This window comes from Chenopodium album, chromosome 19, assembly GCF_948465745.1.
Source record: "Chenopodium album chromosome 19, dcCheAlbu1.1, whole genome shotgun sequence".
NCBI lineage: Eukaryota > Viridiplantae > Streptophyta > Magnoliopsida > Caryophyllales > Amaranthaceae > Chenopodium > Chenopodium album.
Genome location: NC_137852.1, coordinates 12,219,068 through 12,291,156, shown reverse-complemented (window position 1 = coordinate 12,291,156; position 72,089 = coordinate 12,219,068). Strand labels below are relative to the sequence as shown.

Genomic DNA, 72,089 nt, shown 5'->3' with positions numbered 1-72,089 from the left:
AGAGTTTTCCTTTTCCCTTGTTTTAATCAAAGAAATGGGTATTGTACCTGTCAAAAAAAAAAAAAAAAAAATAAATAAATAAATAAATAAATAAGGGTATTGTACTCTAAATTCTAAACAAACATGGGATGTTGTCAAGTTGGGAATTATACTCAAACTCTATTCTCACGTAACAACCAATATACAAGCTGTTAAGTTCTACGATTTATATATTTTAATCTTGTATCTAGTTGTCCACTGTTTGCATTTTGGTGCTCTTCAATAACTTTACAATTCAATCTGGCTGTATGAAGAGAAAAAAAAAAAAGTGCTCAAGATTACTTAAACAAAAATGTACAATAACAAAATTTATTTAGCCAAAAGTTTGTTATGCAACATGTATTGTACTTCGTTTGTCCAACATAAATTGCACATCAATAGTGTAGCTTAAACTATATGTGACAACTAACTCCGGACAAAGAAATACAAATCACACAATTAATCAATCACATAATGACATAACTAGTCAATTAACAATTGTAGAAGAATGTGTCTTATTTGAATCGATACTTTGATTTTATAGCTCCTTTTATAAGTTGGCAAGGACGCAAGGCGTGGCTTTAATAGCTATATACAGACTAACATACACAATGTACCATTTACATGTACAAAAAACAGAATGATACAAGTCTCCTAAAGGCAAAAATCCGTAGACCAGCAAGATCCTTCTCTTCAAACTCGAGTATCTGATCAAAAGTTTGAAACGCTGTGCAGAACCAGTTGGGTGCAGATGATGGATTGATGGAATTCAATATGGCTGATCTTAGGCACTGACAAAAAATCGTGTTTGGAGTAAAAATAGAACTGACTATTGAAATAACCTCACTTCTTCCGAATGATCAGCAGACTGATGAAAGCTATCACACGGCTTACCAAACCAAACGCAATGAGAATTAAGATGCATTCTTTCCAAGCATGGAGATTATAACCCAATTTCACAAGAATGCCGCAACGATTTATAAGCCATACTCCATAATACCTGTAAAGAAAGGGAGCTTTCAGTTCATAAACCTCAAGTATTACGCAAATTTTAGACCACAATTTAACCAGATCCACAAGCTTAGAATAAAATTGCATGGCCTAAAATAAGGGATGAACCAAGAAATAGATTTGTAGACTAATATGCACTTTTTTTTTTCCTTCACAAATTAGCTGTATAAACTTGCAAAAACCACATATTTTACATACCTCCTCGCGTTTGCAATCACTAGTGCTTCCAGAGTCCACTTAGGGTAACATAAGTAGGCAATGCCTTTTAATGCCTCATTTTTCAGTGACTGACTTGCAATCAGGGTTAAGCAAACAGGGAAAAGCACTGAAAACTGCAAAAGGAAATCCAAATTTAGCAGGAAGGCAAAGAATAAGCATGAATGATGAATATCACAAATAATCAGTAAACGAAAAAGTTATCCAAATGACCGAGTAACTTACCAGTTGGGCAGGACCAGGGTTTAGGAAGATAGCAAAAGCATAACCCATTCCCGTCACACAATAGACAAGACAGATCAGAACAGTATAATTGTCGATGAAGGTAGACCTTGGATTCGTGAAAAAGTAAAACATAGAGAGAAACACAACAGGCTTGATCACTGTATTAAAATGGTCCACAGTATCCTTTGCAAGGAAATGTGCTAAGCTGCTGATGCCAGAAGCACTCTCTCTCAAGTATTGTAACTTGTCCTGAGAAAAGGTTCTTAGTGCAGCAATTTGACATAAGAGAGCTGAAGTAAGAAAAAAGTAATTAGATCGTAATAAGACATGGATGATTGAATGCAACTATGAGGGTAAAACTCAATGCTAGGTGCTGACAAAGAAGAAAAACCAAGGAAAAAAGGCAGATTAAACACCGCTCTTATAATTTTTTTTCTTTACCAAACACTTCATATGATGTTCAATGGGTGACAAGTCATGGAAGTCAAGATGATTAACCAATAATCAATCTAATGGTAGGCTTTGAAATTTTGGATTGTCGATGATAATGAATTGCTTCAATTATCATCAAAGCCTCAACCTACGAGAAAGGTGCAATGTGGAATTCAAAAAAATGTTAACAGTTGCTTTAATTTCAAACTTACACATAGCAATGATAGTATATGTATATCCAGTTGCCCCAAAGTCCGTGTCACTAATTTTGGTAATAGCACCTAGGCAAGCTCCGGCAAGTAATAGTATAAGATAATCTGTTGCCTGTAACCTGGCTTCTCGTAGTCGCTGCTTGGTTATCCTGGAAAAAATAAAAATAAAAAAACTAAAAACCTAAATTTCTTAATAAATCATATACAATCACCAACGAAATAAAAAATAAGAGAATCATATACAAAGTGTAAGTCAAAATTTAAGCTGATCATGAATTTAAAGTAGGCAGGCAATGGAGTTTACTGCTAGTCTGCTAATAACACGTCTCCCTAAATTATCGAATTAAACAATATACGCATGACTGCTACAAAGTACAAACTGCTAAAATAAACCAAAGCAAACTGGGACATAAGAATAACTGGGATCACTTTGATATCTGAAAATTCTTCAATACAAAACAGATAAAGAATGCAGAGCAAGAATTAATCTGAAGTCCAAACATAGACAATTCTTAGGGCATTTAGTCCTATGGGAACAAAGAATTAGAGGTACTTCAGTGGATTATGAAGGACATATCAGGATTATAAGCATTTGAATTATAATAGATGGACGTCTATCCATTGATATTCAAAATATCGAGTGCACACCAATATTGACCTTTTCTAGGGCATACAGGCACCAAATTAAAAGATTTCTTCTGGGCTGCTGGCAGCAACAGCCAAGTCTGGCAGAAGACTTACATTAATGCATATAAAAGTATCAAAACAATCTCCTATAAAGCTCTTACTCCTGGAAATCTAGCCAAAAGCCTACTGAACTTGCAGCTATAGTGCACAATGTCAGACAACAAAATGGTGCTCATTTCACTGATAATAAACTATACATGCTAAAGATCAGGTTATGAAAGTGTAGTTAGGATGATTTACAGAAGATCATCACCTGCCAAGGAAGTACTTGTATTGCCGGATTATTCCAGGGGTACTACGATCAGCCAAGTCCTTTTGCTTGAGAAAGTAGTGGTGGATGTGGTCGCGTCGTTGCTCAACATTGGACCTTACGTCCTGCCAAATTTCTGTGGTAAAAGATTGAAGCTCACTACCAGAACCACCAGATTCACTTCCACTTCTCAGAGGATTTCCCAATTCAGCAGCTCTGGATTGCATATCCTCCGGCACCGTATACCCGTTGTGAAGCAACCATCTTAAAGGAAGGTCTTTATAGTTAATACTGGAGCTAGGGCTTGGCTCCACCATGCCCTCCAGAATATCAATATAGTGATCCGGAGGGTTCACTCGCTCTGGAACATTTATTCCAAGCCCTCCAAAGTACTCCTCTACATGTCTTACTGATCCATGATAAACCATGAGACCACCCTTTGCAAGAAGTATCAAATCATCAAACATCTTGAACAGTGCATAGCTGAAAAAGAAAAGTAAAGAATGCAAGGTCATATCAACAAAGCTCAGCTTCTATGACAATCAGGTAAAGGCTTAAAGCAGTTCCAATAATAACATGCAGATTATCACACTCACATGTTACAAGAGTACAGCATATTGGAATTTCTTAACACAGTAATTCACATCAGTTTTGAACTAATGAAACTTGGATTCTCATATTGAATGCCTCCACTATTACATGTATGCCTGCATGCCAAATTGCTAAATTTAGCAGTGCTCGGCCTCATATTAGACAAATAAACAAAACATAAATGGAGATTCTTTGATTCTTTTTCTTTTTTGGAATTTCTTAACACTGTAATTCACATCAGGTTTGAACTAAAGAAACTTGGATTCTTTTCAAAAAGTTTCTTTCCATCAGGATAGCATACCTGGGCTGATGAACTACCATGCAAATGTTCACTCCTGCAAGGGCTTCATGTTTAAGTGCTTTTAGGAGTAGTCTTGATGATGAACTGTCCAAACCAGAGGTTGGTTCGTCCAAAAACAGAAGGGAAGGTTCAATAACCATCTCCAGTCCAACATTTACTCGCTTTCTCTGGCCTCCAGAGATTCCTCGTTTCTCCACAGTTCCAACCAAGGAATCCCGCACCTCCTGTAGCCCCAAGTTCATCAGAACTCTTTCAACAATTAGAACTTTTTCTGCTCTTGGCAATTTAGTGGACAGTCTTCAATCAGGGGAAAAAAAATCATCAGTGCAGAGAATATTACCAACAAGAATAACTAATAAGAAGTAGAATAAATCAGAAAACAAACTGGGAACCTGAGGTTTGTGCAATTGTGAGTTATAGGAACAGATAATAAATTGATTATATTTGTACACACAAGAAAAGAACATATCCATAACAAGACAGAAACATATAAGACCTTGATGATAATATATTCTCCATCAATTTTATAAGATGACTAAGTAATAAAGTGAGATTTCTGACACAATAATATGACAATCTTAAAAAGATAAAATCACAAGCAAAGCCTAGAAAACTGCTTTTTATTGTCTCATCTCCGATCCTATTTGGAATGCTAAGTTCTCTATAAATGTTAAAGGGATACTCGTTCAGACAGTTTCTCTGGTATGAACAACAGTTCAATACCATGATAATTCGCAAATCTGGAGGTCTTATAAGGCTATCATTACTGCCATCCACATCACATGCTTATTTATTTTTCTAACATGAAGTTGGATACAGGAGAGATTGAATGTTGGTGTTTTTTGTTAAAAAACTGTTTTACAACAATGCCAATGCTGCATTAACTTTGAAGTGTTAATCAACATAAATTCAGTCTCAGCTTTTGGAAGATAAGGTACTTGTATTATCAGACGAACCAGTTCTTCCTATTCAGCTTGAGGCGATAGGGTTTAGAATTTAGATTCTGTTAAGACATGCATTCATATAATTGATTAGAGTGGATTGATATATCATTCGTATCATTCCATTGTACTTTTAGTTTTGAGGAATGAAATCCAACATACCTGCACCATGCACTGAATCGAAGGTTCTCCTCTACAGTCAAGTTCCCGTGTACAATATCATCTTGGGGCACAAAACCAACTATTTTCTTGTAAGAATGAATTGACTCCGGTTTTCCATTTATAAGAACTAAGCCACTCTTCTTGCAACCAGTTTCTTTTCCTGCTAATGCAGACATTAATGTTGTTTTCCCTGCACCTGATGGACCCATGACGGCAGTTATACGGCCAGGCATAATTTTTCCAGTTAGACACTTTAAAAGACATCTTTGCTTCCCTTTCAATGTCAGAGTTAGATCTTTAAAACCAACCTCGATTAAAGGCCTTTTCTTTTGTTCATCTCCAGTAGCTAATGAAACCACTCCAGAAAAAGTTATATTTTCATACCGCCTCTCTTGAGATTTTTCTTTCTCAATTTGACCATATGCATACTTGAAAATCTGACTGTCTGTACGAATGCCTTTTTCTTTGAGAATTTTTTCCTTTGAATTTTTACCTTTAATCTCAAGACTTAATCTAGCAGGATTACGAGGCCCACCTTCAGGTATATGTAAGCCTGATCGATTTATTGGTCCTTCTAAACCTGTGGATGGCTGCAATGCGCTTGAGTTACCAGCATTATTAGTTGGCAGTGGAAAAGTATCTTCTTGGACGTCAAGATCATGCAGAATCTCAAAATTTTCTGGATGATTTCTGTTTGAAAATCTTCGTGATAGATTAGCTTGTAACTTGCCTGCATGCTTTGTAGCAGCATCTTTTGCAACTTTCCACCTTGCTCGCACAAGTTCCTTCTGTTGCACACTTCTAGCAGCTCGTTCTCTGTTTCTGGCACGTCTTCGCTCTCGAATGGACAGAATTTGGTCCGAGAAGTTGTAGATGATGAGAAGAAGAGCAACTAAAGCAATCTGCATCAGTAAGTGGAAGATTACAATTCCCATTAGAAGAAAAAATATTAACATAAAGATTGTAGAGAGGTACATAATATTTATAGATTGATGCAAACAACATACAGGACTTGCTTTAAAAATGAAAAATAAATTGCTTACTATTAGCATAATTCCATAAGTGTGGATATTCTGTTCCTTTGAATTTTCCTTGCATGAGATCAACTTGGAGCATCCTGCATAAAAATAAGTCAGCCTTTTCTAAAACCAGGTGTAAAGTATAATTTACAAAGTGGAATAACCAGAATTATTTCAAAGCATGCATTTTTCAAAATCACTAAAACTGTAATTTAAGTTTGATGAGAAACTTACGTAATTCTGATGTAGAGCCTGTCAAGCAGTAATGTCTGAAATTAGATGAAAGAAAATTAACATACCATAGTGAAATATATGTCTATTATTAGGGAAGCCAGATATTTTGTGACTTGAAGCATTTAAATTACTAGCCAGGAGATGCCTTTCGAGCATTGGGTATAGGAGGATACCCGCTGTCACATGGTCTTTTTTCAGTGGTTGTGGGACAATATGATCCTGCAGGGCAAAAAACCTCTCTACTTCTACCGACATCAGCCCATATGTTTGCTCCACCACATGTATGGTTCCTTCCTGCGGGAAGTTGATAATTATATCTGGGAAAACCCGTCAAATATACTGTTAATAAAGGCCTGCAAACTAGGATAAGGAAAGAAAAATTTAAGACGAGAATAAACAAAACAAGAACTTGTACTTACGGTTCACAAAAGCCAGTTGTTCGATTAAAGGTTGCCAACGGACAATATGAACCCAAAGGGCAAGCTTCAAGATCGAAAAGCATAAATTAGGAGGAGAGGTGAATGAAAACAACTAAATTATAATAAATCAATACATTCCCAAAAGGAGTAAATCTGAAGGTAACTTTCATTCGCAACTGATCTATTAATTTCTCAATACATAAGGTGGTGTCATGACTGATGTAAAGTGAAGGCAGATAATAGTAAGATAGATAAGTTTGAGCAAAGTGAACCACATTTATGTGAAGAGATAAAAATAAAGAAAAACAGCATATCATGATTGCAAATATTTCAATGATTCTGTTATTCTGTAGTTAGGCATTTTATTGTTAATGAAGCATAGAAAGTCAAGAATAGGTTGACCATGATAAGCACAATCTCAGCCTAATTACAAAATATGGTTAATCTTATATAATTTTATATAAGCAAAACAACATCTAGAAAATATGGTTAATCTTATATAATTTTATATTAAGACTTGGAAGTGCAAAAGGCCTCAAGCAAGTTTGATGAGGGACAAAATCAGGCCCTAAAAAGGCATGAATATTTAACAATCTAAGATTCTAAGACTTCCCAGTAGCATAATTAGGTATTTGCATGTTATAATGCGGTTTCCCATTGGAGCTATATTGTATTAATAGAAAATTTAAATGAAGGAATAAACCATATAATCAGATAATAGCTAAAATTAGGTTTAGCATCAGCAACTCAGGAGAAAGTGATAAAGTTGAGACACCTACGCATCATGCAAGTAAGACCTTGTGGGCAAAAGAAACCCTCACAGCAACTTTTACATTCAGAAGTTCGTGCAGGTATCTCCTTGTCAGTAGTCTCCAAATCAATTTTTTGAACAGAACCAGTGCTGCAAGCCCATCCGGGCTCACATCCAGCAACCCAGGAACTTAGATTACAGTTCTTGTTAGCTTGAAGGCCACCACCATCAAAGAAGCTACCCAAGTAGACCCTTATCTCTGCTTCTGTGCACAATCGGGATGCAGCATCTGTATGCCAATGTAAAAATTCTAGATTACAACACTGTAAGAAAATTGGCAGTGATTAAGATGAATTATACATAGGCAACAAATTAACATAAAGTACGCTACCCAGTATCCATTACAAATCACTTCCATCACTAGCACAGCATTCTACAAGCCTATTCGAAATTTAGCACAGTTACATGAAAAAAGGACTGCTGTTATATGCCAAAGCAACTAGTCTTGTATGAGATTATATACAATTATATGCCCCCTTTTCTTTACCAAACAGTATTCTCACCTCTCAAAATCAAGGGGAGATTCCTCTTTAAATACATTATGCAATACCTTGGTATCAACAAGGAGTAAACGATATTGACCATGATGCCATATTAGCTAATTTCACAAGTAATCGACATGAACAGGGGCCAGGGGGGTGTACATACAATGGACTAGACAAACCATGAACTGTGTTAGAAGGTCTGAAGCTTAAGTACACTTCTAGTCTTCCAATATGATCCGTTCTTATTTTAAACAAAAGAATGAGCAACTGATAACCAACACATTTCCCATTAAGCACCTATAAACTTCAGGAAATTTAAAAAAAAAAAAAAAAAAAAAAAAAAAATCTGTGATTGTCACATTTTCAATTCATGCCGTCCAAGGATAGTTTCTGTTGTGATTCCGCCAAGTCCTTTATGTATTATATCAGTCAACTTTGTGCTTAATGTCTCATCTTCTTCGCTGACTGAGATAGATGGGACGAAAGATTCACAGATATTGTAGAAAAAAGGTTTGATCATACCTTCAGTTTTTGCCATGCATGTAGTCAAAAAGTCCAAATTTGAGTAATTAAAAGCTCTATTCCAATCCAATTTCCTGTAACATGATAGTATACAAAATTACTAAGTTTGTAAAAAATCAATAAAATGGGGGGAGTTTTCCTTGTCCCAAAAAAAATCGTTGTTTTTTAGTTACATATAAAAACAAATTTTATCATGAAATATGTTATTAGGTACCGTAGGTCTTAAGATAAAGTTTCATAATATCAAATTTTTTATTTTTTTTTACGCTGTACTAAATTAAAATTATATACGAAGTATATTTGAGGTCAAACTAGTGCAAATGGAGGGAGTAACAACATTGTCAAATACTCTGTAATTTGTTTACCCACATACCAACCAAGTAGTGCAAATCATCAAAGCTGTCGAATATCCAAATCAATGTACTATATGTCAATATGCAAGTAGAGTTTAGTTATCATTGCAATTAATAGAACAACATCACATTTATGTACTACTAGTAGTATAAAACTTTTCCTGTTGTGAATTGAAAGGAATATTAATTGCTAACCCCTCCTTCCCCCCGGCCCCATCCACAAAAATTGACAAAATGGGGTTAAAAAAAATCGGTTTTAATACGCCATATTAATTTAGGAATGCACGACAAAATCACACGCCAATAAATCGGTATATAAAAAAGGATTAACTCTTACTCATCAAGAATGCAGAAATCAGCACGGCGTCGCATCTCCAACGCAATCCTATCCGTAACATTCGCAACTCCGCTCCTCAACTGCAATCGCAGCTCATCTTCATTTACATTATTCTCAACTTGAGCTTGAGCTACAACTTGTATCGCCACCATTGATATCACCACCACTATCAACACCGCCATCTTCGGAACTAACCAACATTTTCCAGCTCCGACACTCATAATAATAACTTCAATTAAGCTCAAACTTCAATTAATTCAACAAATTAAGCTCAAACTTCAACTAACGTAATAAGTAGTTAAGCTCAGACTTGAAAATATTTTCCAGAAAATTGGGATTGAAGGTGAATCTGAAATGGAGAAAAATGAAGAAATTAGGAGAGAGAAAATGGTGTTCTGTGAATCAATGGAATCAACAAAAACATAATGTTGAATTTGGATTAAAATAATAGAGTGAAAATTGAAAGGGTTGAACAGTTGACCAGGTTAATGGTCCCTTTAAATATATAAACAAAATCAAGTTGCACGTTTATTAGCACGAGTCAAGACTCAAGAAAGATACGGGAGCATTAACGTAGGTGTAATTGGCTGCTGAAAAAATAAATTCTTCGTAAGTGTTTCGTCTATTACACGGTATTTTATTGTTGAAGTGGTAAACACCGTAGGTTGAAAGAACAACATTATTGTTCTTACAGTATTTGAACGACCTTTTTTTTTTTTTTTTTTTTTTTTTATTTTTATTCTCGTACAACTTTTTTATTTTTTAATCGAAATAAAATCATATTAATTCGGTTTTGAGATTTTTAAACCACATCGCACTGCAATTTTTTAAGCTTAGTGATTTGGGCCTTAATTTGCAACTTTTTATGGGCCAAATTACTCATAATTTAACTTTTGGGTTTGATTAATCAAAATTAAAGCCAACGGATGTCAAATAGCAATAGATGCACCATGCCTATATTTTTGAACATTTAGTAGAAAAATATGAACAATTTCAAATTTTGAACATGTTGTAAAAACGAGTAAATACAAGTTGATATCAGATATCAACAAAACTTGTTAATATCAAGGCTAATTTTGTAAATTTACTACCACACCAAGGGTAATATTGTAATTGTACCAACCACACCCCCTTTCTCTCCCCTCTATCACCACCGTGCAACCTCTACTACCACCCGACCACAACACCACCTTTACCTTCACGAATCGACCCCTGTCGACCATCAATTGACCGTTGCACCGACATTCGACTGCCACAACACCACTAGCTACCACCCATAGCACCATCTTAGCTTCACTAGCCTTTACGAATCGATCCCAGCCGACCACCACAGGCCATTGCACCAACATTCGACCGCCGCAACACCACTAGTAGGAGCAAATTCCTTTCCGTAAAGGGTTTGTATGGCCCCAATTTTCATAAATTGCTACGTACTAGGGTGTCGTTCTTTTGGCCGGCCGGCCACTGTAGATCCGCGTACGTTGGCGACCTTGGGCATGGGAATGGAGGATAGAGTAAGAAGTAGTGGCCATGGGAATGGAGAAGAGAGAAAGAAAAATTAGTCATGTGAGGGGATGGAGGAGAGAGAAAAATTGGTGATATTAACAAAAGTTTGTTGATATCTGTTATCAACTGGGTCTGGCTCAGTAAAAACATCTAAACATTGCAGATTTTGAACATTTGGTTAAAAAATCTGAACAATCGCAATGCATCGCGCCTATACTTTTGAACATTTAGTATTAAATCTGAACAATCGCGAATTTTGAACATTTAGTAAAAAAAAATCTGAACAATCGCAATGCACCACGCCAATACTTTTGAACATTTAGTAAACAATAATTATGAATAATAACAAATTTTGAACATTTAGTAAAAAAAATCTGAACAATTGCAAATTTTAAATTATTACGAGTCACTAGTCTTGTCTGACTCGTAATAATTCAATAGATTTTTAATATAAACTTAACATTTACTGTATACAAAATGAAAATTTCTTTATAAAATATGAACATAAAAATTGCTAAGGTAATTTCTTTACCGCAATTTTTATTTTTTATTTTTTAAATCAAATCAAATTGAACCAACTTTGAGAGAGTTAATTAGCATAAGTGACCTTATAATGAATTCCCGTCACTAATGATTAATAACTTTGAACCTTTTAAAGATCCATTGGTGCCTTTATCCCTTGTCTAAATATTGCCTTCTTTAGGTCTCAGAGAGGGATTGGGGTGTGGCGAACATATTTTAGTGGCGGAGCCAGGAATTTCATCATGGGGGGGCGGATTAAGAACGTTATTTAATTGGACAAAAATCCTTCGTCAATTTAATTTATGCTGAGATATATAATAAAATCAATTACCTTTGCCTAAAATCCTTATTACAACCAGTTATTTGGGGTTGCAATTTGAGCAATTATTCAAAAAAAAAAATGTAAATTGCTAAGGTAATTTAAAAGTTAGAACATGATTTTATTAAATAATCCTACTACTTCAATCAATGGGGCTGGGAAAGGAACAATCACTTTTGCGTATTGTATAAGAGAAATAAAATTACATAGTGAAGAAAGGGGAAAAGAAAATACAGATAGTAATAATCATATGTATGAGCTGCAGGGAAATGAGTAGTAATGGGGAAACTTTTTAGATGGAAATAAAAAAAAAATAAAAAACAGACAACTAACTAATAATAAATTCAATGGCATTGTTGCATTGAATTTGTGTGGGATTTAAATTTTTATTAGTCTATTAACAATTATTTACATACTCTAGTTAATGGGCAGCCTTCAAAATCTTTTGTGCCTAGCCGGGGTTTGAGACAAGGTGATCCTCTTTCACCTTTTCTCTTCATTATGTGTGCGGAAGGTTTGTCTGCTCTTATTGGAGATGCTGAAAATAGAAGACTCATTCAAGGTGTTAAAATTGGTCGGCATGATACTCCGATATCTCATCTTTTCTTTGCGGATGATAGTCTTCTGTTCATTCGGGCTAATGAAGAGGAAGTAGAGAATGTGCTCGGGATTCTGTCAACCTATGAAATTGCTTCTGGTCGGAAACTGAATATGGATAAATCTGAGGTATCCTTTAGCCGAAACATTGAGCAAGATCGGAAAAACATTCTTCAGATGAAGTTATCTTTTAAGGCTGTCGAGGGTCATGACAAATATTTGGGTTTACCAACTTATATTGGTAGCTCTAAAAAAACAGGTTTTCCAAAATATTCAGGATCGAATCTGGAAAAAATTGAAGGGTTGGAAAGAGAAGTATTTATCTCAAGTAGGGAGGGAGGTATTGATCAAGTCCATAGCCCAAGCAATTCCTACTTATGCAATGCAGTGTTTCTCCATTCTGATGAGCATTTTAAATGAGGTTGAAAAATTGTGCTAGATTTTCTTTTGGGGACAAAAAGGGGATGAAAGAAAAATGAATTGGGTGGCTTGAGAGAAACTCTACATCCCAAAGAAGCAAGGAGAACTTGGTTTCCGGAACATGAAAAATTTTAATCGAGCTCTCCTTGCTAAGCAAGCATGGCGCATTCTTATTTTGGGGGATTCTTTAATGGCTAAAGTTCTCAAAGGCAAATACTTCCCGAATATGTAACACCCTAGAAATTCCTTTCCTTTAAAAATACCTATTTTACTCTTTAAAATACGATTTAGGAATATCTAAGACATTACCGCCACCGTGAGAACAGCTAAGGCAATTATCAAAGACACAGCGGAAGACTTGAATCAAAACCATTCAAAACGAGTCAACTTAAAAGTCAACCAAACGAAAGTAAAGTTAAAACCAAAGTCAAATAAAATCAACCTACAACTTGGAACCATTGTAGGCCCTTATCAAAACCAATCAAAATACGAAAATCTTTGCGTTAGTCTCATAAGCATAACATAATACGGAGTATAATATTTGAAAGCAATAAATCACATCTCAACTAATAGAAACTAGCATGATTCGCTCTTCACTCATGCCCCGTCATGAATATGTTTCAACACCTGAAAAGATTATCTCCACTTGTCCCCACTACTCTCCATTGAAAATGGGTCATCATAGGGCCAAGATAAAGACATGGTCAAACACACAAACACACACAATCAGCAAAGCTGAGTACATAAGCGTAATTAAACACACTAACATGCTTTCTCCTATCAACACACACTTACCTCAATGCACCTGTTTACAAGCACACACAACAATCAACAAGACACTTTAACTAGACACTAAATAATTCATTTAGCGTTGATTACGCATCGAACAGGTTTCCAACTATACGTCTATACCTCCCCCAAATAAATTGAGGTTAACTGACACGGGAGCTAACCGTGCCAGCGACAAAACCACACATAGGTGGCGGAATTCCAGCGCATAATAATAATAAAAAGGAATGTATAGCGTCCTGTACTCCGTTTATGATCAAATATAAAGTCACATAACTCCCCCCATATGTTCATACTCAAGGTATATACGTTCCAAGAGTTTTGGTGTGTAATCTCTTTCACTTTACGTTATTTACATATTATTAGACTTGGTGATGACTCTCAAAGCATAACAATTCAATCATCAATAATTATTCAATCAACAAACATACCAATTTAATTCTTGAATATTTAGTGACCACATAATGTTTAATGTTGAACCCTTTTTAATTCTACCTCAGTGTCAAAGACACCTTAAACGCATAAAGCGCCAAAAATCCTATCCCTCGGTGTTAAAAACACCTTAAGTGCACAAAGGCACCAACATACAATTTATTCCTCGTGTACATAGACACTTATATAGCTCCTTCCTCATGCTTAAAGCATCAATAAAAATTATATGAACCATAATAAAATTCCTTTCCAATATTCCAAGCCAAATTAAACATGCACTCTAACATGCCATAATTAAAAGTGTAGTCCATATAATCATGCCAAAATATAATTTTCCAATCCATAAATCATCACAAATAATTCATGCTTCACAATTCAATCACCAACATCAATAATTCACAATTCCATACATAAACCTTAGCATGATACTACTTGTAATTGATTGAAATCAAGCCTAACATGATTCTACATCATCAAAATATGCTAAGTACGCGAACGTACCTCAATAAAGCCCTTAAAGTGGCCGAAAACACTACAACAATTCCCGAATCAAGTCTCCTACAGAAAGGGACAATAATACTAAATTAATTACCCTTGCATACACAATTTCCAGCAACTTAAACTCACTTTAAACTATTTAAAATAATCTGAAAGTTATTTAAAAACCCCTAATTAAACTCCTTTTTAATAGGTAATCACACCCTTTTATTAAAATCACAATTATACTACTTTAAATAAAATTCCAGCATTTTAAACTAATCAAAAATCCCTTTAAAACTTCATCAATGTACATCTTTATACTTAAATTATCCATAGAAATATTAAATTATCTCTTACCCTTTAAACTCAATGATAAAATTTAAAGAAATAAAAAAAACTTCGTTAAAATCCAAAAACTGCCCGAAATTCATATTTAGAGGCTGAATTTGGCCACGAGAAGGTGGTGCTCACTACTAAAGGTAGTGAGTATTTCTTAAAACGTTGTTTCCACATGGAAAACACTACTTTTTTTTTTTTTTTATCAAAATCGGATGAATTTAGAACCTGGTCGGGATTAAAACGGGATTAATATTAACGAACGGAAATCTAAAAATTAAAACACGAATTTACGTGTTCAAAATAATCTGGAATTAAGCTAAACTAATCAGTAGTTATAATCACCAAAATTTCAAAACATCATTACTATAAAAGCCCTAAATCAATTGTTCATAAAAACCCTAAAATCATGATTTTCAATAATTAAAAACCCTAGGTTATAAAATTTACAAAATCTGAAAATAATAATGTTTAATCATTAAAAATACAATTTGATACTAATTAAATTAATTTCAAACAATAAAATCAAAACCCATAAATCAATAGTTATAATTACACAAATTAATAAAACAAAGGAGATAGAAAATAAGACTAACCTTTTTGTGTGGGAAATTTTGGGGATTCATGGGGTATTTATAGAGTACAGAGTGTAGGGTTCAATTTGGGCTTATAAAAATGTGGGCTTAAGTTATGGGTTTTGGAATGGGTTAATCCAATAAGAGTATGTAGGAATAATTTACATTGTCCGATAATTAATAAACGTGTGGCCCAAAATATATTTTACTTTTTTAAAACCTTATATTTAAAATATTTTAACCCTTCAAAATATTTAATGAAAATACTTGAGCCCTTAACAATACATTTTATTAATACTTAAATACTTTATATAAATACATAAAAATACGGGGTATTACAGAATACATCTTTCATGGAGGCAAAGATTGTCTCTAATTCGAGCTTCACTTGGAGATCAATATTAGGAGCTCGTGATGTGCTATCTAAGGGCATTAGAAAAACTGTTGGGAATGGTGTTTCGATTGATATATGGAAGGACCCGTGGGTTCCTACTCTCACTTATTTTTGTGTGTTGACCAGCCGTGCCTCACTTGATAACAGCCCTGCAAGTGTTTGTGATCTGATTGAAAACAAACAGTGGAATGTGCAGCTTCTGAACTCGACTTTTTCTCCCTTGGAAGCACAGGAAATCGGCAACATCCCCATTTCCCTCTTTAATACTCATGATTCGTGGACTTGGGATTGGTCTAGGGATGGCAGGTACACTGTAAGGAGTGCTTATAACTTGCTGACTATGGAAAGTGTCCGTGAGAAAGCTACAACCTCTGGGAATACGATTGATTTTGATTGGCAATGCATCTGGAACGCTGACATTCCTCCTAAGATGAAGAATTTCTGTTGGCGTGCTGTGAGGGGGGCTATTGCTGCGAGCGTTACACTTGCTAGCAGGGGTATGGAGTTAGATTCTACATGTCCTATGTGTGGTGTTGCGCAAGAATCAATCTTGCACATGCTGGTGTTTTGCAGGGAAGCAAGTTTGATGTGGTATCTCTCTCCTCTAAGGTTGAATGTTGAGAATTATGAGGGAAGTAATTTTGCTGAGTGGTGTGGGAAGTTGCGAGTGATTTATAAAGACACTTCTTGGTGGAATTTATTCTGGAGCTTTGTGTGGGGTATTTGGTTGCGTAGGAATGCTTGGATTTATGAAGGAAAAAAGAAAGACTTACCTGAGGTAATCTACAAAGCTGCTAGCATCGTGGGTGAATACGAGAATGCAAAATATCAGGAAGGCAAACACACTACAGCAGAAACTCTTGAATGTCAGTGGAAAGCTCCCCCTTTTGGCATTATAAAGGTAAATTCTGATGCTTCTATCTTTGCTGACAATATGGTGGGCTTTGGTGGAGTAATGAGGGACGAAGTTGGGGATGTCGTTGTTGCCACATGTCTTCAGACTGCTGGCAGATTTGCTGTGGATATGGCAGAGGCAATGGCTTTGCGTCATGCCTTGGTGATTACTTTGGAGTCCGGATTTGTGAAGGTATGCTTGGAGACGGATAATCTCAAGTTGTATTATTGCTTGCAAAGAGGGAGGGTGGATCAAAATGCCTTTGGGATGATTATCAAGGACATTTTATTCCTTGCTAGTTCCTGCCAAGTCTGTAAGTTTGCTTTTGTGAAAAGAGAAGGAAACAAAGTAGCTCATAGTTTGGCAAAACTTAGTTGCAAATTGTAGGAGTTTATAGGTACTACGCAGCGGAAATAACATGAATCATATTCAATAAAGTACCTAATCCCAAGAATCACATGCATAACACACAAGACACATAATCATACCTTTGAAGCGTGAATTCCACGTAGTTATTTGACAGGCAAATCAGGGAGAGAATAGAGCCCCAAGTGTTGCTCCTCTACTTAGTCCACGAGATTCGAACGAGCCGTCCACCAATACTAGATTGGTCGAGTGATTGAGGAAAACCGCGATCACCACCTTTTCGGACAACCGACCACCGCACGAACCACCACCACCACGAGACACCACCGGCGCCTAGGAGGAGGAGAGAACCGTGAGAGAGGGGAGTATGAGAGGGGTTGGGTTTCGTGTTTGCTAATTCGGGTTTGATCTAAAATGATCAGTGAACTTCCTCCTTACAAACCTAGGCACCTAGTCTATTTATAATCTCATTATAATTAGACTAGGGCACGAAGCCCAATAGCCTCTCAAAGCCCCTATATGGCCGGCCACCTAGAGTGATGAGGCCCATGATGGGCCTCGTCCTCTAATGCTCGATCTAGCCCCTTTGTGTGACCTTATAGGATCCGTCCAATTGGGCTTTGGCCTATTTTACTAGTCCAAAGATCGTAAGTACCTCTAGCTATGGCAAAACGACGACCCAAATGTCCGGACTTAATTATCTCCTTAATTTGATCCAATTATATATCTAGTAATTGCACACGACGAAGACATAACTCCTTCACAAATTTGGTTCTGTTAGAGTTTTGCTTGAAGAGTATCCTAGTGAGATACATGATATTAAAATGGCTGATTTAAGCTATCTTCTAATTGATAAACGAGCTCGTTTCCCGTCAAAAAAAAAAAAATACATACTCTATAAGAATAATGGATATAATTCGGGAACAAAGGGATCAGAGTATATTAGTACTACGTATATGTTATTCCTAATAACAATTAATTTGTGTAAGATTAAGGGCCTGTTCACATTTACTGAACTGAACTGAACTGAACTGATTGAAGCTGAACTGAACTGAATTGAGCTGAAATGAATATTTTATGAGAGAGGGAAATTAAGAGCTGAACTGAACTGATTGGAGCTGAACTGAACTGAATTGAACTGATTGGAGCTGAACTGAAATTAAGTAAATGTGAACAGACCCTAATTTAAGTCATCATACTATGTGATATAGGACATGTCTAATTGAAGGGAAGATTATAATATAATTATAATTAGGAAAAATTGTCAAAAATAAAATGACCTTTCAGCGGTCTTCCAAAAATAAAGCGACCTTTTTATTATCCTAGAATAATATGATCTTTGACATGCATCTTTTATAAATATGATAAATAACCGGTAACCTGTTTCACAGATTAACTTCGACACGTGTCGCATGTTGATGGCTTAGGATCTAATTATCTTGGAAACGTGAGATTGTATTATATAGTTTGTGTGCATAATTTGTGTGCCTTTACTGCTAAATCAATGCAAGATTAATCATTCATCACTTCTACATGGTCATATCTCTAGAATGTCCGGTTGGACAACCATCAATATGCTCATATTATGTATATCGAATACAATTGATCCCGAAATACAATCCATATCACTTAAACAAATTGTCACTTATAGTGGTACTTAGAGTACTAATTAATTCAATGATATCACTTAAACTAATTATCACTATTCTTGCATGCTCTACTCCAATTACGAAAACTAAACATGCTAGACTTTATCAACCGACAAAAAAAAAAAAATTACAATACGTATAAAAACAGAAACAAAACAAATCAAACTCAAACAAAAAAAAAAATTTAAAAAATGCATTTAATTACAAGAAATTTCATAAACCATAGTCATTCAATTTCAAACTAAATTGTTTTGGGAAAAAAAAATTCAAACTTATTAATTGAATTACAATTTAACAGAATTAGTTAATCATACTCCTTCAATCAATCACCCTTACGAGAAATTCAATTATCCATGCATAATCCTTCATTTTCATACTAACTGAAATTAACGGATTTACCAAAAAAAAAAACAAAAAAAAAAGCTGCTCTATTTCATACTAACTGAAATTAACGGATTTACCAAAAAAAAAATAAAAATAAAAAATAAAATAAATAAATAGAGAAAAATACTTGATTTTCAAATTACTGTACTATATTTTTTTTTCGAACTACAGAGGTTACTTAAGTGGGGTTACTTAAGGGGTAATTTGTGAATAATCTATTAATGATCTATGTATATACATACTAGTATATATACATATTCACGTAATTTGTTAATTATATATTCACGTAATTTGTTAATTATAAAAAAAACAGCTGTTCAATTTCTTTAACCAGTCTAATCAAACTTTGTTCAAAACATTACCACCATCCTTTATAGCAGGAACCAAAATTTCGTTAAAAGGAATACAACCGAACCATATAACTTTGTTGTAACCTTGTAACCGGTCACCAAAACGGCCTAAAACTTCATTAGCTTCTCTATAGCGTGCTTCAAGCACCATTGGTAGTTAACTCACCTCAAACATATTTTGCAAACTTTGTACGCATATTTGAGAAGTTTCTTGGACGCAAATGGGTAAATTGACATAAGATTGTAATGAAAACCCTTACACGTTCTTGCTCCGATCATCATTTCGGAGAGAGAGGACCATCCGGTGACCTGGAGGGTAAGTTCTAGTTCGGACAACTTCGGCACCAAGAGAGGGTTCTCCATCATCGTCGTCATTGTCATCGAAATCCGACTCAAAAGACTCAGAGGTCTGTGAAACGGTGGGGTCTGTTAAACGAAAAGAGTCCGAGAAACGGAGGAGGTTGATATAGTCAAGGAGGTCGATATAGTCAATGCTACTAATAGATATTCGTTGTCGGTTTCATCGTTCGTGGTGAAAAAGTTTAAATGAAATGAGAGAAGGTTGTATGGTAAGAAATGGTGAAAATGAGTGAGAAATCCGTACAAAACGTATGGTATATATAATAAAGATAGGTGATTCTAGATATTTCTTTGTAACACATGGCATTGTATTAAGATGGGTACATCCTAACTGTTGATTGGAGTTTCTAGAGATTTATGATATTTTCTTTTTAACACATGGCATTGTATTAAGATGGGTACATCCTAACCGTTTATTGAAGTTTCTATAGATTTCTTGATATTTTCTTTGACACATGACATTCTATTAAGATAGATACATTCTCACCGTTGATTGGAGATTCCAGAGAATTCTTGTAAACACATGGCATTCTCGATTTGTTTGCTTGTGTGTTTATCTTATCAGGGTTTTTTTCGGTTTTTTCTCCAAATGCCCTTGAATTTTTCAAAAATTCACCAAATACCCTCAAGTTTTTCAAAATTCACCAAATACCACTGACGTTTGTTAATATTCACACCGTGACCTCTTGACGTTAAAGTTCCGTTAGCAATAAAATTTAATTCACCAAATGCCCTAACTTTGTTAAATAATTAAACAAAATACCCTTATTTTTAGAAGTACAACGTCTAGTTTGAAATTTAAGGAAACTAGCCGTTAGTTTTGATTCTCAACCTTTTTTTGCATAAATACTCGATACAAAGCATCCCTCTTATTTGCTTAACCACAAATTTTTAACACCATGAGTTATCAATATAAATCCCCCTCCTTAATGTATGAGTAATTTTGTGAAAGAGTTGCAAACAAATCTTGTTGAGAATCAAGATTGATAACTCATACATTGAGGAGGATGTTTGCAACTCTTACATAAAAGTACTCATACATTGAGGAGGATGATTTAGATTGATAACTCATGGTGTTAAAAATTTGTGGTTAAGCAAATAAGAGGGATGTTTTGTATCGAGTATTTATGTAAAAAAAGGTTGAGAATCAAAACTAACTGCTAATTTCCTTAAATTTCAAACTAGACGTTGTACTTCTAAAAATAAGGGTATTTTGTGTAATTATTAAACAAAGTTAGGGTATTTGGTAAATTAAATTTTATTGCTAACGGAACTTTAATGACAGGAGGTCATGGTGTGAATATTAACAAACGTCAGTGGTATTTGGTGAACTTTGAAAAACTTGAGGGTATTTGGTAAATTTTTGAAAAGTTCAAGGGCATTTGGTGAAAAAACCGTTTTTTTTATTTTTATTTTTTAAGGTTCATCTTATCAGCTTGTACCATCACTCAGTACACCATTTATCCTTTTTTTTTCCTTCTAAACAATTTATTTTAGGATTTTTTTTTTTGTAAATACCACCCAAAATGTACCATGTGTTGACATAACCATCATTTTTGTTGAAATTAAAAATAACCACCCATATTTTACAAAATCGTAGATTTTACCACCCCGACCTATACTTCGGCTAGTTCTCTAAGCAGGGCCCCACAATTTAATTATGAACATTAATTTCCAATTCATGTCAAATTGGATGAATCAAACAACGATTACATCATTAAGTTCCTAATAAAACACATTTCAAACAACAAATAGCGTATAACTTGAATTCTACTTCATAAAACATTGCAAGATAACAAAAAAAATAAAAATCAAGTGCGTTCTTCGATTACCTTGCTGTACAAATTGGTGTAAAAAAGTTATGTGCGTTCTTCAAAGGATTCACTTGTCAATTTGCAAAACTTGGTGTAAAAATTGGTAGAATTTATGAAAAAAATGCAGAATTTTAAGTGTGGGAGTAGTTTGTGAAACAAGGGAGGAAATAAGTCAAGAAACAACTTTTATAAAAACCAAAAAATAGCCGTTATGTGGGGCCCATGCTCGGAAAATTGGTCGGAGTATAGGTCGGGGTGGTAAAACCTACATGTTTTCTAAAATATGGCCGGTTATTTCCCTACCTTATAAAAAGTGGGAAAATACTCTTATGAATAGTGTCAAGACTATTATACCCTTAAAAAAGTTAATTGACATATTTACCCCCAATTAAAATTAATTTTGATGCATTTAAGTATTTAACCTTTCGTATTTTTGTCCTCTATTTCTTTTGTTTATCTTCCTTCTTATCATTCTCAGAAAAGGCCAAAACTCCTCATTTCTCAATTTCCTCTTTTCTCACGAACTCCTTTTCTGGTTGCTAGGAAATACTATTAACATGTCAGTTTCCATTCCGGTACCCCCGGTCACCACCCACCGCCGCGATAATTCTATAAGGATGATGACCCTACTGGTTGTTTTTTTATACTAAAGGAAATGTAAAGTTTGTGCAATCTATTTTTTTTTTTGACAAAGGGCAACTCAAAACAAACAGAACCTAATACAAATAACTAACTGACGTCTTCTAGCTGAAGTAGCCAGCTGGTGAGTAGGGAGTACATCATCTATTTATTTATGTTATACGAAGAGGTGAATAAACATACTATTCGGAGACGCCCGTACCTGGTTAGAGTTGGGACAACTCAAGATTGGTGGAGTTGACGGATGAATGCAATAATGGTACCTTCGTAGTGGTGGAGTGTAATTGCTTGGATACCATTAAAATGATAAACCAAAAAAAAAAAAAAACATAAGAGTAATACTTTTGATTAGTTGTGTTTATAGGGGAATCAAACAAAGCAACTCATTTGATGAGTCTTTTACGGAATGTAGCAGTTATGTCTTACATATGAGGTACTATAGTCTTATGCTTTTGATTAAGAGGTTGTTTGAAGATGTATTTTGCTTTAGTTACTGTGTCATTGGCTCGATTTTTATCCTAGGAAAAGCTTATAGTTTATGATTATAGGAAAGAGTTAAGATGTACTCATACATCATCAGTTAAATACTCAGCTCGTAGCTCATAAATGTTATCTCCTCCATTATATGGTCCAAAGACTATCTAGTTGCAGGGAAATATACTACGTAGCCTTTGTGCCAGGGTGTTCAATGAGGGTTTTGTCCTCTCCATAACACTCCTATTGTAGTTATAGAATGATGCAATAGCTTTGATTGCCTTTTTTTATATAGTAATGCGTACAATGGCGAGTTATAATATATATGATCATTTTTAAAATAAATAATCATATCACAAATCATTTTTCAACAATTAAATAAATTAAGATAAAATCTTTTATTGATCGTCCTAAGACAAATAATTCAACAACAACTCAAAGTACGCAAACTTTGAGGTTCGAATTTATAACTCCCCTACGATGGCTAGCTGTATCCCTAGTTTAATTCAAAACTAGTTGTGCCATCGCGCGCGATGCGCGCGATAGCCCAATAAACTAATATTAAGCATCGGTAATATAGTAGCGTAAGTGAATATGTAATAATACTTATTGTTGTATTTATCGTTAAGGAGTAGAAACGATTGTTATTGTTTTGTTAAATAATTATAATTTGATGTTTGTCAAATATGTAAGAATAATTAAGCATTTTGTAATTAAGTATAGAAATATTATTCATATTGTCTATAAGTATATTAATATTGTATAAAATTACCTCACGTTTTTAAAAATTACTCACCCCTAAAGTATTTACTTATCCTTATAGAATTTATTAAACCCTAGAAATCATACACACACCTTTAAGTAGTTTTCTCACTCCCTAAATGTCATAATAGTTTGCCTATATACAAATTACCCTTAAATAATTTGTTCACCCCCAAAGAATTTTCTCACTCTAAAAATCATATTCAAATTACATTACCCTAAAATAGTTTGCTCACCTCCGTATAGTTTGCTCATGCCTAAATAATTTACTCACCCTTTAAAAATTGTATACATCATCGAAGGCTGCATCTTGTACAACATATTCTTTGTGGAAATAAAAGTTACCTTTGATTAATTATAAAAAGCACTATCCTCTGTTACACCCATCACAACTCATCTTGCTTAATTGGTTCTGATTTCACATCTAAGATCGAGCAACATTCGAATGGTCGGTATCCTTCACTGGCTTTAAATCCTCGGCCAACATGATTATTAACCTGCAGCATCAAATAAAATAAGTAAATAAACACCACCGCTTTCCTGCCAAACATATTGAAAAATTTGAATTCAATGAAAATAAACACATTACCATGTATGTATAAGCTAATAAGAAAACCAAAATACAGGAAAACTCCAATGCAATACTTACCTGCAAATCCTAGACAATCCAAACTCAAACAGGAGAATAAGAAATAAATACGCAAAATACAACAACATATCATTTACAAGCAAATCCTACAAAGAACATGTGATATATACAATAACCACAATTGATTTTACAACTGAAATCCATCATACATACTAATCACTCCAAAATGTATGAAAACATTCAACAATAATAAGATTAATAAGCAAGCAATTCAACAAAAATAGAAAGGGGGAAAACATTTAACAATGTCTAAGTAATCTAAAAAAAGGAAAATTAATTAAATTGTCTTAGATAATAATTATATCAAATTTTAGGGTATGGTATCGACTGTATTGAGTAGCAAAAAGTGTTATAGAGCTCAAGTAAAAGAATAGTGTACTAATAAGAGTAAAATTACACTAAACAATTTTTCATCCTTGTTCCTTCCTTCAAACCCATTGCAATTTTATCTTCTTTATTTCATATATCATTTTTTTTTCTCTCTATTTCCTTCCTCCATAGCATCTAAGTCTCTTCAACAATTAAACGCTTAGAATGGTCTCTTAAATTGTTTCTCACCTCTCTCTCCATCTCTCTCTCCCACTATTTTTTAATGCCTTTGAAAATTATAGGTCAAACTTGTTCCCATATCACTCGGTCATTATTTCATTCCTTTAAAAGCCCATGGCCCATACTCTTTTTCTTAGTCTTTTTCTTTCTTTAATCCATTGTCCCTATTCTATCCTATAAAAGACATTGAAAATTATAGGTTATACTTGCTTCCTTTTCCCTCAAGCCCTCTTCCCCCCCTTCTCCCTAACCCCCTTTATTTTTCTCAACTTCTCTAACTTCTCCTGTAACACCCCCAAAAGTCGAGTCTTTAAAAACAATAAGAGTAACCTTTAACTTTAAAAAAAAACCAACCATCGAGCTCTGGGAGTGTTACTGCTACACTTATTTTCCGTAGAAAATAAATGCAAAGCAAAAATAACATAATATTTAAATAAACTAAGTGGTCTAAGTTGTTGCAAAATAAAATATAGTCATTACATCAAAACTGCAATTATTTTGAAAACACTAGTTAAAAGGAAATAATTAAACTCGGAAATAACTAAATTGTCTTAGCTATGTGATTATTCTAACGTCTCCTCACACGTAACCGAGTACCCTCTTACCAACCTACAAAATAAATCAGAAACAAGGAAAAGAGAGAAAACTCCCAAAAATCAGATAAACTGAGTAATTCCAACTCCATCCCGTAAAATAAATAATTTTAGTTCAAAACATATTACACATAATATAACTTCATAGACATCATAATACTCAACCAAGTTCAAATTATCTCATAACATATTATTACTTTATTTAAGAAAGGGAAAGAGAACGCCAGTAAGCCGGGACTAGTCCCTGTCACCACCTACTTTACAGAGGGTCGCGCGTAACCCCAAATGGCCATAAAATAAAACAGAATGTCCCTAGTGTGCACACCCCTCACTAATACCCAGTGATTAGGAGGAAGACTAACAGCAATATTCAATAATTTAAACCAACTAGTAGCAACCATAACTACTAGTGGGCAACCTGTTCTTCACCCTTTCGGGTTTCATTTCCCTTCTTAAGTTAAATTTCACTGTACATTTTATTAGATTAAATCATCCAGTCACAAGCATTGCACAAATCAAATTAATCCCAAGTAACAATATTTCAATTCCAGTATTATTAGCACATAGTCGTTCCACATGACATTCTAATTATAACTCGATTCTCAATAGGCCTTAGAGACCATCAATTATATATAATCAATCATCTAATTCCCAAGATTATATTTATATAAAATAACTCATACGATAACAAATAATCATATTTTTTTTTGAAATTACATATACTAGTTCACAAAATAGAAAAACTCATATATAATATATATGATTCCATATTATCATACGATAGCACACTCATCACATATAATTACATAAGCACGTATTTGACACATATTATTTCAAAACAATTTCCTAACGGGATTCTAAAGATGATGGACATTGAAAATTACCTTGATCGTGCGTAAAATCTCAAGGCAATTAACCTCTGGAATGATCACCTAGTAGCCTCCATCTACAAATAAACAAATAAATAGCCTAAATTAGATAATTATACGACTAACGGAAAAAAATTGAGCGTAAATTTGATTTATCACCACCCATAGTCTAATCACCCCAAAAATAGACAACTAGATGAACTAATTGATGAGTTAAACGTGAGATATTATATCATCATCATCATCATAATTACCTACCAAACTTTCGAACCCAAGAGCCAGAATCATCAAACACAAAGTCTAATTAAGCGGACCAAGGAGAAGATCGGTAAGTAATTAAATAAAGTAGATAGTAATGATCAATTATTAAACCCAACAATGAGGAAAGTGACGAGTTGCTTTCCAAAGTCGGTATTTCGGCTTCGAAACTTTTTTTTTTTTTTTTTGAAATCGTAATGACAGTATTAGAAAGATGAAACATATATTTATAAATCAATCTTGAGAGTCTAGAAAGTTCATGGGATAGGATCAAAATTTTAACTGATTTTGTTATCAGCCTTTATCCACCTTTGCCAATTTTTTTTCCAGTATGCAAAATCAGTTTTTGTAAATTATCCAAAGTCAATTTTTTTTTTTAAATACTAAACCGAAAATATTAAATAATTAATATATATATTTTAAAATAATAAATTTAAAAGATTATACTAGCAAAGGAAATTTTGGGGTATTACATCTCCTCTCTATCCGCCTCTTTATTCCAGCCTCTCTATCCCTTTCTCTCTTCCCCAACCTATCTCTCTCTCCTAGCCCCACTTTCCCTTATTGTTCTAATTCTATCTCTTTTGACCCCTAGTGCTCTCTCGTAGCCTTGCTTCTCATTCTCCCTTTATTTCACTCGCTCTTTCTCTCAACTCCTCTTTCTTGCTATCTGTAACACCCCAATAATTCTCTCTTAAAAACCTGTGAGAAACCTGTATATAACCTGAACAAATCCAAGAGAATTACTGGTGTGCTACCGCCACGTGTTCAAACGTTAAGGCTATCTCAGAAATTAGCAGCGGAAAACCAAAACAGTTATAAATAAACCTCAAAATAAAGGATTTAAATCAAAATAAGTATTACAAGTTGGAACCATTAAGGCCCTTATTCAAAACCCAAAAGAAATAGTAAGTGATTAAATTCAGTGTTTAAACAAACTTAAACCAAAAGAAATATTGTCAAATAAAATCGAGTTAAAATAAAATCAAACTTGCAAAGGAAATGAAATGCAAGCAACCAACTCTCTACTCAAGATCCCACAACCCTGATGAATGCTGCATGTGTAAGAACTTGCGGTTATTCTGCTCCCCAATATTAGAAGTGTAAAAATTGGATCGTCACAGGGTCATTGAAAGGCGAAGGCCATGACCAAAGAAGGACACACACAAAAGCACGCAATCAGCAAAGCTGAGTACATACAAGTTGCGAAATAAATTAAGAAATACTTAACATGCTACTAATAATCAACCATACGCATCATTAAATAACAAACTCAACACACGACTCAACTATCCAATTTATTAATACTTCACTAGTTAATAGTAGCTAACTCATTTCAATTTATTCATTGGATTTAGCAATAGACAAGGTTGTCCAACCCATGTCCCATTTGGAACATCAATAAAGAAAAACCCCATGCCTCCTTTCGGAAACATCAATAAACATCCAACGACCACGGGCGCGACTCCGTGACCGTAGTTAGTATGAGATCTCACCTAACTCCTAGTTTTAAGAAATATATTTGAAATAAGAGACTCGTAGATCAGACGGCCTCGAGAAAAGTACACGGCTAATACCCCATATACCCCAACCCCTGATTGTCATTACTCCAGATGTGCACAAATCCAGAGTTTTATTGCTCATCCATCTTGCACTTTACGTGATTTACATGTTTAAACTTGGTGATGACTCATATGCATAACAAACAAACATTCCAAACACAATTAAATCAAGCAAGGCAAGTTTTCGATTTCAATTCTTGATTTATTAGTGACAAAACAAGATTTATTATTTATTCCTTTACTACCTCGGTGTATGAACACCTTGAGTGCATAAGGCACCCCAAACTCTTAACCTTGTCTTATAAGACATGAATCCTTCCTTTACTCATCCTATTTCATTAAACATGAATGAGTAATAATTAAGTCATTTCACCAATCACATACCTTTGCCTCTAAGCACACTTTGCATAATCAGAACATAACCAATAATTGCAACAAGGAATAGTGCACGTCAAATGAAATTCACAATGTATAACCAAACAATTTAACCCAGTCATCCCTAGACATGATACTAAGTTCTCGATCCGTCCTTAAACATGCACCTAAAAGCAAGGTTTTGTAACTTGTACGTACCTTGAGTAAACAATTCGATTGGCCACTTTAGAAACTAGAAATCGCCTTCTACAAAGTCCTCTCCTAAACCAACCAATAAGAAATAAATCAATACCAAAGCAATTAAAATTACAGCAATACTAAAGCATTTTAAAACCTCTCAAACCATTAAAATAAAGCCTTTAAATTACTCCAATTAGCCAAAACTAGTAGTACAACATCCCAACTACAAGTTTATGTGTTAAAATCATGAAAATATAGTGTTTTATATCAAATTACAGCAACTTTAAAGTGGTTAAATAAATCTGAAAATTTGTTTTAAGCATATAAAATAACCCCATAAGCATAATTATTTGAAATAGTCATTATATAGCAAGTTAGTGAGTTAAAAACCCAAGAATATATCAATTCAATGCAATTAGAGGCTTCAAAATAAAAGGTATGAAATCTGAAAATTATTTTTAAAGTTAGAATATAAAGTTCAAAGCTTTTTCAATCACAAAATACCCACAATAATTATTTTATAGGTTTAGAAGCATAAAAACATGAAATTAACACTACTTGTCCATAAAAATTGAAACTTTAATAAATCTGAAAATTTATATACAACCAAAATAATCATACTTTGACATACTTTGAACATAGAATAATTAAGTAACTTGTTTAGTACGTTATTAAGCCTTAAAACATGAAAAATCAACACTTTAAACCCTAAATTCATACATACCCAAATCTGAAAATTAATATAATAATTTAAACATACAAGACCCATAAATTTATAATCTTTTGTAAATTATACATACTATCAAAGCCTAATAACAATAATTTTATAATTGAAAACAAATAAAAAAATTGAAGCTTTAATCAAAATAACAAGAAATAAGAGGAAGAGAAATAAGAGGAAGAGAAATAAGGGGAAGGAGAAGGGAGGGAGACAAACTGCAGGGTGGTTGTGCTGGGCGGCGCGGCGGTGGCAGCAGGTGGTGGGCGGCAGCAGTGGTGGGCGGCAGCAGCAGTTTCGTTTTTTTTTTTTTGTGCTCGTGAAATCAGAAGGAAAGAGGAGAAAGAAAAATGAAAGCTTTCTCCATTTTTTTTTTTTTTTTTTTTTTTTTTTTTTTACGTGAGAAGGAGGAGAAGAGTAAGGGTTTTGAGGGTTTTATTTGGGCTTTGGGTTTCCTAATTAGATTAGGAGTAATATTTGGGTATTGGGCTTAGTGCTGTCAAATTTCAAACCGAAACCGTTTAACTGCCCGAAACCGACCGACCCAAATGAGAACCGAACCGATTAAAAATCGATTTTTTTGAAACCGAAAACCGACCCGAACCGTATTTTAGTAAACCCGAAACCGAATCGACCCGAATAATGTTAAACCGTATAAGAACCGAACCCGTCAACAAACCGAACCAAATATAAACCGAACCGAAAGAAAACCGAACCGAAAAAGAACCGAACCGTATCTAACCCGAAACCGGTTCCAACCCGAAACCGTTTAAACTGGAAAAAAAACCGCTTACACCGAACCGTTAGCAAACTGCTACCCGTTTGCACCGAACCATTTAAAAACCGAACTGATTGTAAACCGAACTGGTTATAAACCGAACCGTTTATGAACCAAACCGCTTCTAAATCGAACCGTTTACAATCTTTTTTATATAATTAAATGGATTTTTTATTATTTTTTTAACGGGAATATAATTAAATAGATTAAATGATTAAATAAGAAGCATATAATAACCTAATTGTAAAACAATAATACATTAATACACTAACTCTTATAATCTACTTCGTAATAAACTAGTAAGATCAGTATGACTAAACTTGAAACATAACATAATATGTTTTATAAAATCAATGAGAATTTGTTTATAATATGATGCCTAAATATGAAATGATTTGCGACTTGCCGACTTTATATAAAACTTGTGAACGCAAAAGGTTAGCAAGTACTATCAAATTTCAAACCAAAACCATTTAACTGCCCGAATCCAAACAACTCGATAAACAATTTACTTTTTGAAACCGAAACCGACCCTAACCGTAATTTAGTAAACTTGAAATGGAACCGATATGAATAACGTTAAAGTGGTTAAACCATCGAAGAACCGAACCAGTTATAAACTAAACCGAAAAAGAACCGAACCAGTTAAAAACTGAACCGAAAAAGAACCGAACCAGTTATAAACTGAACCAAAAAAGAACTGAACTGTTTCTAACCCGAAACCGTTTCCAACCTGAAACTGTTTGAACCGGGATAAAAACCGTTTACACCGCACCGTCTACAAACCGCAACCCGTCTGCACCGAACCGTTTACTACCCGGACTGTTTACAACCCGAACCGAATTAAAATCGCTTAAGAATAAACCGAAACCGAATCGAACCGATAACTATTTAAACCGAACCAAAACCGACCCGTGAGACAATTAAACCGATTCCAAACCGACCCGATTAAATACTGAACCGATTTCAAACCGAACCGAAACCGAACTGTCAAACCGTTTTGACCGTGCTAATTGGGCTACAATGTTAAAATTGGTTGTAAATTAGTAAAATCACATTAGTTTACTTAAATCTTTTCATAAAAATAATTTATTTAATGAAATTGCCATAAATATAATTGTAAGAATAATATATAAATAAATTATGATTAAGTTAAAAATATGGGGGATTACACTATCTCTCTCTCTTCTTCCGGCTCCTCACTCCTAACCCCTTTTTCTCACCCTCTATCTCTCTCCCTACCCCTTTTTCTTTCTCTCTCTCCTGACCCCTTTCTTCTCACGGTGTGCCCATACTCTTCTCTCCTAGCCTGCCCTATATTCCCTTTTTTTCCTCCCTCTCTCTCCTTTTTTCCACCTCTCCCTCTCCCTCTCCACACTTGCTTCCTTTTCCCCCAAGCCCTCTTCCTCCCCTTTTCTCCCTAACCCCCTTTATTTTTCTCAACTTCTCTAACTTCTCTTCTCTCTATCTGCGTCTTTATTCCGACCTCTCTATCCTTTTCTCTCTCGGGCTTTCCCTCTCACTCTTCCCCGACCTATCTCTCTCTCCTAGACCCACTTTCCCTTATTGTTCTATTTCTATCTCTTTTGACCCTTATTGCTCTCTCGTGGCCTTGTTTCTCACTCTCTCTTTCGCCCTATCTCTCTCTCCTAGCCCCACTCTCATTCTCGCTACCTTTCTATACAAATGTTCAAAAGTGTTGCAACAAATTTATCCCAAAATTTGTCACTAAAGATAATTCTTCATGTTCTTTTTTTTTTTATTTATGAGATGAGTAGATGACTCTAGTCTATAAGCACACATTCTCCACTTATCTGCCAATATTTTATCAAGGCAAAACAACTTTGGAAGTTGATTCAGTATAAATATAAAATTATTTACCTAAAAAATTGAATTTGTATCTTCTCGAGATCATCTCAAAGTTCTTCATTTCCAGTGAGCTTCTCTCAGATTTAGCCTTAACAATCCCCTGACCTACAGATGTTGGATCTGTTGACAAATTACTTGACCTTCCTCTGTAAAAGCAATAAGATGTTTAGTAACCAACAACCCTAACTTCTACCACAACATTATTCATGAGAAGAGGACCATAATTTAATATTAATATTTTTAACTTCTGTTTATAACTTGCGTTTCTTAATTACACTCAAAACTTGTTATACAAGTTCCAAATTTAAGATACACTCCAAATCCAAAACCCTAGATTTGTATAGTTCATGACTTTCCTAAATCTGCTATCTATGCCTCTAATGTATACCAAATTGTAGGGAAAGAAAAAACAAAAAAATTGTACCTTAATTGAGTGAACAGAAGGCTACGATTCTCCATAGCTTTTCCAATCCACCCCTCTGATTTGAACACATTTATCTGACCTAACAAAAGATCGCAAAGCGATATACCCAACATCAAAAACAAACATATGAATAACCAACATGAGCGTAAAAAGAATTAAATAGCATTATTTTATGTAGAAAGATACAAGGATATAATTTTCTACCTTTAATTAAATGCGTAAGGATTATCTCCATCAGCATATGGATTCAGAGACCCTTCGGAAAATATTTCACCGATATTGATAGGCTGAGAGTAACCCACTGCCCTAACTCTCTGCATTAAGAGACTATGTCATCAAGTATTTTGTCCTCTAATTTATTGGGGACTTACAAAAGCAGCAACCAAGCATATTAAAACAACAGTCCAAACCACGAGTAGAAAAAGCAATCAACGGTGTAGGACAATTTATGAACCTAAGAGAGATAAAAGAACTCATCTCTAACTACTCCGATAAAATACGCAGCATATATGGCATAGCCTAAAGAAACAACCAGAACAAGTGCAAATGATAGCTTTCATTACAGGATAAAACTAAACAGATTTATCAAAACTATCAGTGGTAATCAAAGCATGGGATGCCATCATTTGTGTTTCAACTTGTACAATCCAGAACTGTTTACTTAGCTTCTATGTTAAGTGATGGATTACCAGAGAGGGGAAAACCCCACATGGTGAGAACCGAGATTTTTTTTAATGCCTCTAAATTCTATCAATTTGGTATTGAAATCCGGATTGCAATTTTTAGTACTAAGCAACAGCAGATATATTTCCTTCAAAATTCTTAGGTTTATAGATAACACACAGTTACACATAAATTACCTATATTACAGAATGGTGACACTCTACAGCTGGTTCATATCTCACTCTCTCCCTACTAAACAGCAATGTCAAAAACAGTATGACCAACACATTAACAACTCTTTCTAAATAATCCCATCATCATCAACTAAAACCCCCTTTGAGCCAAGCCAAAAACATTATGACCAACTCATTAACAACATTTTATAAAATTATCATTTACAGCATGAAACATGAACACTCCTTAAATGTAATTAAATAAAAGAAGGGAGAAAACGATTACTTGAGAAGATCGACATTGTATAGATCTTCGCCATCTTCCTCATCAACATTTATACTGTAAATACAATATAAAGGCAGTACTCTGACAGAAAATTCTGAAATTATATATATACCAGTATATATTCCTGGGATTTCGGGTCCTCCAAATTTGAATCCTTGCTGGAATTGGCTTCTCTTCGAGGTAGCATATTCAGCTTCCTCAGTTGCCTCTTTGTAACACAAACTCATTAGGCGCGAGAATTGTCCCCTAAGCTGCATATGTTGATATAAGAGACATTCCTACAAAATCAACAACAAAAGTCAATCAATTTCATTTTCCCAAAAATTTAATTGAAAATACAGCAAACTTCTTTTCATTATTTTTATATAATTAATCAACTTACCAAAGAAAAAAAATCTCATGTTGTGTTATCCCACAAAATCTCATGTCTCCCCCCCCCCGGTCAGCCCTATTCTCATAATATTCCTCACAGTAATTTTACTTTCACTACTCTCTCATGAAACTACCATATTGGAGTACTATTTTTACTTCACGCGAAACAAATAATGTAATTCACTCTACATAAGCAGATAAGATACTACATTCTCCTAAATTGCTATGATCACTTAAACATACCATAGTAGACACCTAAACTTCTTCTCATTCATCAACATGATTGCATAAATGAAACTTGTATCATGTGAAAGAATAATCAATGTACATTTCACCAATACAGTTTTTACGCAAACATCACTCGATTTTGCTTATGATTTTTTACTGCAAATTTCCAAGAGCTGAAATTTCATTGATCTTAAGACCCGATATCACTCGATTTTGCTTATGAATCACTACCTTCTACTTCCTAAATTCCTATTACCATTGTTAGACCTAGAACCAATGTTAGGTTCTTGAAAATTAATACTCCCTCTCATCACACAGTTCTCGGACCTATTTGATCTGCTACATTATCAACAAAACATGAAAATTTTATAAAAATAAAAAATAATGTCTTGCAAAATTTTTTTGAAATCATCAATTTGCAACAAACACAGATTCTATTACTCCCCTTAATCACATTAAATCATGATATATACCCTTTCACAAGTCACACCATGAAAATCACTCATTTACTTATACTACCTCTGTTACAGGTTATGTGCAACGATTAGACATTTTCTCTCTCTACTTTATGTCAAATCGTTGCACATAACCTGTAACATAGGTAGTATTAGATTTAATATTCAAGCTAGCCAAATTAACATTCCATTAAACAAAAGGTTTTAAAGCTAAGTACTTTATGAAAACTTTCGTGTCTCACATTGTTGAATAGTATATTGATTTATGATTTATGATTTGTTTTTCTTCTTTCTCTGAGATGAACCATGCATTCACTTTTGCTCCCTACTAAATATAAGGTTCATGTGATGCGATCACATTCAATAATACATCAGCATACCCAAATTAATATTCAATCAAGAAAATCAATCAAAAATGTGATATTAGTGACAAAAATTACAGTAATTTAAAAGTAGAAGAGAGAGAAAACAGACAGAGTGGTAAAAGTACTGACCCATCCTACTCAAAGGGGCGGTGTTGCGGCAGAAAGAGTAACCATTGATAGCAATATTACTGAGATTGTAGCAAAGAAAAAATCAAAATAATTGCATAATACCTCTTGAGGAGGAGCATATTTAGTCTGATATTCGACTTTAGTGCGAGGTATTCGAATATTCGACTTTAGTGCGAAATTGAAGTAATTCTATCCCCCATTCTACACTGTCAATTAAATAGTTGTAAAATTAAACCAAACCCTAGATTGTCAAATTGATATTCCATGATTATATATATATATAAAGAAATTAAAAAAAGCTAAATATCATACCTTAGCTTCAATGTAAAACTTGGAATATGCTTCAATGGAGAAGAAACTACCCTAATATTCTGAAAGTATGTGTTTTTGGGTTTAGTCTCTACAGAGACTGGAAAAAATGGATTAAGGAGAGATGAGTGCAGAGGGAAGAGTGAAGAGAGAGAAAATGAAGTGAGAAAGGAGAGATGGAGTGATAGTGAGAAAGGGTTCAAAGGAGAGAGAAAGCAAATGGAATAATTTAATGGTGGAGCATAAAAAGGGGAAAAAGCAGGACTAAATGAAGACCAAGAAGACAAAGTGCTGAAATTAAGCATGGAGGGCAATTACGAAAATAAAAAATAGCTTGAGGGTATAAACGGAAGCACACTATACAGTGTGAGATAAAAGTATTTTAACAAAGACACAAGGGTAAAAGCGTCATTACACTATTAATTTGGAATAGTAACACTTGTTGTGGCTTTTGAAAGGGTTATAGATAGAAAATGGGTGGTTTTTCAATACATGGTACATTTTGGAGTGATAATTTACAAAATATCCTTTATTTTATTGTTAAGGTTAGAAAATTGCTACAGTAGTTCTTCCTAGACATGCATAATAGCATACACGTCACTTATTAAATTATCAAGTATCATTAGAATTAGCATAGGGAGTAACATATATTGTAATTCCTCGTCTCTATATTGGCTTAAAATATTATTTTTCGTGATTTAGGAAGTCGTAACATAAAATAATTTCTCTAGAACTGATGACTAAGACTCTACGAGTATAAGAGTAATAATGATCAATTTAATTCATTGAAGGGAATGTAGTAGCCTTAGAATATTATTTTTCGGTGATTTAGGAAGCCGTAACTTACAATAATTTCTCTAGAACAAATGACTACAACTCTACGAGTATAAGAGTATTGATGATCAATTTAATTTATTGAAGGGAATGTAGTAGCGTTAGAATATTATTTTTCGGTGATTTAGGAAGCCGTAACTTAAAATGATTTCTCTAGAACTAACGATTAATACGTAGGGATGGCAACGGGTCGGACTCGGAGCGGATTATGCTAAATCCGACTCCGACCCGACAGGAAGTCGGAGGCTGAATCCGACTCCGACATTCAACATCTGACATCCGACTCCGACTCCGACTTCAATATCCGACCTTTGACTCCAATTTTCGTTATTCAATATAATTTGAGAAATTGGGCTATTTGGGCCTTTACAACCCACACCCAATGCCACCATGACCCACAAAAAATTCCACTATCTATTGGAGTCAGAGTCGGATAATCCGTCAGAGTCGAACATTTGTCGAAGTCGGATTTTTTTCTCGGATTTTTTGTAGGATCCGACTCCGATCCTCCTCCGGCTCGGATTCGGATTATTTTAACGGAGTCGAACTCGAATTACTTTTTTCTCGAACTCAGAGCGGAATTTTTACCTCAGATCGGGGCGGAGTAGGGTCGGATCTGAACTGGATTGCCAATACGACTCTACGAGTATAAAAAATTATTAACAATTTATTGAAGGGAATGTAGTAGCCTTAGAATATTATTTTTCGGTGATTTAGGAAGTCGTAACTTAAAGTAATTTCTCTAGAACTAACGACTACGACTTTACGAGTATAAGAGTATTAATGATCAATTTAATTTAATTTATTGAAGGGAATGTAGGGCCTGTTCTGTTCAGCTTAATTTCATTTCAGTTCAGTTCAGCTTCAATCAGTTAAGTTCAATCCTAGTTTCCTTCTCTCATAAACAATTCATTTCAGCTCGATTCAGTTCAGTTCAGTTCAGTTCAGTTCAGTTCAGTTGTTTTCAGTAAATCAAAACAAACCCTTATTTTCACTCAAGTAACTTTATATTGAGGTAACATTGATCATTTTAGGACAACTTTAAAATTGATACTTCCTGTAATATTACAATTTTAACCTTTTGATAAACGAACTTTGTTTTCCAAGATGAAATCTATCTTTTTTTTTTTTTCGAGAAAGCAAGGTGGCATCTATCTTATTTATGCTTGAGGTGCTCTACGACTAGCAAAATTTCAGAATTAAAAACAATAAAATGTGACAAACCCCTCGTACGTCTAACATATACCAATATGATGCGCTAGAGAGTAGTGCAGATGCAACAAATATTTGCGGATCTTCTAACTCTAACCGCATTTTCAAAAAATCAACGTCATGCACCTGGCCAAAATGGAAGCGTTCACGGGATATACACCTTTCCTAGTTTTGTTTGATTTCCTTGAAATGTTTCATTCATTAATACACAACACAACAAAGAGAGAGTGCAATTGAAATCAACTCAATTATTCTTTACTCTAAATGCTATTTTTGGCACCAGAGACTATGAAAATTATGAGTTCTTCCTCCAGTTTAATTCACAATAACCCACTAATTTCTAAGTCACCCACGAAATTATTCACTTCTTTTATCAAGAAAAATGATGTCTTTTCCATCAATTTCCCATTTTTTCACAATATCCATCATCCTCTTCAGGTAAAAATTTATAATTTTGTTTAATTTTGGTACTGTGATTTGGGAAATTTATTGTAGTTTGTATGTATCAATGATTATTTGTAATGGGGTTCTTTATGATCTGTTTTATTGTTTTGGGAGTTTGTAATGTAGGGATTGTTTGTTGACGTGGGAAGATGTCAATTCAGTTCACCAGTTTTTATTGTATAAGATTCAATTCTGTGAGATTTTTTAATTTATTTTTCTTTATTTATATTTGAAAGAAGACTAAGACACTAAGAGGATATAGGAAAAGAGAGATTGACATTGTACATTGAATTTTGGATGATGATAGAGGAGCATAATACTATTATTTGTGTTTTCATAAGGAGAGATGTTATGGATTTTTTGAATGTAAGAATGTGAAAATTGTACCAATTTTAACTAAGGTTGAACTATAAAATTAAGCCTTCGTGTGATAATAGAATGAAATAGAAGAAAGTTGATCATAAGAGAACTTTGATTCACTTAGCCATGAAGCGGTAAGGCATCAAGGAGGGGCATGCTCAGGCCGTATAAGACTAGGGTTAGGTTTGTCTACATAGTTTCTTCCTCGGGAATTATTAGCCGATAAAAGGACTATCTTGAGGCTCTAAGGTTGGTTTGACCCTTAATTCTACTTGTAAGAATACTTCAAATATTGGTTAATAAGTTCAAATAAACTCAGATTGAAGTTTCGATGAAATAAGTTTAGAGTCTGTAAATTTAGGTAAAATAAGGGCTACCTATGTTTAATATGCATTATGTAATTAAAATATGTTAAGATGATTGACAATTTTGTGAAAATAACGCACCCTGAAATTCATGGAAATATAAGTGTTTGTTTTAGCTACTAGTATGAAAATTTATAAATATCAGCTAGTTATACTACCTATGCTTCATATTATGTGCAACAAAGGTCTTGACACAGACTCTTAAGCAAAATCTGTTTGTGAGTGTTAAATGGATAGAGAAAGATAGATCTTGTAATGAAGAGAGAAAAAAAGAAAAATGACCATTTATAAAAAGGAAAGAAAAGATTTGTTGCACATAATGTATAGCATCCTTTTTTAGTAAATGTTATACATATTATGAAAGGGAGGTAGTGGATTTAATACATGTCAACCTCTATGGTTGAAGTGACAAGTCTTAAATTTGATAGATTGGAGCAATGGCGTATTGGCTTGTAAGAAAAAGACATTGCATCACTTGTAGGAGGCCTTAGCTTCATATGTGGATGACGGTCTAGGGTGCTTGAGGTGTTTGGTGAGTCTTGTATCTTTATAGAGCTTTTATGGAGGCAAAAGTTTTTGGATTGAAACGTAGAAAGGTGGCTATATCCATCTGAACCATTTCCCAAAGGAAATGGGATAAGGGCGTACTTAAACTTTGAAAGTATAAGTAATCTAAAATTTGTGATGGGAATTAATCTTCATCTTTTAGTGATTTTTAGGTCTTTTTGGGCGTTTGTCTAAAATGACTTCTTTACTGCAGGATTAAAAGGCTATGTTAGTTTAATGTTTTATCATGTCCTCCTTGTATTTTAAATATTTACTATAGTTTCTTTTAAAGGTCATGCTTACTATTCATGAAATTTGTGATCTGTACAATATTATTGTGTAAACAACATTTTGCTATGAAGTACTTCAGAGGATGTATTTTTATAATTTTATGAATGTGTAATAATAAAAAATTACAGTTGGGCTTATTATTCAGTAAAATAGAGAATATGGTTGTATTTTTTGAAAACGACTCTTTTCTTTCTTAGGTCATGAATTTTCACATGTTTTGGCGTTTGATTTTTTTTTTTGTCATTTTGGCTCTTTTATCCGCAGGTTGGTACCCTGAGAGTGGCTAGATCACCTGGTTTAACATTAGAAAACATTGAATGGCCTTCACCTGATGACGAAATCCCGTTTTGGGAAAGTAGCCTTACTACATCTGACGTGACTATAGAAGCTCCTCTGAGTGTGGACAAGGATTCAGATCTTATGCATGTAATCCATGTTACGGCTGAAATGGCACCCATAGCTAAAGTGGGAGGTCTAGGAGATGTGGTAACTGGACTAGCTCGTGCATGTTTGTCGCGCGGTCATACTGTGGATATTATGCTTCCATTCTATGAGTGTCTCCCAAAGCAGCAGATGACTGAATTCAGCTTAATCTGCACATATGATTCATACCATGATGGCAAATGGGTTCAAACTAAAGCATATCGTGCTGTAGCTTCAGGTATCCCTGTCATTTTAATTGAACCAGCCAACCAATTCTTTAAAGGCCAGAGAATATATGGAGGTTCATATGATGAGCTGGAGGCATATTTGTTTTTCTGTCGTGCCTGTCTTGAGTACATGCAGGTTTGTCTAGTGACCATTTGACTCATTGATTTGCTTAGTTTCTGAGAAAACACTAGTCTAATTTTGTTGAAGTTATCTCTCGTCTCTTGAGATTTCTTATCGCATATTCATATTTAATCACTGTTAAGTTTTGTATTCAAATGTATTTTCATATTGCAGCCCATAGGTGTATTTGAATTCATTCCGCTGTCCTGATTAGCTATTTTGTCATGATTTCTGACAGGTGACTGGTACACAGCCAGATATAATCCATGTACATGAATGGCAGACAAGTGCACTATCCTTGTTTTACTGGGATATGTATCATCTCCTTTCACTCAAGGCAAGGACATAGATTATCTATTGTATGTTATGGAGTAGTTTTCATAAAGGACAGAGATTATTTATTTTGTATATATATATATATATCTTTTAATTTAATTCAAAAATTCTACTTTGTTACTTACTTTTTTTTTTCTTCTTGTTTTGGGGAGGGGTTTCTTTTCAGTTGATCTTGTATATATTTGCCATTTGATGTGTTTTATTTTTCAGAAACCAAGAATAGTATTGACAATCCACAACATGGAGCATTATGGAGAATGTGGGTATGCCATTATACCCTTATGTAGTTATAGCAGTGAGGGCCAACTGTATTCATAACAATTTTATTGATTATAGCTTTGTTAATATCTCTTTGATGTCTTACTGTGTTTATATGTTCATATTGGCAGCAAAGAGCAATTTGGGAAGTCCGGTCTTGATGGAGATGTTTATGCTACTACTGACAAGGTGAATATTGTGTTTACAGTAGTTTAGATTCCCATAAAAAGTGTATCATGCATTATTAGAGCTGAGTCAGTATAAAGAGTTTTTACTTTGTTGGCTCGTCAACTGTGTTTGATAATAGATGCATATTTAGGCTATGTTAATCATCTTAGTTTAGAATCTTATTACTAACAGATTGGATCAAACCAAATTTCAATAATAAAATCTTTTGAGACCATACTGATTAAGCGATAAGATTATAAGATTAATTCAGCTAATTAGCAGAAATCAGATGATTCGGACTTTGTTTCAGAATATATATCTCATAGTAATTATTACAAGATTACTATTCTTATAATTATTATTATCATCAGCTAGCTCAGATATTAACTGTGATATTGATAATAATCAAATCAGTCATATAAATTATAGAGTAATAATTTTTATTTTAGGGACAAAGTTATTTTTGTATTAATATAATAACACACCACCATTGTGTAACAAGATTAAAATTTACATAAATCACTGCAAAATATCAAAAGACGTTAGATCATAGTTTTTAATATCAGTTGAATACTACTTGCAAAACTACTTGTAAGATTTGCTTATTTTTATTATTATTTTGTTCTATTTTTTAAATTTCAAAATTAAATATTTACATATACTGCTATTATAATTAGTATATCCTTAATTAATGATAGCAGTAGTGCTAATATTATATTGAAAGGGACTTCCTGATGGAGGTGAAGTTTCATCCATTTGTTTACTGTGCCCAATTGATACATAGAACTAGATTAGTAACTGAATATGTATCATGTAGTTTCTCCATTATTATTGTGCTTGTGTGAAACCTCGTGTTAATTTGCTTCTAACAAAACAAATTGAAACTCTTTCCTCCTCATTATTGCAGGCGGTGGATGACAGAACTATTGGACACAATCCAGAGAGGCTGAGCTTACTCAAAGGGGGTATTGTGTACAGCAATGCAGTTGTGTAAGTAGCTTAGTTTGTAAAATATGAAATGCTTGACATTTTTTTTAAAAAAAAATTCATTGCGGAGGTTTAAGCATTCTAGTTTCTTATAATTCAGTTATCATCAGAATAGTTCCATGGTGCAGTGGACAACTGGACACAATTCACACCTATTGATGGCCTAGAAATATATCCTCATGTATTCATTGAGAATTGCCATTGATATGAGAATTTTTGTTTGCATGACATTTGAACTGATTGCTTTACTTTTAGTTCTATAAAAGTAATTATCACTTAAAAGAGAAATATGAGGCCGATGTTACAGCAGGTATATCTAACTAGATCTTGTTGGGAATTCTACATTACGGCTTCCTTTTTTCCCATCCTTGGATCCTAAATCTGCATGATTTGGTAAAGATTTTTCTTTGGTTCATATACCAATTTTGATCATATATGTAGTAGGAGTTACATTTTTTTGGCTAAAGTTGGGTGGCTCTTAGGCATAAATTTCCATTTTATGTCTTTTTGACATGGAATGACTTTTAGCTTAGTGAGTTTCATGATGGTTCAGAGAGTGTGAGAAGTGTTAGAATAATGATGAATGCAGGAAGAGTTTTTATGTATTGTAGTGAAATTGTTATTGGAATAGTTTCCTTGATAAAGTGCTTGATTTTTGCCCCCTCCTTTTCAGTACAGTCTCACCATCCTATCTGAAGGAAACACTCGGCTCCGGTTGGCTTTCAAGTATTCTGATCAAGTATCGTGACAAGTAAGTTTTCCAGTGTTTCATCAACGTCTTTAGTTATATCTTTGTTGTGCAGCTGTTTCATGCATCTGTCAAGTCCTTGTTCAGCGTGTTCCCTTTATTCTTCCCAGGTTTAACTGATACGAGTATATTTTCTTTTTATGAACATAGATAATAAATTTGAGATGTGTTAGAAGTTTTATTAAAATTTGGGAGAAACAAGGTTTACAACAATGTAAACTTGGTGATATATTCTTCTAGGCGTGAACACATACTTTTCTAAAGAACAATGGAGACACACTGACACAATCATTAACTTCCTTCATTCTTAAGAACAATTAATGTCAAACACCATATCCTTATAATATAAATTAAATTATTAGTAAATACTCTAAAAGTATTATATGATGGTCATCATTAGCATTAGCCTTTCCTTTTAAGGGTGTAAATTTGAATGGAATAGACTTAGATTTAGTCTTAACCAGTATGAACTTAGTTTTGTATTGAAATTTTGCTTGATTTTCAAGAGACCCAATCCAAATTCCAAATAGTGCTACTTAAAACTAGAGCTGTCAATTCGGGTAAATGGGTCGGGTTTGAGTCGGGTCATCTCGGGTCGGGTCAATACGGGTTAATGTCAAGATCTATGTGGGTCGGGTTCGGGTTGGGTCATGCTTGAGTCAGGTCACGTCGGGTCATACATCTTTTCGGGTTCGAGTCAGGTTTAGGTTGGGTCAATAAAAGGTCGGGTTACATACTTACATTCGGGTCGGGTGAAAAACTAGTCGGGTTAAATTCGGGTTTTTACGGGTTTAAATGAGTTAGGGTCATGTTCGGGTTTGAGTCGGGTTCGGTTCAAGTCAATTATTTTCGGGTTATAATCAGGTCGGGTCATTATCGGGTTCGAGTCGGGTTCGGTTCAAGTCAATAATTTGCGGGTTATAATCAAGTCGGGTCGTTTCCAAGTCGGGTCATTATCGGGTATGAGTCGGGTCATTTCCAAGGGCCTCATTTAGCTGTTGTTCTAAGCTCCCAATTTTAGCCTAAAGAGAAAAACATAGTTTCAGTAATATAATGATTTCAGAAATAAGAAAATTGTTATTTTACACCTCAAATTTCAAAGGCATCATTTTTTAACAAAAACTCTTGTAAGTGACTGCTTTGACAGCAGAAAATAAGTAAACAAATATGCGCCATAGATTCTTCATTCTTCCCCATTGTTTATTATGCGATAACAAACACTAGAAATGTAGAGGAGGCAAGATAGAAGAGCAAATTTTTGTTCAGGTTTTCTATCACTACTGCTTAGGGAAAGATATGGACATGAATATGCATGAAAATGACAATAATTTCCTAAGACCAATAATTCACATGCAATTAGTTCAAGAAACCAACAACTTAAAGAGAAAAATATAGTTGGACATGAGTATGCATGATAAATTGATAATGACTATAATCTCCAAAGAGGCAAAGACCAATAATTCACTTGCAAGCAATACACCACGAAGCTCATATGCAAGGAATCCATGTTAATAAATTGAAAAAAAGCCTGAAACTCAATAGTGGAGTACTCTTTTTATCGTAAAAACTCCTAAATCCTAAAATTGGGGTTAGTAATAGGTCGAGTTTAAATTCGGGTCGGGTCAATAACAAATCGGGTTGAATTTGGGTCCGGTCAATAACAAGTCGGGTTGATTTTGTGTCGGGTTTGTACCAGGTCGGGTTTAAATTCGAGTCGGGTTAGGAACGGGTCGGGTTGACCTCGGGTCAGGTTAGTAACAGGTCGGGTTGAATTCGTATTTTGACGGGTTAAATCGGGTTTGGGTCATTCTCGGGTTCAAGTCGGGTTCGGTTCAGGGTAATAATTTACAGGTCACATTCGGGTCGGGTCCTCGCTAGGTCGGTTCATGGTCGGGTTCGGGTCTCAAATGCTAGGGTCAACTCGGGTCTAGGGTTGGTTTCAGGTTAGGTTGGGTTCGGGTCACTATTTTTTTCGGGCTTAGACGGGTTAGGGTCGGGTTAGGGTCAGTATTTCGGGTCGGGTCAGCTTTTGACAGCTCTACTTAAAACCCATTATTAATCAATTAAGCTAAGTTTAAACCTAATCCGATCCTAGCTTAATTCTTTAATATTTTCATAAGACCAAGCTCATTTTAAGTAATAATCGGATGGCGGAGGTGGTTATACAGTGCACACAGTGTGCATCCATTCAAAAACAACATCCCCATAAACATAAAACGCGTGCTCCTTTGTAATCAATAGAGGATTTATAAAAATAATTAAACATGAACCCAAAAAACATGAAGTGCTAAAATAAAAGAACATGAATTCCAAAGAACACAAGGCTTAAACAAAAGAACATGAGCCCCGAAGGACATAAGGGATAAAACAAACACACATGAACTCCAAATAAATATAAGGTGAGGCAAAGATCATCAAGGTTCATGATTATGAGATGTGATGGGGTTTTTACGCTAGCTGTCACAAGCCTACGGCAATCCTCCCTCCTCTATCAAGGCAAGAGTCTCACTGACGGAATGTAGGACTAAAAATTTAAGAGGTTTAGGCTAAGCTGGAGGTGTACATGGAATGTAGTTTCTAACACTACGTGGAAGATGGGTGGGGATTTGTAACATTGGATGGCAAGGAAGTTCCCATGAGCGAGTGTTTTTAATACCTTGTGTCAATTATGTAAAAGTGGAGAAATTGTCAAAGATGTAAGTCATGTAACCCACATGATTAAGTCTGGTTGACTCAAATGGGAAGCAACACGGTATTTTGTGACCTTATCATGCCTTTGGAGCTAAAGAAAAATTCTATTGGATGCCCCACCAGCGTTGATACATAGGTCAGAATGTTGCATTCAGGAAGGATCATATACGAAGACAGGAATAGTGGAGTTACGTATGTTGAGGTGGATTTATGGTAAAAGAAAACGGTGAGAGTAATTTGTAGTACAAGATTGGATACAGGGAAACATTTTGGTATCTAGTATTATCTCAGTAGGCCAAAATGTACCACATTCATGTATTAATTTGCCTTTTCCATTTTTTTTGGGAAGGGGGGAGGGGGAGGGGGAGGGGGTTGATTAGATGAATGGTTCGTCATTCCATGGTTCATGATTTCTGCAATGCACTTCTGTTAGTACTTGTACCTTTTGGAATACTCATTAATTAGCGTGTTTATAATTGTCTTTCCTGGCTTACATCTCAATGTTTTTATCCTTCTGCAGGTACAATGGTGTTTTAAATGGCATAGATACTTCCTTGTGGAACCCTGCCACTGATCCTTTCCTGCCAGCTAAGTTTGATGGTAATAAGTAAAAACATGGGGTCCTCTCTCTAGTATCCTCTTCTCCTCTACCCAAAAGAGTGAAATTATTGCATGGTTCTTGACCATTGGTCGTCTTTTCCCTTCCTTCAAAACAAGGTGGTTACCATTTGTTGTTGATGTGTGGTTACTTGAAATTGTGAAGAGAAGGTGTCTGCGGCGGGGTTTTTTTTTTTTTTTTTTTTTTTTTTTTTTGGGGGGGGGGGGGGGGGGTAAGGATCAGGATAACCTATCAAAGAGGTTGTATAGGAAAAAGAATACGATCATTGAACTCTTTTTTAGACTTTGGTCCATTCATAATCATATTTCTTTGTTGAATTACTGAAAAAAATTAATGTAGAAAGAAAAGTAAAAGTAAAGACACCGACTTTAATTTAGATGCTGACTCTTGTCACTTCTTTGTTGCTACTTTGATCATAGAAGTCCTACTTGCAGCTATCTTCTGTTTTTTTTACATGTTGGCACTAGTTCACTACCAAGGGGGGTAGAGCAATTCCTTACAAATATGAAATCATGTGCTAATTGCTAAAAAAATCATCGTGAAGAAGGTGTAGCTTTAAGACTTTGCAGGGTAAAATGAATTGGAGAACTGTTAACCTTTTTCTTAATACTCTTCGTCTCTGATGAATATGTTTGATTTATTTGGCAGCACAAAGTCTTGCTGGGAAGACCATATGCAAAGAGTATGTCCAAAAAGGACTTGGGTTGCCCATTAAATCTGTTGGATCTGGTACTCATGTGAAAGGAAAGATACCATTGGTTGTCTGCATCACACGTTTGGTTGCTCAGAAAGGTCTTCATTTGATCCGCCATGCTATTAAACATGTTGAAGAACTTGTAAGTCTTACTACCTCACTATTGTTTCTTTATAATGCATTTATTGGTTGTTGCATTGTTGCATTTCATCTGTTCAATGAGACCTCTCTTCTCTAGCTGTCCTGTTGACCTTTGTGCAAAGATGTACAAAGACTTTGAGCTTGTAAAACAGTTTGTAGCACAGGTCAAAGGCTATTCTTGCTATTAGTTACCAAACCAAAACCCTCTTATTATTGATCGTTATGACAGTATGACTTAGATTTTGTGTATTTGACTTATTAATTATTCAACCCAAATTATGGACAACTGTACATTGTGAATTGAATTCATATTTTGTGCTAGTCCTTTTAATCAACCTGTACATTCTTGTTGCAAAGGTTAAGTTATATCTCCTCATAAGATATGTATATTCGATGTAAAGGCCTTCCAGAATATCTGCGTGTTTGCTGTTCTGAATTTATAATGTAGTATCAAGTTGTATGGTGTCTGCCCTCCAGGGATCTTGTAGTTGTTTCTATTTGGATTCTTTTTTTGTAAGTTGGGGGTAGTTGAAATTGTTGAGGGGTGTCAGGTGTTTGAACCAAAACATCTTCATTTGTTCTGCCGTTTGAATCTTTGTTCTTATGACCTTCGTGTTTAAACGACAAGTATTTCTTTGCATGACTGTTTGTTCAGTATCTATTTTCTCTTATATTTGAACTCTTGGCTACCTCATAAACTCATAAGACAACTTTACAGTATTAAATGTGAATGTTGATTGAATCTTATTTTATAGGGTGGACAGATGGTTGTGCTGGGAAGAGCTTCAAATGGTCAAGTGGAAAAGGAATTTGAAAGCCTTGTGACTTTGGTAATGACCACAATCACTTGAAAGTCATGCTCTGGATTTTCTAAAAATTGAATATTAATTTGAAATAACCGAATAGTGAAACAAGCTTACTCTGTAATTAATTCAGTCGGACCATGATATGTTATTTTTAAACATCCTTTATGTGGTCTTGTTTATGAAACTTATGTGTGTGAAGTTGCTAGGATTATTAATTTTTGTTGATGATGTTGAGAATCAGGAATGAGAAAAGTGGCTGTTCTTTTACCTTAAACTGGGCTATGCCATTGCAAACTTCTCTTTCGTTTTCTTTACATTGCTACATACTTCTTACAGTTTTCATTGAGTGGTTGTTTTCTTTACGTCATGTATGTACTTTTGTACTATTCTGTTGGAAAATACCTTTTGTAAATTGCACTTCTTTTAAATTTGTTGTTCTCTTGTATTTCTAAGACTCATACGGATATGTGCTAGTTCTTTTGCATTGTTTAAGTTGGTGTCACAACTTTATTTAAGGGATAGAAAAAGGAATGATATCGGGTGAAACAGTAACATTACTGAAGAGATGATAACATGCTGTTTATTGTAGTCATATGTAATGTTTAGAGTCCACTGTTTAATCTTATCTGCACTTCCCTTTTAAAGATTCCTTAGCCTTGAAATTTCACATGGAATGTTAAGTATATAAGGAGCTAACTAGTTTTATCCTTCCCTTTGCAGCATAACCAAGGTCCTAGCATTCGGATCCTTCTGATTTATAGGTAATTTTACAATGATGGTGAAATTTAAATTCACATTCTTGTTCATAACTTGAGAGGGGAAAGGGCATTTTGGATTATAGGGGCCAATTGAGATTGATTATTAATGTTGTTCATCGTATGAATGTTGGGTGGCTTAAATGGAAGAGAGCCTCAAGAGTTTTATGTGAGTAGAAAATACCATTTAAACTGAACGGAATATTTTTCCACCAAAGTGTTGATCAGGTGTTGACGAATAGAATGAGTGCAAGCACATAGATGAGGATGTTTTGTTGGATGCTCAATTTTATCTGATCATTTATGTAGTTGCAATTTTCTTAGATGTTTTGACTCTTCATTTCACCTCAACCTCAACTCCTCAAGTACTTGTGTTAGACCCTCGACACTCGAACGTGGGTGGGACATTTAAGAAACTTCCTTTTTAGTTCAAATTCATGGAAAATTTTCACAAAATAGCTGAGTCGGACACGTATCTGTGTTAAACTTGAGCACCCGAGTCCGAGTAACATACGTTGCAAATTATTATCCTACGTGGATTTTGCCTGTTGGTACAAAATCCAGGCGCTTACAGCTGTTTGGTTTGTTTGTCTTGCAGTGAGGAGTTGTCACATATGCTCTATGCAGCTGCAGATATGGTCTTAGTTCCTTCCATATATGAGCCTTGTGGCCTTGCTCAGATGATTGGTATGCGTTATGGAGCGGTATGTTTCTATGAATATAAGTGTCTCTTTATCTTGGCTAAAGACCTGTTATTTGATATATTGTACCTCAGGAGCTGGAAGAATTGATATACATTGCATGTCCCAACTTGAATTTCATTTGTTTCCATCCTGAGAAACAGTAGCATCTAACTCAACTTGACATTATGACCCTATTAAGTCCCCATTATACTAAAATTGGAGAAAAAATGCTTTCTTTTCGTTGTTCAGTGTTCACTTCTGATTCTGGAAGGTCATGGCTCAGTGTTAGATTTTTTAATTAAAATACAAGTGGTTATTCCAGGTTTCTGAATTAGGTTTCTCTTGCATGATGTATGAAAGAATGACGACAACTATGGACTAACCTCTCTAGGGTGCTAGGCCTTCTGTAGGATAATTTTATTCCTGCTAAGGCTAAGGCTCCCAAAGTCCCAATATTCTCTAAGTCCATACTTTACATCGCTCTGGAGTCTAGACCAGAGGAATATAGGCTCAAAGACAAATGCCTAAGCTAGAATCCCAACTACTTCTCGGGTGTTTAGATCCTAGGAAAAGGGTGTGGATCTAGAGTCTTCTACTGGATTTCTTGTTACTTTTCCTATTGGTACTTGCAAACCATTTAAAACAAGTTACTTTCCTTGTCACAAATTGTATGAGATAGTCCGAGCCCTTAAAAGGGTAAATTCACTCTTTACTTGTTTTATTTTGTGTCATACTCCCTTTTATATCATGTTTATCAACGCACAACTTTGACCATTAATATTTATAATTATTTATAAATAAATTATAATAATAAGTTGATAGTTTGAAAGTAGTATCGAATTGAATTTAACAAGATCTCACATTTTTGTGTCACTCTCTCTTTTATTATATATATTTACTCAGTTTGACTGAATAATTCAAATCAAAGCAATTGGATGTCCGACCCGGGCCTATATTACTGGTAGAAAAAATGATTCAAACCAAAGCAAATTGCGCATTCGTGTCCTTGGAATTTGTCCTGCTTGGTGGGATCAAATTGTCTTTTTTTCTGTTTTTTGTTTTTTCTTTCTTTTTTTTTTTTTTTTCTCTCTCTCTCTCTCTTAGGGCCTTAGGCTAACTTTGAGCATTAATTTATTTAATTATATATAGTTGAATATGATAATAAGTTGATAGTTTGAAAATAAATTATCGAATTGAATCTAACAAGATCCCACATGACTATATTCTTCCTCGTGCAAGAGCACAAAAGACGGGTGTGTGAAGTGTCATATTGAACTTTGAGTAAATTAGAAAGACAGAGGCATTAGTTGTGGAGTTTGTGGATTGAGAATAGAGCAAATTAAATGAGCTATAGGCTATTAGCATTTTAAAATAATCTTTGAATTCATGTTAGCATTGGAGAGAATCAGCTTCTTTGATGCTATACCTTTGGGTACTTTGAGGTGGTTGAGGAAAGTAAGGATGATAGGATCTTTGGAGGAGGCCTATCAGTGCTGTTCTATTATGGGGCTCTTGGAATGGTATATAAGAATATATCGATGTGTACATTGTGTACCTCTACTTTTGTGTCATTACTATTCCAGAGGACTTCTAAACTTGTGAACTTCCATGACACGTCGTCCCATCAATTCAGGTTCCTATTGTGAGGAGAACAGGTGGTCTTGCAGATACGGTATTTGATATGGATGATCAGTCTAAACATGAGGTGTCAAATGGGTAATCTACTAACTCATCTATCTGTAATTAATTTTTTATGATGTTGAACTGGTTGTATCTCATGTTTGATTCTATGTGAATTCTTGTTGCACACACTATAATTTAATGTGATTTTATCAGTTTCTTTGAACAATGATTTTGTTGATGAATGGCTGGTATAAGTGTGTGAAGGGAGGGTCCTTAGTCCATAACAGGAAGCTTGATATCATCAGAATTTTTTTAAGCTGCTAACTCTTCCATCACCCCCTCCTACAAAGAAACCACTAGTTTGTGCTTTGAACAAAATTTTCCTAATTAATTTAATAGACTGAATTTAATTGTAATATGGACTAATATCCAAATCAAATGTCCAAGAAAGTTGCTTTTCTATCACAAATGGAATGTTCAGAATAATTGGGAGTAAGTTTCTATTGATGAAGCTTCAATGGATGGTAACGTTTGCTCCAATCTGAACTAAAATGGTTGGAGTTGCCTGATTCTGTTAGCACTCTATGATGATGTTCCAATACATTCAACCGCTTTAGATAATTGCTAAAGACACTTATTCTTGCAAAATTTCCCTGAACTCTCACCGTCTTATACTGGACAGGCATTGAGAGTAAAAGACCTTCTAGATCATTGTATGAAACTATGCTAATCTTAACTATTCAAAAAGTTGTTCTAATTAATTTATACAGTTTATTGTTTGAGTGCATCAACATGTATACAGCATTATAAGACCTAAATTTAGGTTTTAACTAAGATGTTTGTTTTCATTACCTGGTAATCATCATTCTTTTGTGATAATGGAAAAGGTTAGGCTTTAATGATGGTTGATAACCTTTATTTGCTCTCTTCCCAAGATTTGTGTTTGAAGGGATTGATGAAAAGTCATTGAGTTCAGCTATGGATCGTGCATTTACATTCTATTCAGATAGTAAGCTCATACACTTTCTTAGTTCTTGCCTTTTCTTTTATGTCAAAGACTCATTTCATTCTTTTTCCTTGAATCTGTACCCGAGCTTAGTTCTATCATAAATGCTCAGACTTTTTCTACTTCGTGTAGAGCCAGATGAATGGCAAAAGCTTGTAATGAAGATTATGCAAATCGACAACAGTTGGAATAATGCAGCTGGAAAATATATATCTATCTACAACTCGGTGAGGTCACGTTGATGGTGTTAGTGACAACTTCACAAGAGTTCATGCCTGGTGATGATCCTTTTTTCAGAGACAATGGACGGTTATCAAAGGTTCTGATATCAAAGAAGTTTTTTCTACTTGTATATATTACTGCAAACTAAATGTGTTTTCTTTGGATGTATGTGACAGACTGACAGATTTACTGGTGTTTTTAGCCACAAATCTTTCCTTGGCACTTCTCTCACAATCCACCTACCGTAACATCACTTGGGGGTCTGCAAACCTTTGTTTATCGAATCTGTAAAGAGAATGACCGAGGCTGGAAGTACGAGTCCCCTAACTCAACTTTAGTAGCAAATCAATAAAATGAGTTTGTGGTTCGAATTGATGTTACATAGGTGTAAATAATACTATAACAGTATAGGCATAATCAAATATTCGGTTTGACTAAGATTTGAATTAGTTATTTCAAATTTATATTTATATGTAGGTTTTTTTTGTTAAGAGAGTTACTATTTGACGAAATAAAAATATTCAGGGCGATATTATAAATGACTAACATATCCTTATAAATTATCCCTTCCCCCTAATTCAATCTACCTCATACACCACCATCTTCTTCACACTATTCACCAAGCCACCACCAACTACAACACCATCACAACCTAAACGACAACAACTACGGGGGAAAGCACAAGTAATTTTTTTATATTTTTGTGTTGGTTACAAACGTCTATCAGAGATGTCCTCAACGTGGTGGAGACATCTGGCGGAGATGTCCCTTCCACGGTGGAGACATCTGTCGAAGATGTCCCTTCCATGGTGGAGACATCTGTCGGAGATGTTCTACCACGTTAGAGATGTTCCTACAGATGTCTCCACCACATGGGGGACATCTGTTATAGATGTTCTTCCGTTGGTAAAGACATATGTCGGAGATGTCTCTGAATTTTTTTAAAATTCCTTTTTTTTAATATTTTGGAATCAATTAGTTAAAATTAGTCAATTAATCAAAATTAATGTTTTGTATCCAAGTCGAATTTTCATGATTAGTCAAAATTAATAATTTTGCATCTAATATGTGTTAGAGATGTCCCTACTATGTAAGGGAGATGTCCCTACCACGGATAGAGATCTGTAGGAGATGTGTTTATCGTGGTTTTGACATCTCACACAGACGTCTATAATTTTTATTAACATTCAACGGTGTGGTGTTAGTGGTGGTGACGATGGTCGGGGTATTAGTGGTGGTGTCTGTGTAGGTGTTGTAGTGTGGTGGTTTGAACTTGTAGTTTGAAGGTAAATATGGGTGAGGATGTAATAACATTTGAAAGTAAGGGTAACATGGTCATTAATAATGTCAGCTTAAGTATATTTATGGCGTCAAATAGCAATTCAAATTGTTAATTAACTTATCATGAACAACCATTAAATATTTGTTACCTGTATTTGCTTATCATGTTTGCTTATTTGCATAACATAACTTAAAAATCTTGATTATGAGCTTGTCTTTTTTTCTAGATGGAGTCTCAATTGATCAATGTGATCAATCAAACTTGTCAATCTATCGCTTAGTCACTATTCAGTCATCAAATTAGACATTAATATTTCAATGAAGCTTCAACTTTCCTTCCATAATTGATAGGTTGTCGTACACCTGTCAAAAATAAATTCCTAACAAAACCAACTAACAATGTAGTAGGATAAGTAGGGTCGAATCCACGGAGAGATGGCTATTCAATCTAACTTCTAAGGTATGGAGAAACTAAACTATGTCACGAAATTGGAATTGAAAAGTAGTCTAAATTAAAATAGGAAATAAAACAATTAATAAAAATACCTAGGATCATGGTTCACCATGTTTATAGTTCTGAATCTATCAAATACCAATAATAATTCAGTCAATCAATTATATAGAGCAATTGTTAAGCCTACGGTCGGGTCTTAACGCTCTCAATTCAACATATGTAGTTCGGTCGCTAACATAATCAGAATTGCTAATTGTAGGGAAGCCTCTAAAAGTAAGATCTTTTGATTCAAACTCTTATTAACATGAATTAATCAGACACTTGATCAGGTTGCAAGATTATCAATAAAAACACTATCAATTAGAGATATGAATAATCAAAATATTAAAATTATCAATCAAGATTCATAATATAAACATGGATTCCCAAACCCTAGAAATAAAACTACTCTAGCATGAAATAAATAAATAAAACTAGATCTAAGGAATAAAACATAATAAAAAGCAAGAAAATAGAAATAAAATACCTCAATGAATTAAAATAGTAAACCCAAGAATCATCCATGGAAGAATCCATGGAGATGCCATGAGAAACTAGGGTTCCAGAGAAAACTAAAACGAACGTAAAATAATAAAAGATATAAAAGGCATAAGGGAAAAATAATATCCCTTGAGTATTTATATTATCTTAAAACTAATCTAAAAATAATTAAAGAAAAGTGATAAGAAAATAAAGATTACATAAGTTGAATTATTATTGGACAATAGAAGTTGACGTGGCACAAATAAGATCGACGGAATCGAGGGACAAGTGAAAGAAGAGCATCAATGATGCCTCGTGGGCTGCTCGTTGGAACCCACGGGCGCAGGTCAGCCCCGCGGCCTGGCAGTAGTTGCGGCAGGCCTCGAGTGGGCGCGGGATAGACCCGCAGCAAAATCCTGCGGGTGGCTGACAGCATTGCTTGGATTCAAACGCTTATAACTTCTGTTCTAGGAAGCGTCTCGAGGCGTGTGACCTATCATTGGAAAGCTCTTCAAGTCTAGTTTCCAACGCAACTTGAATCGCATCAATCCGATCTGTAAAACTCAAGATATGATCAAAAGAGTGAGCAAAGGTCAGTTTTGCCACTTCGTAAAACATCGTTTTTCTTCGTTACTAACTCAAATTCGTTTCCGTAAAATGCATAACGACCCTTGTGGATGCTATATCCATTCCTCATGCATATAAATCTCAAAACAAGCTTCCACAAACATATATCTTTCATTGAACAACCTCGATTCATCGACTTTTCATCCTTTCATTATCCGGTTCTTCCAAAATCACTCCGAAAGCGTCTAAATAGTTATAGAAACTACCTGAAACGTTAAGAAAACAAAAACAAAGCGTAATAGAGCACAAAATGAACAACTTATGCAATTGCGACCTAAAAAGCAACAAAAGACTCAAAAAGCAATTATAAAACTAGCATAAACGTGCCTATAAACTCTATATAAATATGACTCATCAATAATTCCACCAACACCACCCACCTTCCCACGATCTCTACCTTCCTCCCACGGACACCAACAATTCCACCCTTCACGACACCATCTGCATTTCCTCATTCCACCGACACCATGTGCATTGTCTCCACCTTTCATCGATATTATCTTCTTTGCCGCCAAATAAATGAAAACCCTATGTTAAAAGAGTAAAATTAAGGGCGTGGTTAATCCTAAAGGGAAGGGTTGCCAACAACATGGGCGTCGCTTTAGTGGTGGATGTGGCTTGGTTTTTATGGTGGTGGTTTTGCCGATTGAGGAGCAAATGTATAGTTTTGGTGGTTTTACAATATTGCTTAGTCATTGTGTTGCTATTACTAAACTACCTTTTACCAAATGAAGGAAAAACCAAAATTGACCTTATGATTGACAAGTTCTGTTACTAGATCAACAAGTATATCCTCTCCTTTTTCTATAATCAAATTAGGATTTATCAAAAATTAAACCCCAATATTGATGAAGAAATGGTGATGGAAATCCTCAAACGTCTACCCATTGATCCACTATTTTGATTTATGTGCATGTAAAAATCTTGTTGTAAACTTGTAATTAATTATCAAAAACAAGGTTGCCTCAACTATCATCTTAATAAACAAATTTTGCTTCTTGAGTGGCAGTATGTTTTTCAAAATTAACAAAGGAATTGAAATAAAAACTAGGTTTTTGATGAGAAAATACAAGTCTATCATCTTGATAAACAGAATTACATTAAAAAATGACAAGACTGTAAATAAATCCATCAAATGTCCCGTTAACTTGACATTTCCGTAAATATTATTTTTACCAATTTTACCAAATTTTTTCCTAAAATTAAATTAGACAATCCGATATTGCCCGAGCTCAAAACTAGTTAGGGGTGAAAGTTCGGTTAGCGGTTTGGATTATAACCAGAACCGAATTCAATCCAAATTAATTCGGTTTTGGATTTCTCAAATCGAATCCAACCCAAATTAAGATTCGATCCAATCCAAACCAAACCGAATTAATTCGATTTTGCTAATCAGAATACAATCCAAACCAAAATTTGTTCCATTCTTTCACAACATTCAAACCTGAAACCCAAACTTCAATTGAAAAATTCCTACAATCGTTGAACTTTTTCTTGTTAACTACGGGTTCATTTGACATCACTGTGGTTTTCTGTTTTTTGGTTTTTTGTTTTTTAAAATCATATGATATATGTCACATAATGAATCAAAAATTAGTCAAAAACTTATTAAAACCATGATAATTATGAAAACTGACAACAGAAAAGTGGAAACACCTTTTTCTTGTTTCTTGTTTTTGGTTTTTTGTTTTCAAAAAAACTGAAAACTGAAAACAAAAAATAATGCCAAACAAGCCTCACATTCTTTGTGAGAGAGAGAGATATTGAGAAAGGAGAATTGAGAATTACAGTCTTTTATTTTGGTTTATACATGAAAGTGCAAAGGGGTTGAGACACTTTGTAAAAGAAAATACGCTTATTATAATAGATCGAAATTTCGGTTTTTTAAAATTCTAAACCTTTAGTTTTTGTTCGGTTCGGTTTTAGGACTTGTTCTCTTTAACTTATTTCAGATACTTGTTACTTACTTGCTCCGTTTCTTTTTACTTGCAACACAGCCTTGTGGCACGTGTTTTGAGGCCGGGTTTATGTAATGTAAACGGATAAATTATTCATTATAATTTTTACAAATGATACTTAACCCTATTCTAATCTCCGTGAAAAAATTATATTGATAAAATCGCTCGTTTACTCTCACTAATCATCTCCTAAAACTACGTGCCTAAAAGGAGTGTTGCAAGTAAAAGGAAACGAAGGAAGTATTTTTTAATAAATTCAGACCACATCTGACCAGCTCTGAAAAATTAGATCAGACCAGATCAGAACTTTTGATAATCATTAACTTATCGTTAAATATCGTTAAGTGCGTATTAAAAAAATTTATAAAAATAATATATTTAAAAAGTTCATGATAAGTCAAATCTAACTAGATCCATTTTTGATAATGTATTTCTTTATGGATTAGTATTAAAATGCGGTCAAATCTTAGTCAAATTGTTAAACCAGATCAAACCAGAACAGATTAGAAAAATTCAGATCAAACCAGATTAGACCTTAAAAATTCATTATTATTATTATTTTTTTTTGAACAACAAATTCATTATTTCAAGTAAAGAGAACAAGTTCTTAATTCGAATTAATTTCACCCCTAAAACCAGTACAGTAAAATAACCTAAAACAAAACAAATAAGGTGGGATAGACGTGTAAAAGTATGGGCCGAAACAAGAAGAGGCCCAAAACGATGTTTTGTTTATCTTTTCTTAACGAAAACCGAAAAAATACAGTTGATATCTCGCTCTTACTTTCTCTCTCTACGTTTCTCGTGTTTCTCTCTCTACTTCTTACAATTACTTCGTAACAAAGTAGTAGACTCCAACAAAACAACCAAACATTCACATTTTGCTCTACCCCAAATTTTCGTCGATCATCGTCAACGTCGATTTTTCCCGGTTTAAACCCTAATTTCGATTTCATTTCCCTCTTTCTCTCCTCTTGATTTGTTTCTCAATCTTGTTCGAGATTCAATTTTGTTTTGCTGGAAAAAGGGACGAGTTCTTTTCTTGATCCAAAATATTAGGGGTTTGATTTTGTGTAATTCTTGTTTTTTGGGGATTTTTTTGATCTTTGGAGTTTTTTGAGGGTTTTTTTTTTGGATTGGTGGGTTTCGCGCTTCATTGTACGGCTTTGTTTGTAACGAATTGATGGCGGATGCAAATCTCAGCATAAGGTAAAGTTTGATTATAAACCCTAATTTTTGTTCTTTGATTTGATTTATTGGTATTGAGAGGTTTTGGATTGGGATTATGATTGTTTGTGGTGTGTTTGTTGAGGTTGAATTGAATTGTTGAAATTTCGAATTGATTTGATCCCGAATCTGCGAGCTTGTTTTGAAATTGATATTGCAATTGTAAATTTGAATATGATTTGGGTTTTTAAGAAGATTTTGTGTAATTTTTTGTGGGTTACTGTTTCATTGATTTGGAAAATGTGGTATAATTGGGTTTTGATGATTAAGAAATTTGTGATTTTGTGAGTTCAATGGAGGGTGAGATTTTGGGAATTTTGGATATTGAGCTCGGTATTATTAATTTGCTGTCTTCTGTAGTATGGACTACATTGAAGCTATAGAATGTAATGCAAACTCGGAGTTGTGTATTTATATCGTGTACATTGAGCTATAATACAAACTCGAAATACTTTCTATGAATGTGTTGTATAGTCTGCTTGATGTGTTGTTTCTGTGATATTTCAAGGGTTTATTGAATAGGATAAGTAGGGATGCTTTACAGTTGATAATGTTTCATCAAGAGTCAACTGTGGACATTATAATGATTTATTGAAATTTTATCGAAAAATGTAGTTTGACATGATTTGAGGGTTTGGTTAGTCAGATACTTAAATATAAAATAAGGATGTCTTGAATTATTGAGATTTGTTAGTACAAAAGTTTTGCTGATTTTTTCCCCTCATAGAGCATTCTTTGCAAGTCTTGTTGTCGGATGTTTTTAATTGCACTTATGTTTCCTTTTCTTCCCAGTCAATGTTTATTTCTTTTAAAGCTGATATTAATGATGAGTTTGTTTTAAGTTAACAATATGCAAAGATTAAATAACTTTCTGATATTGAGTTTGATGTGCTTAATTGTGTGAAACACATTAACACTTTGTTTGGATAGAAAGAAATAGAAGGAAAAGAAGAGAAGAGAAAGGGAGGGGAATAAATTCTCTTGTTTGGATAAAGGATTGTAGGAAGGAAGGGGAAGGAGAGGGAGGGATCCATTTTCCATCTCTCTTTAATAAGCATAATCCCTTCAAATTTGGAGAGATTTGGAGGGAAAATGGAGCTCACCTTCCCCTCCTTTTCTTTTCCCTTCCCTTCCTCCTTTTCCCCTCCCCTTCCTTTACTTCCTTCTTTGCTATCCAAACAAAGCGTAAAAGATTGTTTACAGTAACATTTTCCCTGTTAATTTCTGTTTGTATATATTGGGATTTACTGTGTCATGTACTCATGTTCCACGTTATTTGTTAAATTTACACTGTTCTGAATTTAGTCATTGTTATTCTGCAGGAGATAAACTGTGCTGTGATCATATCTTCTTGATGATTTTTTAAAGTGATCACCATTGTACTGCAGGAGATAAGCTTTTTGAAGAAGACAACATGATGAATCAGGTAGCAATTTTTTATTTTTATTTTTTTTGTGTAAAGTTATTTTATTTTATTTTTTTTATTTTTTTATTTGTTAGGTAACTATATCCCTTTAGCGCTTCATTTTGTTTTCTATTATCAGCCACTTTCGCCCAAAGATGAAAGGAACGTTTCTACCAATCCTTCTGCGGATGCAGCCATCACAGGGCCTTCAAGAAATGCCAGTGATCCTCCAAGAGCTTCAGATGCAGCTGTAGATAATAATACTGTCTACCCACCAAACAACTATGGATCGCATGAACAAACTTACTTTTATGGAGGTTGGTTTCTTATTTTCTTTTCCTGTGTAAACTGTTTCACTGTAGCAATAGTTCATTTTAGGCCAATAACATATATCTTAGTGAGTTTTGCTTTAATTGTGAAGAGCTCTTGAAGACTCCCCTGTGTCAGGTGAGATATTTTTTTTTGGAAAGGCATGCACATTAACTTTTGCTTTCATTCAGGATATGACAGTGGTGCTGGCAGTTGGAGTGGATATACGCAGTATGCTGGTGAGGGCTTGCATGTTGTACCTCCGGTGAGGCTTTGATTGTTGATCTATTTCTTTCTTGTGCTTACATCTAGAATAAACTTGATTTGACTGTATTCTATGCCGTTTCTTTTCCATCTTGCTCAGGTCATTTATGGTGATAATTCATCTCTTGGATTGCACTCTCCTTATGGCTTCAATTCCCAGATGGCATATGGACAGTACTCACCTGCCAGTACGCCTGTGCCTCAGATAATGGTTGATAATCAACTTTATTCACCACAACAAATTCCTGTTTCTCCACAATATTATTCCCAGCAAGTTGGTAGCTCGATGCCACATATGTCAGCACCAATCCCAGTTTCTCATGCTGAGATGGTTAATCAAAAAGGTACTGCCATAATGGTCTTACTGCTAGCTGCTTGTTTTTTCACATAAAAAAGGAATTTGTTTGTGCTGATAGCTGTATTTTTTTTTTCTTACACAGGACACATGTCCATGAATGCTCTGCATAACCATGGTTATTACAACTTGCATGGGATGTTTGGATCTGGTGAACCTTTGTCAAGTCCTTCAAATACCACAGATGTTGGGTGGAGAACCTTAAATTCAACTGCATACTCTCAGCCAGTTGCTACTCTTGGTTCGTTTGACCCTACAGTTGGACAGGTTGGAGGCCTTCTTTTTAATATTACTTTTGTTGTCTTTACCGGGAAAATAAAAACCTAAGTCAGGTGCTTATTATGTGAAATTTAGTTATGTCAGTAGTTGTTTATTAACTCTAGAATTGTCTCTTTGGTAATAAAAATAATTCCTGGGGTTATCATGTTTGGCAAAAAACACAGGACTAGTTTTTATTTTTATTCTTTAATGAATACTTATTTTGTTGCTTTTAATCTAAGAGATATTTGGCTTGCTGAGTGTTGATAGCCATTCATATTAACTTTCCTCCTCATTGCTTACCTGTCAAATGCAGATGGCTCAACAGAGACCATATCCTGGCTATGGATTGGTATCAGATTATGTTGGTGGACCATATCACTATGATGGTTTTCAGAACTCAAATTACAGTGCCATTCCTAACTCTCAATCAGGATTTAGTAACCGGAATCGTTATAGCTTTGAGAAGGCACGGAATCAAAGGGAGCAGGATTCAATGTTTGCCATCTCAGGTGATCGTAATAGAGGACCAAGGGCATCAAAGGGAAAAGGAAAGGGGACAGCTGGAAATGGCTCATTGCCTGGTGCTGATGCTGCTCCAGAAAATAACTCATTGGCTGGCATTGCTAAAAGTGGTGCTTCTGCTTCTGGAGTGAATCTCGCTTCTTACAATAGTGCAGATTTTCCAACAGAGTATGAGAATGCAAAGTTCTTTATAATTAAGTCTTTTAGTGAAGACAATATCCATAGAAGCATTAAATATGGTGTTTGGGCAAGTACGCCTCATGGCAATAGAAAGTTAGACGCTGCTTATCAGGAAGCAAAGGAGAAAAGCAACTGTCCTATTTTCCTTTTGTTTTCGGTAGGTTTTCTTTGACAGCTAGTAAATGCATCTTAAGCTCTGTTAATATTTTAACTTTCTGCTGTGTGACAAGGATTGGAGATGCTTAAATTAGACATGCTTTTCATTTTTAGACTTGTCCAAATGATCTTCTTGGTTATACAGTCTTTCCCTTTGGCCAGCTGATATGTTAATTTCTAGTGCCTCAGTAGTTGGTATTTTAAGGGTTTTGTGTATTCCGGTGGTGTGTGCCTTATATTGCACGAGGACTGTAGGTTCCCAATGTTCATTGAGTGCTTTTTTTTTTTTTTTTTTTTTTTTTTTTTTTTTTTTTTTTTTTTTTTTTTTTTTTTGTCCACTGCTATGTTGAGTTGGATACACACACCTCAAGTATGGGGGTGGAATTTGTTTGAATGTTATAATGGCTGCATCATCGTGTCTACTTGTTTTTTCTTGATAGAATGATGAAACAATGGCAACATGTATGCTGTCGTTCTGATTATGTGTTTAAGCTATTGTACCTCATATGCAATTTACTGGACCTGAAAATTCTTTAATGTTTTTGTATAGGTTAATGCCAGTAGCCAATTTTGTGGAGTAGCAGAAATGACTGGACAAGTGGATTTCGAGAAAAATGCAGAATACTGGCAGCAAGATAGATGGACTGGGCAGTTTGCAGTTCGTTGGCATATAATTAAGGACATACCAAATAGCAAATTTCGGCACATTTTGCTAGAAAATAATGATAACAAGCCTGTTACACATAGCCGAGACTCTCAGGAGGTATTAGTTTTATTATTCATCAGTACTTGTATATGTTTTGTTCCCATTTCTTTTCTTGCAAGGCCTTTTTTTTTGTGTTCTTTGGTACTGGGATGAACTGAATTAACTGTTGGGAGGATGGGGGTGAAGGAGAGCATTTCTTAATGCGGTTTTAAAAGCTGCTTTATTTTTACATCCTGTATATTTTAGTTTCCTTCAAGTAATTGCTGAATTAGACTTCTGCCAGTGTTGGCTTCTTGTTCTCACTGCACTCTTGTTTACATCATGATCTGTACTAGGTTATTGCATACAATTGTTGACTTTTCTTGCTTGTGTTTTTTTTGTAGGTGAAACTTGAACAAGGCATTGAGATGCTGAAAATTTTCAAGGAATATGATGCCCAAACATCCATTCTTGATGATTTTGAATTTTATGATGAACGGGAGAAGGTATTGCAGGAAAGGAAGAATCGACAGCAAGTAAAATCAAAGCCCAGTGTTTCTGAATCTCTTCCTGATGAGGTTTTGAATAATATATCTGACAAATTAGATCAAGCTCTCCATTTAGATGAGAATTTTAAAGATGTAGTGACAACTGAGAAGAGCAGCAGCGTCCAGCAAAGCAGTAAGGTGTAGTTAGTTGTGCGCATCAGCACCTGTCATGTTCTCTGAAAACTGATTTTAGGCCCTTTTTCATGTTATACACCGAAATGTCTTCTTCTTGGAAAGGTTAAAAGATCCTTTTCCTCATTGTCTGGGAGACATGGATTCCTCATGCTGGATTCCTTTCATTACTTCTTTTTTTTCACCTCTTTCCTCCTATCTTTTTGACTTTAAATCCTTTCATATTGAATGTACATGAGCCAGGCAGGTTCAGGTATCTGCTGTGGTTGTGGCAGGAGTGTTGTAGGAGATGCCTGGCTCTTTTTCAAGGTGTAATTTTAGTCCCATACTAAAAAAAGTTGTTTTCGATTTCGATTTCCCCTTTTTTTAAAAATATAATTTTCATTATGCTACTCTTTCTACTAAGTGGATTTCACAGCTTAGGTCAACATTTCCCCTTTAATAGTGAGTTATTTTTAAGGATTTATGTAATTGCCCAGTATTTTTTTTGGTAGTCAAATTAATAAAACATTTCTGCAAGAGCATTGAATGGTTGATACTTCATAGTATATCTTTGTATTAGTAAGATTTTTTATTTGCAGTCACTTTCAGCATGTTATGACTGATATATTTGCCGTATCTTTTGTAGCAGATCATTCAAACCCCTCTTATTAGTTCAAGTCTGCATCATTTCTAAAATGTTCGTTTTTCTGTTGTATAAAAGTACAGGTGATATAAATTAGAAAATTTCAACTTCATACACACGGAATACTTAGTTTTGTGCAGTACATTTGAGGTATTGACCTTGTTGAAACCTTAGGCCTCTAAGATATTAATCTCTTGAAACTTGATTCCACCATTACAACCATATTATCAAATGACCACCGGATGACTTTACACGCTTCTATTATAAAAAACACAATACCTATGAGTAACGATGTGATTGTTGAACACTGCCGTGAATGTATCAAGGTCACCCACACATAATCACATACCAATTGGTTTTGCCACTGTTGAACAACTCCCTCTTTGTCATCCTGATTGTCTTGTAACTTAAAGGAGAAATCTGCCTTTGTTGAATGTTGCACATAATACATACACAGATGTGCTTTTTTTTCTACTAACATGATTTTTTCTCAAATTGCTTTGCCGCGCAGGAGACTGCTTTATTCTCACTTATTTAGATTCTAGCTTAACTTATCCTCAATTACTAACTACTAAGTATTTTTCTGAAATGTCCTAGTTCTGAAATTGTGTATTCAGCTCATTGGTGCAATACACGAAAACCATGAAGAGACATTGACGACAACTGTCCATCACAAGTTCGAATGTCCACCCAACCTGGAAGTCTGAAGTTGAACGGCCAATCTTGATGGACTGGGATGAATAAGGAGCAGAAACTAGAAACTGGGCATTCACAATGATGACTTAATGCTTTCAGAATTTGAAGTGCTTTATATTCCCTCTTCTCAGCAATGTTTGTTTTAGGCCTTTTAGCCATCAATCTGCCAAGAAAAAGAGAAAATGACATACATAAATCTTATTGACTGAAACTGAAGGAAAAATAACGCAGAAAAGATAAAGTGACGACAGATTACCACAAGCCTGTAAACATCGTCCAGTTTGCATGAAAGAGCTCCAACAAAGGCAGAAGCAGATCATTCAAAAATCTTGGCACTTTGCAGAACATAATAAACTGATTCCTCCAGTGATCTACGATGAGCTCCAACCAAGTCTTTTGCTCACTCCCTTATTCTTCATAAGTCGCCTATACATCTCCGCCCCCTCCCATTGTCCGTTGGAGTCCAACAAATTTGATATAGTAATATAATATCCATCATTTTCAGGATCAGCCTTGATAGCATGGTTAACAATCCTCAATCCAATCTCTACTTCATTGTGAATTTTACAAGCACTTAACAAGGCTCCCCAAAGACCGCCATCTGGTGTAATAGGCATTGACATAACTATATCTTCAGCCTCCTGCAGATTTCCTGACTTCCCAAGAAGATCTACTATACAAGCATAGTGCTTTAAAGTGGGTGTCACAAAGTAATCATGCATTTTATGGAAGTAATGTCTTCCCTCTTCAGTAAGGCCAGCATGACTGCAAGCCAACAAAACACCAAGAAAGGTCAGTTCATTTGGCCTAACACTAGATTTTTCCATCTGTTTGAAAACCTCGATTGCAGATCCAGCATCTCCGTGAATGCCATAGCAAGAGATCATCACATTCCAAGCAATTACATCTTTATCATTCATGGAATTAAATATATCCCTTGCCTTCCCAAGCTGCCCACATTTCCCATACATGTCAAGTAACGCCGTTGCAAGTGAGATATTTAACTCAACACCCATTTTTCTGATGTAGTTGTGAATCATTATTCCCTTCTCTAAAGATGCTAAACGTGAGCAAGCCGACAGCACAGTGACTAATGTTGCTGTGCTTGGATTTGATCCTTCAAACATCATCTGGTCAAATAGTGCTAATGCCTGAGCCAACTCTCCATTGTAAGCATAGGCACAAATTAACGTATTCCATGTTATGATATCCCTTTGCATTCTCCCAAAGATGGTTTTTGCAGTGGTTAACTTGCCACATTTTCCATACATATCTATAAGTGAATTGGAAACTGAAATATCATCATCAAGCAGAGACTTAATAACATAGCAATGTGTAGATTTTCCAAGATGAATTGTTCCCAACTGTAAACACGAAGATATAACAGAGATTAGACTATTGTAATCACATTCAACCCTTTGATGTATCATTTCTCGGAAAAGATTCACACACTTTTTCCAAAGGCCTCCTTTCCCATATTCAAACACCATCAAGTTCCAAGTCTCTGGATTCTTCTCCTGTAGTGTATCAAAGATTCGTTCTGCACAGGCTAACATTCCAAATCTACAATACATTGAAACCAATGCCCTGTGGACAACTTGACCCCTAACATAATTTCTCTTCATCATCAGTCCATGAAATGCCATCCCTTCATGGACCCAACTCGAATCACCTAACGATGAAAGCACACAGCTAATAACGATTCCATCCGGATATATACCACTACCTTCCATTTGCCAAAAGAAGCCTAAGCATTCAGTTACACACTCCAATCTAGCATAAGCAGCAATAATCGATGTCCAACAGATAAGATCCTTATCTTTAACTTCATAAAACAAATGGCAAGATTCTCCAATGGTTCCCCATTTCGAATACATGGACAAAAGTGATGATTGAACATCATGGCATAACCCATATCCAATCTTAATCGCTAACGCGTGCAAGCATTTCCCTTCTGTTAAAGCCCCTATGCTTCCACATGCTTGAAACCCTCCTTCAAGGGTCCTATAATTTGGCCTTACATTATCCTCAACTACATTATGCATCATACAAAGACACTCTAAACCCTTGTAACTCTCACCATTCTGTAAATAACCAATTAAAAGCGCAGTCCAAGCAACAACATCTCTCACAGGCATTTCATCGAACACATTATATGCATCTTTCATACAACCACATTTTGAGTAAAAATACACAAACGAAGAACCAACAGCAGAATTCCCACCAAAAACACCATATTTCACAACCAACCCATGAACCATAACCCCATAATCTAACGCCAATAACTCAGCACAAACACTAACAACAATTGGAATCGTAAAATTATTAAGTGGGGTGTTAGAAAATCGCATACCCAGAAAAAATCCAAGCGCTTTTTCATAATTCCCACATGAAAAATGCGATTTGATGATTGAATTCCAGAGAAAAGGGTCTTTAGAACGAACAGAATCAAAGACTTTGGTGGATAAATCGGGTCTGGAAAGAGAAGTATAGAGAGAGATGAGCTTTGATGCGATGAACACATTGTTGTAATTCCCAGAAACAATGATGATTGAGTGAAATGGGAGGAGAGATTTCAAGGGTAACGAGTGATGAGAGAGAAAGGAATCCAAACGAAGATTTATGAAGTTGGTTAATTGAGAAGTTGTGGAAGGTTGAAGGTAAGTGTTGAAGAATCGCCTAAACAGAGAATTTGGGTTGAGTTTAAGCATGGGAAAATGAGAAATTTGTTTAGTGATTTTGATCATGTAGGCCTAGCATACTTGTTATAGGATTAATTAAAGGATTTTTTGCCCCAAACTACCTTTTAAAATGTGTTTTTTTTGTGTAACAAAAAAAATTGCATAACAATAAAAACCACCTATAAAAACACAAAAACGTTAAATTGAATAGTGCTATCTACTAAGCTTCTGGGCAAAATAGAGCAGATTTCAGCAAAGCAAGTATCAACAGAGCAGATCAGACTATTAATACTAAACGGAGTAGGGTTAAGCAAAGCAGAGCAGTTTTCAAAAGAGCGGAGTAGAGCAGACCACATCAGCTCAAAAGCACAGGACCTAAACGTCATGTCCACTACTCCACTCTAGTCGTCATTTGTGGATCCTATATACTTTGTATTTGTTTTCCCTCAACTACCTGAATTGGTTTGACATAAATGCTCTAAATTTATCTCAAGGTCAACAACCTTCTTTCTCCCTTGTTGAATTTCCCTCCATTTTCTTTCACCTTTTTGTGGGGGCAAACCTCTTGTTTCATAATAATAATCTCATTTTCATCAACTTTGTCTCCAAGACTAGCTGATTTGTAATCACCCTAGCTTTACCACTCTATCTTCATCCTTCTATTTTGAAAAATTTGCAACCCCTTCTACGAGATGCAACATAAATAGAATTTACAGGTCGGAAACATTCTTTAGGGTTTGTAGTAGTCCACGATGTCCCTCAATTTAGGTGTAATGCCACAATTGCATTTATTTGGATATAGCATAGATCGAAGAATGGTAGGATGAATTAGCTTAGACATCCAAAATATTAACATTTGAACAAGATAAGACACAAAAAAAAAAAAAAAAAAAAAAAAAAAAAAAAAAAAAAAAAACCAATCAATTTCAACCCTATACCCTTGAATAACAAAATCCCAAATCCCTAATTATGATGATTTAACGAAATTGAAAAACCTAAACTCATTAAATTAGAAATGAATTACAAATATAACTTTAAAAAATTACATGTTGAACTTGTTGAGTAATAGCCTTCAGCTTCACTTTCTTGTCCTTGTATAGCTTTTTGGGGTTGCAATGTTGCATGATAATGAAATCAAGGGAACATTATAAATAGGAGGGAAGAAGTTAGGTAGTTGGGAAAAACGAATATGTGGGCCCCACAAATGACAAATATGTATGAAATTGTTAATGTGTAGTGTTATCCTAGATATATGTATATATATATATATATATATATATATATATATATATATATATATATGTATATGTATATATATATATATATGTATATATATATACATATACATATGCGCCTGTTCTGATTGACTAAACTGAGCTGACCTGAATTGAACTGAACTTATTAGAGCTGAACTGAACTGAAAATAATCTGAAGAGAATAGTCCCTACGTTGTTGGATTAATTTTTAGGATTATTAATCTTTTTTCATACTAATACAATTGTCTGTAAATTAATCAAATTGTTACAAGTATTCCAGAATAGAGGGGTGTGACAAATGGAGTTTTTTATTTTAAAAAATAATTTATTTATTAAAAAAAGTTATAGGATATTAACAAATGAAATCTAAATTCAAAAAATATGGAAAAAAAAATCAAATAAATATTCCTTCATTAAAGACGTCACGATCATTGAATAGGCTTTTCGGATAGACGGTCTAACGATTCTTTGTACGGTAATAAGTTTCATCTGATTCATTTAAATGTATTTGAAAATTTGACAACCTTTATGATCCCACATGATTATTGTAGGGTTGAATAAGATTGTTTTTATTATTATTATTATTATTATTATTATTATTATTATTATTATTATTATTATTATTATTATTATTATTATTATTATTATTTTTTATAAGCCTTACCCATAATAAATCCCTATGAGAAACAAATAATTACACCAACAACCAACAAGTCCACCCTAGGGGATTACTACATCTGCACTTCACGTATAAATTTATTGAAATTACAAAGAAAATGGGTTGAAAATAGATCAATTTCTAAAGAAATTAGACTATTCCCAACTTAATTTCCAAAATATATAATATTAAACCCTAGAGCATAAGAGGAGGACAGAGAAAGCGGGTGTTTTTTGAAAGAATATTTATTTCTATTTTTTTACATTAACATATAACACAAACAATTTACAAAATAAAAAAAAAAAAAGAAAAGCTAATTAAATTAGTGCGACTATCATTCGCAAGAGACGTGTCCTTTGCACATGTTCCCTGTCTACCTTGAGAATATCAATATCAATCAATCTATGTTATTAAAACTCATGGAAAAACATGCTATTTTTCCATGTGTCAGCAATTTTGCCTTTTGGCATATGCTGTGATGCCACATCATATCAGTCCATAAATGATTGTAAAACTACATGCATTAATTTTAATGTTTAGTTTAATTGAAAAACTCTTCATATGCATAACACCCTATTTAAATTTCCCTTAGAATGTTTTTTTTTTTTTTTTGTGTGCAAATTTCCCATAGAATGTAACTCCTAAATAATTATACAATAATAAAATTTGTAAGAAATTAAAAATTATTTCATTTTTTGTGCATTAATTACGAAAATTGTAATTACAGAGTAAATCTAAACAATTTGATTTATATATACATATATTACAATTGTGATTAATTTTATGAAAAAAAAATACGATTGTGATTATAGAGTAATATTTTTTTTGTGCATTATTAAGTACGTATATATTGACATCAAATTTATAAATATTTAATTTATCAATTTTTTTTAACAACAAATTAATTGATTTATCATTTACCCTATATATATTTATGCAAAAAATTATTTTTAGGGTCAAATCAGCTCATACAAACAACAAACTATTTAAACTATCATCTTTAAAAATTAAAAAAAATAATTAAAAAAAACCCACTTAAGCTCTCAGTGACAAACAAGCCAAAATATATAATAGTTCGATTTAAGTAATAAATTTACAATGACCCGGGGCATCGCTCGGGCCAATAACTAGTTACATCATTGAAACCCAACCTATACTAGCTTCTTAAGTTCATGCGTGCGTAGTTGTGAAGATTCTTATCTCATTTATGTCCTCCTTTCGTAATAAAGTGACCAAATTAATGGAGTCAGAATATAAGAGGACCTTTGAGAAGCCCATTATATTGCACCATTTCAAGTCCTCAAGACACGCTTGAGCCTCCGCATGCATGCAAGCTAAGGCTAAGGTTGCTAGCCCAAACGCGTCAAAGAAGTAGGGGTGAAATAAACTTGGTTTAAAACCGAACAAGAAATATGGTTCGGTTTTTTTCGGAAGTGGTTCGGTTTCGGTTTAAAAAAAAAAATTTGGTGTGTGGTTCAGTTTCGGTTTGCGAAAATGAAAAATCGAACCACACCTAAATATAGGCCCAATCCAATTAAACCCTGGCCCAACTTTAAACTACCCTAGGTATATAATGCAAAAAAAATAATAATAATAATAAAAAAAAAAAAACCTTAATCACTTTTAGCCTCTCTCTCTCTCCATCCTTTCTCTCTCCTCTTGTGGATTCCGCCCACTTTCTCTCTCTCCTCTCCTCTCCTCTCATCTTCTTCGTTTCACGCCTTCACTGTTCACTCTCCTCTTTTCTTTTCTTTTTTTTTGTCTTTCTCCTCGCCACCATTAACAAACACATCAAAGAATTCGCTTTCAAATTCACCCCCTTCACCATCTACCAACACCAACAACTAAATTCGAGGTTTTGATTTAGAACACCATCAACTAAAGGTTTTTCATGTCAAATTCGACCATGAAAACTCTAGATCTAGAGTTTTCATGGTCGAATTTGACCTTTAAAACCCAAATTCAATGTTTTTTCGATGGAGGGTTTGTCCTCTTTTAATTTGGTTTGAGTTTTTTTTTTTGGGAAATTCTCAATGGTAGCAATGTAAAATTGCACATTCTCAATGGTAACAATTTTTTTTTACAAATTCTCACAAATAGCATTACTTTTGTTAAGTTTCTCTAACATGACAAAATTTTGTAATTAACAATTAATTAGCTTAATTAAACAAAAATTAAGATAATAAAATTAACAAAACAAACCAGATCAAGCTGCAACCCAACAAAATTTAATTCTCCTCCACTTGGCTACCAACCGCGATTGCTCCAATTCGCCATCGACAACCACAATCCGACCATCAATTACAACAATTTCGGCCACCAATCGCAGCAAGGACTTCAATTGATGCTCCAATTTAATACCAGATGATGCGAAATAGCAATGGTGATGATGAATGGTTGATGATAGTGCGAAATAAGGATTAATTTCCCATTAGAGAAAGCCCACGACTTTGGAGTGTTAAGGCTGACATTTTCAGGGGTGGCTGGGGTCTTGGGTTGGGACGTTGGGTGGCTAGTTTTTTACTTATTTTTTAAAAATTTTTGTTATTTATTAGGTTATTTTTGTTTAATTAAGTTAATTAGTTGTTAATTACAAAAAGTATTGTCATGTTAGAGAAACTTAAAAAAAAGTAATGTTATTTGTTAGAATTTGTAAAAAAAATTGTTACCATTGAGAATGTGCAATTTTACATTGCTACCATTGAGAATTTTTTTTTTTTCTACTAATTTATGCTAAACTTCTAATCTCCAAATTTTTCTGATATTTCGGTGTTTTTTATTCCATTTTAGTTCAATGATATTAGGGTTTTATCTTAATTTTTTCGAGATTATTGTAGTTCGATCTTGTTTAATTATGTTTGTATGGATTGATTTTGTTTGGTTCGGTTTTGATTGGTGTGGTTTGGTTCGGTTTTTTTTTTTTGCAAAATTTGATGTTTATGATGCTTGATATGAAAATTCGGTTTGGTTCGATTTTTTTTTTTTTTTTTATGAAACCGAAATAAATATGGTTTGGTTTGGTTCGGTTTCTAAACTAAAGTGGTGCGGTGTGGTTTTTAAAATCCAGAAATTGGATTAGGGTGGTTCGGTTTCGGTTTGGGCAAATAACGAAAACCGAACTTTCACCCCTACAAAGAAGTTCCCTTCATTCACCTTTGTAGACCATCCAAAGGCGCATCTTCCGTTTGTTTTCTCTCTTGAGCCATCGATTTGTAGAGTACAATTTGGCAAGCTCGTAATGGGACTAAAAATAATTTCTCCTTCCCAATGTGTACTCGGCAGAAACCTGAAAGTTTTTGTATCAGTATGTCTAGAATATTCAAAATTCCTAAAGAAAGTAAGTCCAATTTTTGGCAAATTTGTCAAAAAAACCTTTTAAATGCAGCATTTTGCGAAAAAAACCTTTTAAAAGCTTTTTTGTAAAAGAAAACCCAAACCCATCTAATTTTTGTTGAAGACAACCTAGTCCTACTAACACACTTAATTAACCTCTAATCTCTTCTAATTAACCTCTATTCTCATTTTACTACTTAATAATTAAAATAATTTATAAATTAAAAAAAAAACCCCACCCCCACCTGCCCACCACCAGCCACCCCTCCCTCTCCTTTTCCCCCCTCCCTTGATAGCAGCC

The 72,089-nt window shown here is 34.4% G+C and overlaps 3 protein-coding genes, 1 long non-coding RNA gene and 1 pseudogene across 8 annotated transcripts; 2 read left to right on the top strand and 3 right to left on the bottom strand.

The window, feature by feature from the left end:
- Positions 1-363: 363 nt before the first annotated feature.
- LOC145594686 (ABC transporter G family member 24-like) lies at positions 364-9,698 on the bottom strand. Its single transcript, XM_081651021.1, has 14 exons — positions 9,227-9,698; positions 8,537-8,610; positions 7,498-7,758; positions 6,719-6,782; positions 6,473-6,616; positions 6,300-6,334; positions 6,090-6,163; positions 5,047-5,948; positions 3,944-4,240; positions 3,055-3,534; positions 2,115-2,263; positions 1,471-1,760; positions 1,228-1,361; positions 364-1,018 (listed from the first exon to the last, which is right to left on the bottom strand). The coding sequence occupies exons 1-14, from the start codon at positions 9,445-9,447 to the stop codon at positions 862-864; spliced, it is 3,282 nt and encodes a 1,093-aa protein (XP_081507147.1). The 5' UTR covers positions 9,448-9,698; the 3' UTR covers positions 364-861.
- A 22,415-nt stretch (positions 9,699-32,113) lies between these two features.
- Positions 32,114-35,207, bottom strand: LOC145595790 (uncharacterized). 2 transcript variants are annotated; one of them, XR_014103012.1, is made up of 5 exons: positions 35,097-35,207; positions 34,887-34,990; positions 33,348-33,513; positions 32,318-32,427; positions 32,114-32,192 (listed from the first exon to the last, which is right to left on the bottom strand). It is a non-coding gene; the product is annotated as an uncharacterized LOC145595790 (long non-coding RNA). The 2 variants fall into 2 exon arrangements; XR_014103013.1 differs by having other exon boundaries at positions 32,114-32,187.
- A 2,119-nt stretch (positions 35,208-37,326) lies between these two features.
- On the top strand, positions 37,327-52,189 carry LOC145594680 (uncharacterized). 2 transcript variants are annotated; one of them, XR_014102857.1, is made up of 16 exons: positions 37,327-37,577; positions 39,410-39,931; positions 40,155-40,253; positions 40,463-40,515; positions 40,642-40,699; positions 41,586-41,668; positions 42,339-42,416; positions 45,625-45,704; positions 46,372-46,559; positions 47,314-47,388; positions 48,085-48,125; positions 48,718-48,823; positions 50,436-50,518; positions 51,361-51,434; positions 51,564-51,750; positions 51,830-52,188. XR_014102857.1 is itself a non-coding variant. In XM_081651015.1 (15 exons), exons 1-15 carry the CDS (start codon positions 37,404-37,406, stop codon positions 51,671-51,673), a joined length of 1,824 nt encoding a protein of 607 aa, XP_081507141.1. In that variant the 5' UTR covers positions 37,327-37,403; the 3' UTR covers positions 51,674-52,189. The 2 variants fall into 2 exon arrangements, 1 of the variants encoding a protein (XP_081507141.1); XM_081651015.1 differs by having other exon boundaries at positions 51,564-52,189.
- A 5,077-nt stretch (positions 52,190-57,266) lies between these two features.
- LOC145596029 (YTH domain-containing protein ECT2-like) lies at positions 57,267-63,123 on the top strand. Of its 2 annotated transcripts, none has more exons than XM_081652463.1 (9): positions 57,267-57,704; positions 59,111-59,148; positions 59,267-59,444; positions 59,628-59,701; positions 59,801-60,044; positions 60,141-60,322; positions 60,630-61,175; positions 61,725-61,937; positions 62,264-63,123. In XM_081652463.1, the coding sequence occupies exons 2-9, from the start codon at positions 59,137-59,139 to the stop codon at positions 62,549-62,551; spliced, it is 1,737 nt and encodes a 578-aa protein (XP_081508589.1). In that variant the 5' UTR covers positions 57,267-57,704; positions 59,111-59,136; the 3' UTR covers positions 62,552-63,123. The 2 variants fall into 2 exon arrangements, with proteins under 2 accessions (XP_081508589.1, XP_081508588.1); XM_081652462.1 differs by having other exon boundaries at positions 59,045-59,148.
- A 203-nt stretch (positions 63,124-63,326) lies between these two features.
- On the bottom strand, positions 63,327-66,589 carry LOC145595072 (pentatricopeptide repeat-containing protein At4g39952, mitochondrial pseudogene; annotated as a pseudogene). The gene is made up of 2 exons (XR_014102909.1): positions 64,117-66,589; positions 63,327-64,023 (listed from the first exon to the last, which is right to left on the bottom strand). The product of XR_014102909.1 is annotated as a pentatricopeptide repeat-containing protein At4g39952, mitochondrial pseudogene (transcript).
- Positions 66,590-72,089: the final 5,500 nt, after the last annotated feature.

Bases quoted from the DNA above. Each gene is read 5' to 3' on its own strand.
- LOC145594686 (XM_081651021.1), bottom strand. From the start codon at position 9,447: ATGAGTGTCGGAGCTGGAAAATGTTGGTTAGTTCCGAAGATGGCGGTG. The intron at 6,617-6,718 runs GTAAGTACAAGT...GGGTTTTCCCAG, and splicing joins ACAACTGGCTTTTGTGAACC to ATATAATTATCAACTTCCCG. The intron at 6,164-6,299 runs GTAAGTTTCTCA...ATTTTTATGCAG, and splicing joins AGGCTCTACATCAGAATTAC to GATGCTCCAAGTTGATCTCA.
- LOC145594680 (XM_081651015.1), top strand. From the start codon at position 37,404: ATGCTATTTTTGGCACCAGAGACTATGAAAATTATGAGTTCTTCCTCC. The intron at 46,560-47,313 runs GTAAGTCTTACT...CTTATTTTATAG, and splicing joins TTAAACATGTTGAAGAACTT to GGTGGACAGATGGTTGTGCT. The intron at 48,824-50,435 runs GTATGTTTCTAT...CCATCAATTCAG, and splicing joins TTGGTATGCGTTATGGAGCG to GTTCCTATTGTGAGGAGAAC.
- LOC145596029 (XM_081652463.1), top strand. The intron at 59,445-59,627 runs GTTGGTTTCTTA...GCTTTCATTCAG, and splicing joins ACAAACTTACTTTTATGGAG to GATATGACAGTGGTGCTGGC. The intron at 59,702-59,800 runs GTGAGGCTTTGA...CATCTTGCTCAG, and splicing joins GCTTGCATGTTGTACCTCCG to GTCATTTATGGTGATAATTC.